Source organism: Epinephelus moara, chromosome 9 (assembly GCF_006386435.1).
Source record: "Epinephelus moara isolate mb chromosome 9, YSFRI_EMoa_1.0, whole genome shotgun sequence".
In the NCBI taxonomy this organism is placed as follows: domain Eukaryota; kingdom Metazoa; phylum Chordata; class Actinopteri; order Perciformes; family Serranidae; genus Epinephelus; species Epinephelus moara.
In genome coordinates this window covers 29,537,016-29,599,580 of record NC_065514.1, presented here as the reverse complement: position 1 = coordinate 29,599,580, position 62,565 = coordinate 29,537,016, and the positions used below count along the sequence as shown (strand labels likewise).

The 62,565-nt window shown below is 40.8% G+C and overlaps 1 protein-coding gene across 1 annotated transcript; it reads right to left on the bottom strand.

Annotated features, from left to right (window-relative positions):
• Positions 1–44,598: 44,598 nt before the first annotated feature.
• On the bottom strand, positions 44,599–62,363 carry enc1 (ectodermal-neural cortex 1). The gene is made up of 3 exons (XM_050053326.1): positions 62,036–62,363; positions 52,797–54,612; positions 44,599–48,076 (listed from the first exon to the last, which is right to left on the bottom strand). The coding sequence occupies exon 2, from the start codon at positions 54,604–54,606 to the stop codon at positions 52,831–52,833; it is 1,776 nt and encodes a 591-aa protein (XP_049909283.1). The 5' UTR covers positions 54,607–54,612; positions 62,036–62,363; the 3' UTR covers positions 44,599–48,076; positions 52,797–52,830.
• Between the last annotated feature and the right edge of the window lie 202 nt (positions 62,364–62,565).

Genomic DNA, 62,565 nt, shown 5'->3' with positions numbered 1-62,565 from the left:
AGAATATGTCTTTTTCCAACTTGCTATGGTGAGATACATGTAAAAATGTAAGAATTTAGTCACACGGATTTGTTTTTTTCATTGATATAAAAATGAATATAAAATACAGGCACATAGTAGGACATGAAATGATGGCAAATCTGGTTAGCCCAGATTGTCCTGAAAAAAACAAGATATAGCATGTGTATGTAAGCCTTTATAATGACTGTGATATGAGCTTAAAAGTAAAGGCAGTAAAAATTGCCCAGAAACGCCTAGGGCCCATAGGGTTAATGTCCGTACCAACATAGCTGCTTGCCCCTTATACTGTATGTTGTTAAAAATGGTTTGCGAACCAATGTTAAGGATCTGTTTGGTTGGCAGATCTGCTCTGCTCTCGCTTTGTCTTTTTAGAAGTTTATCAGTAAGGACTCCTCTCATGGACTGTTTTAACCTCTTCCCATCTGGGAAAACACCTCACCTGGCATCCACACAACAAATATTCATTACTCATAGTATTTATAGTAGACTCAATAGCTTATTGCAGGGTCTAGGTTTCTGCTTTAGAAGCTGTCGCACAAAAAAAATTTGCACAAATTATATAAATTGATTTTGTGGGTTCTTATGAATGCTTGTACAGCCCTGCTGGAACATTCGTGCAGGGGAAAAAATATTTGGAGGGACCTCAGTTTCACTGGAATATATGTTTGACAATTAAATCTTTTGTTCCAGCTGATGTCCAGGTCGCAAGTTTTCTTTTCATAGCATGTCGAAGGCATGACCTGCCCTACTCTGACTCTGATTGGCTTACCCTAACCCTTACAAGTATTACTCCTCTTGCCTGAACCTTGTCACTTCAAGAAACAAAGGTAGCAAGTACCAGCCAGTCAGAGGGAGAGTAGTGGGGGGCATGGCTTCACCATCCTAGGAAAAACAAGATAGCCTCCAGGTCATGGCACATTTGCTGCCAAAATGGGGGAACATCTTATCAATTTGGTTTCTCAGCACCCAATATTGTATGACAAACACCACAACAACTACCTTAACAACTGGATTAATGACAGTGTATGGCTTGAGATGGCCAAGCAGCTGCTAACAGTACATGTTGGTCAAGGAACCGGGCTGACAGCTACCACAACAGCTATTGTTGGCACCAAATTTGGAGTCTGATTGGTTTATGCATTGTGTAGTTAACGTTACCCACCTTATACATTCTGTCTTAAACAGGTTGTTGTGTGGAGTGAATACTTGTAGGGCCTCATTCACGAAATGTGTGAAACACACCATTGCAGATTCATTTACACTGGACCCTGTGTGCATATTTGCCATGTGGAAAATTTCCATATTACTGCACAACAATTTTGCTTTGCACTGGTGATAAATGTTTTTAAGTCTGCTTGTTAGTTTTTATTTTTTATCTGGTTTACAGTATAACACTGTAGTTAGATCCCCTTTTACAAACGTAGTCATGGTGTCCTATCTAATTATATATTATTACTATGTTGGCACTCTATTCTCACTAGGTGCTCTTGTCTTGCTTAATTCAACTGTCTTAAAATTCTTTGTGAAATGCAGTGTAAAATTGTTGTAATTAACCTTTATCACATTGAGCACATTTTTGACTTCCAGATGGAAATGCACTATAGCAGAATTGTGTAGTTTCTATATGTGACTGAATGAATGTGGAGCACGGCGATTAGATGGATGAGAAAGTGACTCAATCTGTTTTCTCTAGTAGATGCTTAGTAGGACAAGCAAAGGAGTTGTGGACATGCCCTCCTTCCCCCATCCTGTCCAATAAGAGTCAGTGACCCCAGTGATCCTTAGAGACAGACATCATTGTTCACGATTGTTTTAGTTCCGTCATCTCTGTCGAGCCACCCAGTGCTGGAGTCCAGTATGACTGGATAGCCTCGCTGCTTCATCATGTTGGATTAAGTCAAGTGTCTCCACCCTGGCTGCATGCCAACAGAGGTCAGCCTGGGCGGCCTGCCTATGAAAACACAACAGTCTCCCTTCCTCTCTCAGTTACTCTAACAAGGAAGAGCACTACAGGGAGAGGAGGTTTACCTAGCATGTGGAGTTTTCAAAGATAAGTATCTCTGAAAGAGGCCCTGCTTAGTTCAAGTAGGATTGGTGCACTACTTCCAAGTATGTATGTGTACGTTTCAGTGCACTTGTGCAAGTGTGATTCATGCATGTGTGTCTGTGTGTGTGTATATGAGAGAGAGAGAATTATGACGCACACAGAGTCTGTCAAAATTTTTTATAACCATGTCAGTCTGGGTTAAATCCATCTACAATCCCTATCGCCAGCTCCACCCTGTCTTAAAGGAGTGATCTCACCTTCCAGATGGCTCATTGTTCTCACAGTCAGTCTCAGTCTCAGCCCAACACACGTAAGGTTTGCAGAAAGTGTATTTAGTGTGTTTACATGCACACTAGTACTAATTGAACTATAAAGATAAGACATTGTCATGTAAAGGTCTTAATCTGATAATTTTATGTTGTATGTATGTTACATTAATAGGAGCATAACACAAAGAACACAGTGCCATGCTATTATTCCCATTGGACTGGAAGCCTATTTCTCAGAAGAACAAAACAAAACAAAAAAACCACTCCCTGCAATTTGTTTCAGTTTCTCAGGTGTTTGAGCCTTTGAGCGGGGGTGTTTTCACTGACCCTTCACAGTGTTTCCAAATGACGTTTGAGCCACCAATCCCCAGTGTTTTTCACCAACCCGGCTTTGCTTTTCCAGCAACTTTTGTGCCTTCAAACGTAGCTGTGGCTTCTGTGCCCAAAACCTACCTAGAGTTGTTGACAAATAAATCATATCTGTGGTTCACAGAAATGTACAATGCAAACGTTTTTAAAATTTGTGATTGGGTTGTCTAACTGCAGGGAGTGTGTTTTTCTGAGAAAGAGGACTTTGGTACAATGACCGTTTGTTTTTCAGATAACATGCTGTTGGAGAAATGGGCTTTTGGTCCAGTGGGAAGTTTTTCAGATGAACGGGGCTTGGAAATTTTGGGCCCTCAGAACAATGGGCAGTCCCCAATAACACGAGTAAAGGAGAACATTGGACAGAATAAATTGGAGTAAAAGAGAAAGAAACATTTTTGAGTGGGCACCAAATCTTGTTAAAAAGAATAAATAGTTTTCACATTCCAAACTATAAAAGAAAAAAAATTGAAATTAAAAGTCTTTGCGTTTTTGCATTTGCTGATAATATCAATGAGATTTTTCGAGTAAGATACCACACACCCTTATACCCTTGTCCCACCAGACAAAAAACCCACCAACACCTACTGATGTGGATTTTTGACTTTAATGGGAAAGGTTACAATCGGCATTCCTTCCCGGGACGATGTCTCTGCAGTAGTCAAGTGTATTTATCGGCTCCAGCTCTTATCGGCTCCGATCACCGAGGTGGAAACATGACACCTGGGTGGACGCACTAAATACTGCCAATTTTCTGGCACTATGCAGTGACACACTGCCACAAAGTCTGACCACCTCTGTCTAAGTAGCCCTCGAACATTGTTCCAATTTAGATAGCACCAGGTTTCTACTTCAAGATGACGTTAGTATGAGACGTTTGGAGGACGATGGAATTTGGGTACTTAACATAACTTAAAATCAACAAGTATCAACATCATCTGTCATCTTTAGTTTACGTCAAATTGATAATGGCATTAGACATTGTCCTGACAATTATTATTGGTCACTCTTTGTCACAAAGTAATCTTAACCAAAAATCAACATCTAATGACATTGTTGGTTAGCTAGGTAACCATCGTAGCATTTTCCCTGGGCTCCATGCTACTTACTACCGTTTACTAAACCTGGTTTCCGGCTCATTTGTGACATCAAACGTATACACAACTCTGGTCTACTGGCAATAGGAAAGGAGTCTATCGACTATTTTTAGCAGGTTTTCCATGTTTAAAAAAATCCCACAGACAAGCTAATTTTGGAGAGAAAAGGGTATAACTATCAAAACAAAGATGTAAATTCAGGTTACCGTGGACATCAGATTGCAACACTTTGAACTATATAAATGATTTCACTATCACCTCCATTTTTATCTAGTGACATTTTTCATTTGAAAACTGGCTCACACTTTATCTCAAAGCATCATGACATTGTCTAAGTGAGGAGATATTCATCTTGAGCTTTCTCATAGCGAAAAGGTATGAGCTTCAGCTGTCTGCTATCTGTTTGCCATCTGCCTGCTCTACTGGAGACGATCCCCATTTACCTCCAAAAAAGCATTCAGTCGTAACCTTTTTTTTTTTTTTACATTGCCTTGCTTCCTGTTGTAATCACGATTTCATGCCGCTGCCCCTTTAATGCCAATCAGTGCATGAGGAGGAGGGCAAAGTTTCCCTCACACAACAATCATTCCATTCAAACCTGGAAGTGTAAAGTAAACACAGCTTGCAATCTGCAACCGAAGATCAGTGTTTCCACTGTGGCAAACACGATGTGGAGAGTGTCATGCATTTGGTGTGGCAGGTAAACACACACCGTTGCCTGGCAGCGTCGTGATAAGGTGTCTGTGTTTGTGAGTGTGGGAGAAAAAGTTCTTATCTCCCCACATTTCCATTACAGGCAGGTGGGAATGTTGATGCATGTTAATGAAAAAGTCAGACAAACTAACATAATCAGTGTTCCATAGGAGAGTCAACACTGTAGGCACACATGTACAGACACTCCCGACTGTCTCAGCACACAAAAAGAGCGATGCCTATTATCTTCTGCATCCATTAAGCGGTTTAAGCTCTGCTCACTTGTCACGCGGTCAATTTCTAATGAATTCTCCATGTGAGAAATGGAGGCAATAAAGAGGAAGTAGATGAGAAGAAGACACCGTGCTGTGTGCAGACTGAGGCGTAATGAAAGCGGGGATATGTATAATGTATATTCCCCTGGCCATGGCCAAAGTCCCTACTCTGTATCATTTTTATGGCATGATCCTTCTTGGATGCCACCGCTCGGCCAAAGGGGAATTCAACTTGGCAACGCCCAAGCTGAGGGATTACATAGGCTCTCTCGCTCTCTCGCCTTGGATTTCCGTCTCTTCTCTCTCTGACACCATGCACCAGTCTCTTCTTTTCACACCATTCCTCCTCTCTCACCTTTTCTACTCCCTCTCTTTTTCTCCTTCTACTTTGATACAGCTCATGTAATCCATTCATCCATTTCTGTGGTACTCTCACAGGGCTTTAACAGAGGGAGCATGGACAGTGTGGTTAGAATACACAAACAAATAGTCTTTCATTAGCCCTCTCAGGAAGCCAAGAGGGTCCAACTGTGGACCTCACGTCTGGGGATCTGTGAGACAGTAAGAAGAGAGCAGAGTCCCCGAACACGAGGTGCCACAACCATATAAAACCAATGGTCAGTTATCTCTGCCAGACATAAGCCTGGAGGGGATCATTGCAGTGATTTACAGTTGTTGAAAATCCTGTTCTATTGACTGTTTTATACCATCATTGGCTGCTGACTCCTCACTCCTCTTAACCAGCTGGTAAGGGCCACAGATCCTCAACAAAATCACGTAGCAAAAGCATAGTTCGGCTAAAAACAACAAACCTTACCTAGTTGGCTGCAGGCCTCATTTTGGCCTTCGCTGTGGCTCAAAAACAAACAGCAACCTTGAGGGCTGGATAATGAAGCCAACACGAAAGTGCCAAAAAGTTCCTAAAATGGCAGCTTAAGGCTGGCGCCAAAAGTGAATCAAACCCCACAGACACCCATGTTGAAATGCCCAGCTTTACAGCAGAAATAAATTCAGCCAAGAACAGTTTTGATCTCTATAGCTAATTTCACTGTTCATGATAACTGTACAAGAAGTAAAGGTTCATCTATCTCACCTGTTTAAATGTTATTAAGGCTTAAAGTTATGCATATAGGTTTGCATGAGTGACGGGCGCTCTACGAGATGTCACCACAGTCTATGACGCTATGTTCACAATGGACGTATTAGTGCCCCGATATGTCAATTGTCACACAACCTCCTGTCAGCAGTCACCTGGCCATTCATACCAGAAGCACAGATCTCCCTGCCACTCAGCAAACAATTCTGCTCCTGTTCTGTCTTCTAATCACACGTAGAGCTCTGTCTCTGTCTGCTTTTGTGTCTGTGTGTGTCTGCAAATCTGTGTGTGTCCACTCATCTCTCGCTCTCTGTTTAGACAAAGCTGACAAACATGGAATTTATTTAATTTATTGAATATTAATTTATTAAGTGTATTATTTATCATAATCAGATAATTGATATCGTCTAAAATATTCCTTTTATTGTTTATAATAGATTATCAGTATTTTCCTGCCAGATTCACTTACGATTCAAAAATTCGACTAGATGCTGGAACTATTGTTGCAGATTATGAGTCGACTGCGGAATTCAGAACTGTGGCGCGTCCAGTGTGAACAATCAGGCACCAAAAGGCTTCAAAGTCCACAAGTTCACAAACCAATGGGTGAGGTCACATCCATTATTTTACACAGTATATGCATAAAAACTGACATCCATAGAGTAGTCTGGTCTCACTTTGAACCAGAGCATCTACAGAATAATGCTATACCCGATATGTCATGAGCCACTAAAGTTAGGCCCATTTTTCTTTACTGTGTCACATGTATTGTCTAGAGTGGCCACAGTCAGCTTTGGTGGCTGCCTGGTGGAGATCTAAGTGCACTTTTCTAGTTCAATTTTTGACTATGAACAACTCCCAAACTGCAAGTAAGTCTGTTTCTCTTTGCCATTGTTCTTTTTCACATGTGACTGGTTTAAAGTAAACTTTTATTTGACGTCATGCTGGTTTAGCAGAGGTGCACTGGAATACTTATTCTCTAACTTACTCCAACTCAGAGTTTTTTTTTGGTGCCAATGCATCTTTTTCGAATACGGCTGTTTCGATGCCAGTGTTTCCATTTCAGTTCAGGTTTTTTTTTCAGTGCCAAATTTAATTTTCAATAGCGCAGTCTAAAGTCACCGTCCTGGCTCCATATGCCTGCAGGTATTTAATTTTCATCTGTTTCATTATAATGCAGAATGTAGAATTATAACATTACTTCAAACAAAGTCCTTTGTCCAATACATTTAATTTCCTCAGGGGATTTTCCTTTTTGTTTGAGGATGAAATGAACATTTCTTGTCCTGCTCATTCTGTATCTTTCCTTTGTCATCTCCCCTCCTCACAATGTTCACTCTCTAGATTTTTTCTTTTTTACTATTAAAGCCAGTGCACTGAATGTGTTTCATTCATGTGCATACAGTGACAGAAGCAGTTATGTATTCCTGGGTGGTTTGAAAGTCACGTGATCTTCCTCTATTATCTTCTCTCAATCTTGGGATGTGTCAACACTGAGACTTAACACCTTCTATATGAGCTGAGAGCTCTTGTCTGTAACCAATAAACAGGTTCTGACTGATAATGCCTTTGTGATATCTGTACCATAGAGAAATAGGCAGCTCATATCTCATATTGTGAGAACATCATAATACATTTGCAGTGTTGTATTAGTGCCTCTTATTGAAATTTAAATTTTAGATAAGAAATATGTCTGACACATATTTGGACAATGATAAAGCATTATCAGAATGAAATTGCAGCTGATGTTACAGAGAATTCAGCCTTGGTTAATACTGTGGAGAATATTGCATATTGGGTAATAAAATGTTGATCGTCCTTTAAGCTTAGTCTCCAGAGGAGTCTAAAGCTGGGTGATTTTCTGTCAGAGGGATGTGGTTGATATATGAAGTGTCACCAGTGTGCCTCAGTCCCTCAAATCAAATTCTTAAAGCCCTGAGCACTGCGGAGGCTCACTAAATCACCTGGCTGCCCTGTCCTCCAATAAAGGAGTCGTGGCGGCTGCACATCCAGTCACTGCGTCTCTCAGGAAGTTATTATACACATGCATAGATTAACTCTTCCAAAGTTGATGAGCTTGTAACATAATGAATGAAGAGCTACAGGTTTACTGTAGGGGTTGAGACTTGGAGAGGGCTGCTCTCATTATGTCAAGCTGTACAGCTGCAGAGCTGCTGTTACAGTCACTGTAGGGCCAAGCTCAGCACAGCGCTGATCCATGTAGCCTTGGAAGCCGGATGAATCTTACAGGTTTATCAAACAGTGAGAAACATCTGGACTCCATGTCCCTGAGAGCAGTTTCGCTCTGGGTTTGACTGTTGTCTGGCATTATATAAACATTTAAACCAACCAAACTGGTTCCAACATTGCCGATTTACCGTTTTGCATAACTTAACTTCTGTGTTTTGTTTTTGTGAGCTTAGTGAGAGCAGTATTTTCCATTTTCATGTGACTTCATCTGCAGTGCCTGATTGCATTCCTATTTTCTTGACACAGTCAAAGTCTCACTTTCCAACATTTATCATTTAGCAACAAAAACTCCAGGCTACCGAAATAATATCTGAAAACGTATTTGGAAAATATTAGAGCCAGAATAAAGATTAAGCTGTGTGGCAGTGGAACACAGTTTTACGCATTTGCACATCTGATCATTTATGAGAAGAACTGAGTCACAGAGGTGTGTTTGTTTTTTCCTTCATGCCTGTTGAATGTACTTTCATATTCACTGCATTTATTTATTCACATTTGTATCTCACCTCGTGTTCCTAGAAATTACATTTTCACACTGCTTATTCTTTTGCCTATGATTGTAATGGAAATGTAATGACTGCCTAAATTATGTGGCAGTGGTTTTTACATTGAAGGAAGTGGTCTGGTTGGATAGTTGTTCAAAAAGTGCAGGACCCTGATACTGAAGACAGAGATCCACATCCTGACTTTATGTTGGCAACAAAGGTTAAAGGAATACTTCATGCTCCAAATGACTGTTTGTATATCAGTTACTCACTGCATGTTATGTTGAAATTGTGAAGAAAACACTTTTCTCGCATGCTTCCAGTGAACGAAGAATCCAAAAACAGAAATTTCTTGTTAAACTGAAGTCATAGGGGTCCACATTTAGCAATAGCTAAACTATATCAAAACATCTGTTTACAAACTCTCACAAAACCTAATGCAGTATAATCCAAGTCTCACTTATCCAGTTTTATGCTCCGTATTTCCCAAACAGACAGCCTTTTGCATCAGGGAACTGAATGGAAAGTGAAACTTTGCCTAACCCTATGCTCTATCCATAGCCAGACTCCATCGACAAAAACAGTATCTTTACCTCACTGAAAATGAGGGCTGCTTACCCTACTGCTGCCTTGATCAGTTAGTTAATTTGTATTAATATGTGACTGTGGTGTTGTAACATTAGTTTGGATTCAGCAAAGTCACACAATAACACCAACAAACTAAGTGATCGAGGCAGTGGTAGACCAGCAGCACCTGTGCTCAGCAAGCTAAAATTACTGGTTTTGTCAATAGAGTCTGGCTTTGAAGAGAGCAGAGAAAAGTTTCACTTGTAGTTCAGTTCCCCATCAGAAAGGGCTGTCTGTTTGGGAAGTACTGAGCATAACACTGGATATATGGGACTTGGATTATACTGCACGTGCTGTGTGAGAGTTTGTAAATGGATGTTTTGACTTAGTTTTGTTGTTAAACGCAGACCTTTATGACTTCAGTTCATTAAGAATTTTCTCCAATTTTGGATTCTTTGTTCTTCGGTGGCATGTGAGAGTAAGTACTTGATATTAAATTGGTCATTTAGGGTGTGAAGTATTTCTTTAAGGTTAGCCACTGTGTTGATGTTCATGTATCTAACTGCGTGAAAAGTTCCTGTCACCCACAATCTAACTGCTCAGATGTCTGAAAGTGTACAATAACCAGTTACTCCATTTCTCAATCTGATCCCAACTCTTCTATCTGGGATGAAGGTCAGACACATAGGAATCAACTTCTGAGGCTTTGATCCAACGGACCACAACAACAACTTGAAACAAAATGGTTTCCAGCAGCATAACTTCCAAGTAGTCAAGAATGAATCCCACTGTTTATCCTGGGGGACTTTTGGCTCAGATGATGAATTAGCGGTGCTTAATTAGAATGTGCTATCTCAGGCGGGCTTCACAAAATGAGAATAAACACAAGTTAAAACTTAATGGAGTGCCAAGACGTGAGAGCTCTCTCCTTCTTTCTCTTCCAAACAACACTGACACAGTTTAAAAGAAACATAAACATATTGAATATAAAAGTTTATAGTTTTGTTTAGTTTTCTAATTTTCTTATAACGTAAGCCTAACTTGGTGATTCTCTCTGTTTAACTCTTCTTGGCATGTTTTCCCATTTGTACAGGCCGGTTGGATAGTTGTCAAGAACAAGAATACAAAATATGAAACTTCAAATCTTTTAAGTGCTGCTTTGTTTTCCGAACCATAAAATACAGTAGTTTAGCCTAAGTAGCATTTTTTATGTTTTGTTTAATGGGCATAACAAAAGAATATTTCCTCCAAGGCTTCACTTCTCTAATCCTGAGAGGGAGAACACAACAGCACAAAGTGAACACAAGTACAGGAAGCTCAAAGTTCCTGCAGGGCTTTGTAAAGCGATAAAAAGTCTAAACCCACTGATGTGTTCGCCACAGACTGAGGCTTCTGCTGCTGCTGTCTGATGTACTGCAGATTCGTCTCACCTGCTGAGAATCAAAGGTTTAAAGAAAAATCGGAAAAAGTTGAGAGACTTACTGGCAAAAGAAATCCACCACTTTCAGTGAGACGATACTCATTTTCCCAACATTTAATCAAAATATTTTCACTTTTTCCATCATCATGTGTTATTAATTCTGATGGTAGTGAGGAGGCTCAACTAAATTTGAGTCCAAGTAAAAGCCAGCATAATTTAATAAGCTCTGTTCACCTTCAATTCTGGGAGAGCTGATGTTGTCAGGATTGCAACTGCAGTAATTGTGGCATTATAATGTTGTGTTTGGAAGAATTACCATAATGGTCTCATTTGCAGTGATGGATAGCGTTTGCAGAGGCAGCAGCAAGTCTCAGCAAGCTGTTTTGAAGTATTTTTGAAAACAAAATGAGCCTTTTACATCCAGCAGGTATCCACACTACATCAGACAGTTGTGGGTTTTGGATTTAGACTTTTCATGAGCATTAAATATGAATTGTAACTTTTAAACCTCTGCGTAATTTAATAGTTTTGACCAGAGTCCTCTTGGTTTTGAACACTTTACTTGCCCAGTTTTGGAGGGATCTGTGGTCAGACAATTTGACAGGTTGGTTTATAATGAAGCAGTTTATTCGTAAGTGAGCCAACATATCGGCATAAAATTATTTGATATCTAACAAGTTAGTGTCACACCAATAGCATTGTCACATTACGAATTTTACAAAGTTACGTACTTAACGTAAAGATACATAGGTTAGCCTCAGGAAAGTAAAGTTCAATGGATTAGGTTAAGGAGAAGAAACTGACAACGTATCTTAAAATAACTCCAAATTCACTTGGTTTCACACGGGACATAAATACCAATCTATTGGGGGAACGTCCTGTGTTTGTTTGTTCTTGCACTACTTCCTACGTAACATGATTGCATCCCTCCTGATAACATGTTATGTATGAATAACTGGCTCATTAATACGTTGGTGCACTACTTTCTGTAGGTATACACAGGTTCAGTGCATGAGAACAGCCTGAGAGAATCCACCCAAAATGTTGGTAATAATCCCTCATTGCACAAGAAAAACTGTGTATCCAAGTTTGCTCATTCTGAATGGTTAACAGTGTAAATGTTTGCATCATTAAGCCAGAGGCATTATGTTGGCGGGTTGTCCATACGTCATTCCATCCATAATTCCAACCCATTCATGAAAAGACCCAGAGGAAATTATTTCAATTTGGCACAAAACGTCCACTTGGACTTAAAGATGAACTGATTAGATTTTGGTGTTCAAAGGTCAAGGTCATTGTGCCCTCGTCCGTCTCATTCTCATAAGTGCGATATCTCAAGAACACCTTGAGGGAATTTCTTCAAATTTGGCGTAAACGTCCACTTGGACTCAGCGATGAACTAAGTAGATTTTGGTGGTCAAAGGTCAAAGCCATTGTGACCTTGTCTGTAGCATTCTTGTGAAAATGGATTCTTAGGAACACTTTGGGGGAATTTGTTCTAATTTTGCGCAAATGTGTGTTTGGACTAAGTGATGAACTTATAAGAATTTGGTGCTCAGAGGTCAACGTCACCGTGACCTCACTAAACACGGCATAAATTTAAGAATTTGTATGCTAAAAATTTCATACAAATGTCTAATAGGATAAAATGATGATGTATTTTATATCCAAATGTAAACTCTACTGTGACATCATAATGCTCAGCAAAAAAAAAGTCCATTGTTGAACCCATAACTCAGAGACAGAAAGGAAGACATTTAGTCAGATAATCTTCAGCACATTGAGTATACGCTAGTGGTCTGAAATATGCTATATACATAAGGTTGACTTGACTTGGCTTTAAAGGTTATCATTTTTGGTCTGTGAGTGCACCACTTGGTTTTACTAGAGAGGTTAAGTCTGTGAAATACTAGTGCACACAATGTGCATACTTTCACAGGCACACAGCTATACGGTATATGGCTGAAACACTGGGATCTCTGTGATAAGGTTTTTCTAGTCACGTATTTGTTGGGCATGCAGACAGTTTGGGAGCGGACGAACAGGATGGAGGATTTTGGGCTCCAGCTGGGAAGATTTTCTATTCTGCAGGAAACATCAGAGCCAGCTGAGAGCAGGAAACCAAAAGACTTTGTCTAATACTCACTTTATTATTAGACCATGGCTGCACACCTACTTTAAGGTTTTGAGAACAGGTTGTTTTGCAAGTCCCCTCTCTGTCTTTTTTTCCTTTTCCTTATGACTTTGGCTGGCGGCACTCTCATTTGGAGAGCTGCATGACCTTATTCTAGAGCTGCCCTGACTAGTTTGACACAGTTTTACCTCCAGCTTTCAGTTATGTTTGGGTTTCTTTCATCTCTTTGGATATCACAAACGGCAGTGTCATTATTATATAAATTCTTTGGACTGCGATGCAGTATTTGCTGATACCACAAAGTCTGTCACAATACAATTTTGATTAGATTCAATTCAGGGGCCTGCGATCGATAAGAGATGATATCATATGTCCGTTTTAACGCAAAAGAAGCTGCCACCCCTTTATAGCTTTTAATCATAAAAAAGCAACACCTAAATAATTGTAACCTGTTAAGTGTGGTAAAGTTTAGTTTAAACTGACTCCACAAACACACACAAAACATGGCTTCAGAACAAGAACAAATAACAAAAGTATAGATGTTTCCCATTATCTTTCTTGTGCTAGCACAAAATAAAGATGTGTCTTAAAGATGATGATACGGAGCAATGTTTTCACTTTGTGTCGAGGATATTGGATCGTTGATCATTGAATTGATCAGTCCAGATTGATGACTCATTACACCCCAGAGTCCTGCATCAGGTCAAGGGCGTGACCTAATACAAAGGTGATTTATAGGTGGTATTTTTTTCTTAATTTCATTTCTGGGTTTGGTTCGGTGAACAAAAGAACTTGTGGGTCGGATCGCAGGGATGGATGATAAATATATTACAATAAAACAAAGATAATAATTTAATTTAATGTTTTAATCCTCTGACTGCTGACTTTGTGTGTCGGCTCTTTCCTCTGCTCTAGCTGTAATATGGGAGCCGCTTCATTCAGGTGCGTTTCTAACAGGCACATTAACTGTGGTGATGTTCTGCTCTGTATTATGAGAATAAGCAAAAAAGATTTATTTAAATTATATTTCCTCAATTTTTTAAATAATATTACTTTCACATATAACAAACAATCATTTTAAACATGTTGACTAACCGAATTGAACAGCGCATGGTGAATATAGGATTTGAGGTTTCGGGTCGGGTAGCGGATCTTGTGTCAGTGGGTTGGGCGGGTGCAGTATTGCACATCATGATTCCAGTTCAGGACCAGGTCTTGAAAATCAGACCCGTGCAGCACCTTGCCCCACAAAGCGGAAAACTAAACCATTCAGAAAAAAAACTCTTATATTTGTAGAAACTGTCGTCACCTACACTTCTCAGCCTCATGCCATGAGGTTAAAGAAAAAGGTATGTATGTGAACTGCTGTTAGCAGCTACTTCCTTGTGTGTTTTATATTTGATATCAGCTCTGGAATGTATTGACACTTGACAGTGTTACAACACCAGTGGATCACAAGCTAATGTGTGAAAATTTCTCTGTGGAGGTGATGTGAAAAAATGTGGTGTTTTGACACCGTTTTATACTGGGAATTTTAATGGTGTCATGAAAATCTGATGATTTCAGGAAAGCTGCTCTGCAATATAGCAAAAGATGTACTTTTGCTTTGCACGCACATCTTGTGCAACTCTGTTGTCCCAGAAAGGACTTCCCTTCATCTTGAATTAATTCTGTGAGGAAACCTAAACTGGGGTAACAGAGACGGGATCACACCAGAGTATATCAGGAGTTCATGCCAGTCAGGAAGAAATACGACCCTCATATCATCTGATACTGCAGACTTTTCTGGCCTGTAGTCATGGATCACGGGGCTAACGCCTCATACAGAATTTGCAAGTTCAGCAGAGCTGTTGCCCCGATCATAATGTCGGACCAACTGTAGATCATCTTGATGGAACGTAACACAAACTCAGTTCTTGGCCCAAATTAACCCTGATCCTGAAAACTTCTTTGCTGTAGGGTAGCTTCACAATGTTTATGCGCTTAGTCTCATCATGGGAACATTAAGGTTTAATCTTATGTATTATTTGTTGTTTTCTTCTCATTGTTTCCATTTACAAGCTGATAGCTCAGCCTGAGTGACAGATAAAGCCTTACAGGTGAAAGGCAAGGCTCACAATAACTTATTCATGGTTTCTCTGTGGGACGGGTCCGTCAAGAATTGATTACTTTGGCAGACTGCGAAAGCAAAAAAAAAAAAAAGCAAGAAAAACTTGTCTGACCCGAGACGGCCTGAAAGATTCTCCGTCTCTTTCTTTCCCTCTCCCACATTAGTTTGATCAATAACACTGACACACACAAACATCAGGGGTCATCCATCAGCTTCGTAGCAGCTCACAGATAGAAAGAAGGACATCAAATATTAACGCCCACAGTTCCTCCTTGTGCACAACAGAACTCTGACACATACGGTGCAGTTAATAATTGAAACTCTTCAACAACTATACATTCAAAACCACTGACGCACACACAGTGCTAGAAGGGCAGGTAAGGTAATCAGAGCTGTAGTCTTACTCTGAGCTCACTTCCACTTGAGAATCAAGCATGAAGTACAGTAAAATGGTGAAAATACAAAGCGAAAGCCTGGAATAACTGCATCTTTTACTAAAATTCTACTTGTGAAATGGCGCAAGAAACTTGAGCAGTCAGACAATCAGATTGTGAATTAACAACTGTTTATTTATCATTTTTGAAACCTCTTTATGTGGAGGTAAAACCAAAAATGAATGCACCAGAAGGTCAGTCTTTCACCTGTCAAACTCCTGTAACAGTGCAGAGCTGTGAGGTGATTTTAGTGTAGTGGCCACAGTCACATGACCTCAGGTCCATAAACACTTTGCCCCATACACAATCCTTACAAAGAATTAGCACAGACATGATCAACATTTTTGAGCATGGCAAACACTCTTAAATGACTGTGTATCAGAATTTGATCCATTACATCCCAAAATATGTAATAGGTCTATAAACCATATCAGTTCACTGTTTTTGTGCCATTCATGTATGGGGAGCTAGTCAGTTTTATATTAATGTTGATGTTGATGCTCTGGTGGTCCAAAAACACGAAACTAGAGGAAGTCTAAAATACATCCACCATTTTTTTTTTTTACATGTATGCAGTTGACTGAGTTAACCAAACATATTTGTAAAAGAAAAAAGAAGTGAACAATAAAATTAGAATCGAAACTATTCTTTGTAAACATTCATTGCACTTCACAGTTTACGGACCAACTTCCTGGTTTAGTTCTGATCATTAACTGCATTACATAATAGCTGTAGCCACTGTGACGTCACCCATTGGTTTATGGTCTCATGTTTCGAGCCTAGAGCTTTGGGTTTTGGCCATCGCCACCTTGTTTTTTTGAAGCCAGAAGTGACCATATTTGGATGAGAGGGTGTATCTGTGGAGGGGCGAGGGGTGGATCTAACTCATAAACTCTGGTGCTATGCCACCAGCCTGTCCCTCAACGCAGCCCCACCCTCAATTATGCTGAACTTTAAGCCTTCATTATATATATAAAAATTCACCCACCGTACAGTTGTCAGGAATGTTGAAATTACATATCAAGACCAAAAACAGGCTGTAGACATGTTTATTTCTGCTGTAAAAATTTGCATTTTAACATGAGGGTCTGTGGGGATTGACTCACTTTTGTAGCCAGCCTCAAGTGGCCATCAGAGGAACTCTAGTTTTTGGCACTTCCATGTTGGCTTTATTTTTCCACCCTGGGGGTTGCGTTGCTTCTGCTTCATTGGATTATTACTGACATTTCAGCTGCTCTTAGTTAAAGTTTTACCTCCAAGTAAAGTCATTAAGATAATTGTGCTAAACTGTAGGCTATTGCCATCTTTAAAACATGTCTAATCATTTCAGTTCTCATGTTTGCCCTTCTTATCACCGTATTTCCAGATTTAGTGAATTGGTGATCCCTTAATTTTTCCTCTAGCACCATTATCAGGTGAAAATTTGGCCAGTACTAATACTATATATAATATGTGGAAACTGATGACGAAACTAAGTTGTGTTAGCATTTAGCTGACTGCACGACTGTGCCTAGGTACACAGCCTCACAGAGCTGCTAGCCTCACAGTAACATACAAGTGTCAATATATATTTTTAACGTTTGTGTCATGAGGGCTTTCACACAGAACACAAATATTATATGCAGAACAAGCGCTGTAATGTTTTGTTTTTAATTTTTTCAGAACAAGGTTGACTTTTCTTAGCTTTCACACTGCTTATAAAGGCATCAATCATGTTGCGTCTATACTTAAAAGCATTATAAAACAAAGTCAAAGGCAGCACATTCCAGATCCACTTTTCTGTTCTTAACCTTTCAGCAAAAAAACCCCCTGACATATACACAGTGTAACTATGAACCACAGGGAACTTAAATTCACTCAGAGCATTTTGCCAAAAGGAAGCTAAAATGCTCACAAAAGCTTAGGCTATACAACATCTTACCTCTGAGTATTTTTGAGTATTTGGCATTGTCATGACATTTATTTGTCACATCCTTGTTGTGCAAAGGCCTTTAATCTTGCTCAACAGTAAATCTCTAAGTAATTAATGGTTCAAATGTATTGGAACCTTCTGACTACAAAAGCTAGGGTGAATGGAAAACTTTTTACATGTAACAGGGTTTCACAATTATTCGCATCACTGTGGACATTGTATTAAACCAGCCTGGCAGGATTTCACACAAGGCTTCTTGTTCATATGCATGAAGATGATTAACAGAGATAATGAAGAACAATAGTCCTACACCACATTCCACCCCATTACACACACAAAAGGAGAAAAAAGAAACAGGCGGGAAACACAGCATGTAAGAATATACAGTTCACACCTTAAAGAAACTCCTCTATTCCTTCCAGGGTTTTCTGAATTACAAAAGATACTCCAGCATACCACCCCAAAGTGTTGTTCCCTCCAGTACCCCAAATGGGCGCCTGGTAGGGAGCTAACAAGTAGATGACAGTCTGTCCCAGCGGGTGACACCAGCACCAACAAAGCCAAAGGGTTAAAGAGGTTAGGAGGAGGGGTGGATCGGTGAGAGAAGAGGTGAGAGGACTGAGCATGGCTAATAAAACACTCAACCTCTTCCAATTAGCAGGCAGCAGGTGCCAGAAGCTCCCATTTATGTAGTCTCATCAGAACATGAAGTCAGTGGTTTAGTTAGCTCCTCATAAGAAGCACTGATATGACACTCCAACACCTTGCGCAAAGACAACACACACGGCTCCACTGAGAAATAAACATGTCTGTGTTTCTGCACAATAACAGCACATTTTCTCACATGTTAATTTTTATGAATGAGCCATATGGTTGGGGGTCGGGGGGTCTGTTTCCTTAGTCTAGGCCAATCAGAAGTGTCATGGCAGAGTGTGTGTTAAGCATCATGCAGTGTGTCTGTTCTGTGGGAGATTAATCAGGGGAGGTAGGATGTTTGGGTGCCTTTAGAGGACAGCCCCAGGCCCTTTCCCAAAACATATGTGAGTGATTATGACAGATGGGGCCCTGGACAGGGGCTGGAGGAGGGTGATGTAGGGCTGTAATGTCAGGTTTTAAAGGGGTTGCTTCAATGTGACTCCTCGTGTTTTTTTTAACTGATGTATTGGTGTGACTAATTCAGCTCTGGGAGTCGGTTTGTCTGACAATACATCAGCTCTTACAGTCTATTTTGCTCTAGCCGCCCCCATGCAATCCTTTTCTTTCTGACTCAATGCTTTATGGTCTTGTACATCTGGGCATGCATGCAGGAGACTGCAAGCAAATGTTTTTCCAATGATATTACTGCGTGCAACCGTAATCCCACTTAAGTACTGTTTTTTTTTACCCTGAGTCAACCATGATCACTCTTTTTTAATCATCTGGAGCAAATAATAGTACTTGCTCATTACGCACACATTATGTTCACTATCTACTTTTAATGGTCAGTACTATCCACTGAGTCTTGTTATTTTCTGATCTAATCAAACAGCTCATTAGAATATACGAATTTTACACAACACTTGCTTATTATATTCATACAAATTCAAGTCTTGACCTTATGCAGCTAGTTGCATTTTAGCATAAATGTTTATACACTTGTAAGAGTACTTTTTGGGGGAAAAATGAGCTACAAGTCTACTTGTATTTTTGTTCCCTATATTGACCGTGATTATACTGACCTGTATCTGTAAAGTTTGTCAGTATAGAGAGGTGTTTTCACATTCCTCTACTAGGGGGGCGATGTCTGTGCACTTCCCTAAAATCTGAGATTCAAACATACCCTAGGCAAGCTAGATTTGGTATGGGTTGGGCCGATGGACAAAACCGTTATCCATTGCCGATGACTGTCAGTCATCGACTACTGAACCCAATGTAGTGATTTTAACTCCCTTGTTTGTCCGTTATACCATCTGTCTACATGCAGCTTTGCACCATCACTAATGGCATTCATTGTGTATCAGCTTTATCTACCAGATGGGCATAGCAGTACCTTTTTAAACTGTCAAAATTTGTCGCAACCATCATGAAGACTTGCTGGCGTCACTGACTAATATCAGCTGACATCCGCTGGGCTGACAGCCTTTTTTTTTTTTTTTTTTTTTTTTTACGTCATTCGTCATAGTGTTTTACTATGAACATCATCATCAACCAGACATTGCCCAACCCTCTTAGGTACATCACAACTACAAAAGCCAGTGGCTGTCCAAAAAAACCCAAAACACATTAACAGGGGAACAGACAAAACACCTCTTGTATGTGGATTTATGCTGCTTTGTCAAAAAATGCTGCCGTCATAAACCGATAGTATCGATTGTTTTCTTTCACAACCGCTAACGCTGTGTCAGCCACTGCCAGGTAGCCTACAAGCTAACAAACAACATTAACAAATTAAAGACTCTGATTACACTTTCAATTCTGATACATTTGCTAGTCACCAATTTTGGTGCGTAACAGGCTCCTCACCTGAGTTTGGGTCTGACTGAGGCTCAAACATGGATGGCTGAATCTCTCTGATGTTTCCTCTAATGGTAACGCTAGCCATCTTAATGTGGTGGCGGGTGAGGCAAAGGCCAGATCCAGAATTTCTCAATGAGGGCCAGAGTAGATCTGCTTTCAGTCACTTTAGTTTTTTTTAATATTATGTGAAAATACCATGCTAAACAAAATATTAGTATAAGTTACATACTTTGAAACATGTCTGGAGAGTTTAAATAATTCTTAATGATAGAAACCTGAAGAATACTAATCTTAAGTTTGACTTTTGTTGGAATTTGCGAGGATTACTGACACTACTTAAAGGTTATTCTCTAGTTATTTGTTAATACAAATCTCCTGTAGCTTTTTTTAGACGCTCCAGCAGACAATGATAGACACTGAATGTTACATTATGATGAGGTTTTACATATGTGTTACATTAAAGCATTTCATTCAACAAACCTAGAAAAATGTGCCAATCACATGATTCTGATCTGACTAGTGTCATGACATGAAAACTATCTCTCAACCTTGAGAAATAAACTTGTCTTATATATGCTTTACCACCTCTATAACTATAAGTGTTGTCTGTGAATTCATGGGTCTCGTTCTGCTGCAATATTGATTGTTTCTCTTATCATAATGAGCTTTAACCCACCAGCAGCATCTTTCATTTTGCCTTCAGTTTGATGAATGAGTGGACGCTTTGTTATCTTAAGGTGTATTTGCAAACTTTTCATAATAATGTCATTTAATAGTTTTTCTGTTTTTCTATTTCTGCTCCTCTGCTACTGAGGCATTGTAGTCTGTCTAGTTTGTCTTTCATGAGTGATGATTGATCTGTTCCATTTATTTTACATCCCCTTTTAACTGTGAGCAGGAATTAGTAATCGTTTCTAGACCAAACAAGACTAATAAACAACAAATGATAATAAGCTGCCCTGCCCACAGTGCTGCAGTGTGAGTCATTTCATCCCATTATTTCTCCTCAGCAGACTAGCAGTAATGAGTAAACAAGACATTATGTTACTGAGTCTTTTCTCAAAGGCTTGAGACCCAGGCACAGTGGAATGATGCAAAACCAACAGACAACCAACAGTACTTATTGTTATTCACCATAAAGTTTTATTTCTGGGGAATTGCAGCACTTTCTCTCCATTCAAATGTGGTGAGAATGGTTTCACAGCTCAGGGAAATGCAGTGGAAATCTCATTACAGTGTACACATGCTGGAAAAAATGTTGGCTCCGGGGCAAATTAAACGCCTTCTCCTGAATCGCAATAGGCTTGTTAGGATTTTGGTGTGGAAATGTAGCACATGCAGGGGAGGGGAGAAGTAGGTTGGCTAACAGTTCTGCCACTACCCGACTGCTCTAACAAGCAGGGTTAAACTGTAACCTGCGGTCTGCTGTGACCCTCTCAGCAGCAGCTACACGAGCTGATTTGCATTAGATGTGACTGCTGGAATTTCCATCTTTGGACGAGGCAGCCGCCTGAAGCACATTGGCAGGTGTGTGCGCATGCATAAGGGCTGCTTAATAGATAAACACCCATTGATATTTGGGTCAATTCACATTCTAGTGTCATGTACCAGCATTCCTGCAGTACGCCCACCATGTTCAGACGTATAAAATGAATGTGATGCATTTTCAGGTGTTTCACCAAAAGACCAGATGCTATTGAGTGCTAACAAGAACAGTAAAATGGGCTGTATTGGAAGTGTGGTGTAGTCTGGAGGAAGCACTCCTCGCTAAGCCTGTAAATACAGTCTGAGAGCTAGAACAATAACTGACGCATTATACTGCAAACAGTCGATACAAGAACAAACTGCAGCAACAAAAATTACCATAGAATTGAATCAACACACCTATGACACAAAAATAGATTCACAGGAGTGAAGAAAAACATGGGTGGTGGCAGGAATGCCACAAGTAGCTACAAAACCTTGACATAGATTGCTGTGGTTCAAGACTGCTGATGTGCTGGATACTGTTTTAATGATTGATTTGCAATTTGTGGACAAATGATTTGTAGCTTATTCAAAGTCTATTAGCAAGATTAGTTGTCTAGTATTGCTGATTGTTACATGTCTTTTATACTGAAAAGACTGATGTGTTTAAAAAACTATTACAAACACATAGATGAGCCACATTGTTGCACTGGATGATGTTTTACTTCTTACGGTGAACAAGGGCACTGTAGGTTTTTGACTCATCCCACACACACACAGCATTCTGGTGTTGTAAATACTCACTACAGCAAAAAATGTGTATTAATGTGCCTTTGAAAATATTTCCCTAAGAATTCACCGTTTACTCCTGTATGCACAACATTATCTAAAAACTATAGTACCCAGCTGTTTAGAAAATTACTGAACTTTTTTTTAGATAAAATGTTATATTTGTGACCATTTTTTAAAGCTGTGTGTCCTCAATAGGAATGAATGGACTTATGGAAAAGCTAAGGAAGCACGGTCTTTTCATGGGATTTGTCAATAATAACAAAAGTTTAGAATATCACTAGATTTAAAGCCGTTTCTTACCAGTGTCATGTGAACAATGCAGTGCAGGAATACAAAAAAATCAACATGTGAATTTTTCACATTACGCCTATGCACACCAGTCTGGTGCGAATTATCTACGTTGCCATATTCCATTTTCATCAAAATTAAACAAACAAAATGTAAGTAGGGATGAGCAAGTACACCATCACCTGTATCTGTCAACCAACTAAACTATTTGTTTCTTTACTCCGAATGGGCGGGGTTTATGCCGGAAGTGGGTGTGGTTTAAATCGAAAGTGGGTTGAGCTTAATCAGAAGTTGCCCTTTTAAGACTGAAATTCATATGGATTAATCAGAAGTTGCAATATGTATTACCTATGAGAAAAGTACAGCCTCAGAATTGAGCTTCAGATCATTTTTTTAGTACTAGATTAAACATGGCTACCCAAATGAGGATATCCTTTATCACAAGTACAGATAATGACACATTTTACACATATGATACTGGTACTCATAAAAAGTAGGCCTACATTATCTGTACCGGATACTTGTTTTATCCGAGTATTCAGCTCAACCCTAAAAATAATAATAATAATCATGAGCGAGGCCTAATGAGTTTCCTCTTAAATAGTGCCTGTGTCGACTCCACACATCAACAACCCATTCAGATGGTGACTAAGGGGTTAATGTACTATACAATACATAAACTAACCAAACCCCAAATTTGGTGTTAATGCTAGCCATTGTGGCTTGGTGTAAAACTGCTTTTATCCTTTAACTGGCATTGATCAACCCAAATTAAGCCCCATAAATGTATGAGGTGTTTAAATTATTTCTCCATTCTCTGTACTGGCAATAAACTGTTTCTTCCCTAAATGTTGAATTCCCACATTGATAGGAGGTGCAGTTGTTTGTATAATTCATGTATTGATGCCATGTTTTAGTCCATACTCTGTCTGATAAAGAGTAGAGTTTTCATGTGTCACTGTCTGGGCTGAATATGTGGGTACAGTATACTCTGTATTTATGTCGTTATATCTGTCATGGTCTCTGGGGCTGAACAGAAAAACACCTAGTGATTTCTAGGTCAATTAACATTCCAGTGTCATTTCACAGAGAGTGACCGAGAGCCCCAGGGGCATTCTGGGATAACAGATGCGCACATCTCACAGCTATACCGTATCAAACCGGATTCACAACCTGAAGATAAAACCAACAAGAATGTCAGCCTTCAGGCTTTGGCTCAGGGACGTTTAATGCCACTGAAAAAAAAATCAGTTCTCTCTATGGTCAGATAGAGAGAGAGAAAAAAAACACAGTACACGACCCGCCTCAGGAAACAGAAATGTGAGTATTGAACGGTGACCTTGAGTGATCTCCGAGGTAGTGAACCTGCTCCATCACAAATGGACCAATGCCAGGCCAGAGCCACCAGTGCTGGAACGAGGGCAATGTGGGCTCATTTGGACTGGACTGGAGCCAAAGTGGTGACTCTGTCAGCAAGTCAGCATTACTTAGAGCTGGCTAATGGAGAGGAGAGGAGAGGAGAGGAGAGGAGAGGAGGAAAACATCTTAGGAAAGATTCCTAGTAGTACTGTGGAAAAATATGATCTTTTGTGAATATCTAAATATGCACAGGAAAGAAAAATAATGTCAACAAGGAAAAAAAACAAAACATTAACATTATCATTAACAGTGCTACAAACATATTAGGATGGTATGTTGATTGTATATGTAATGTATGTAATTTTATTTTGTTTATGTTTATGCCTCCGTGCTGGTGACAGCTGTGGCCGCAGGCATTATTTTTTGTCCATCACCTATCCATTCCATTTCCATGCATGCAATATCTTAAGAACAACTTGATGGAATTTCTTCAAATTTGGCACAAACGTCCACTTGGACTCAACAATGAACTGATTAGATTTTGGTGGTCAGTGGTCCAAAGGCAAGGTCACTGTGACCTTGCATCTGTCTGACTCTCCTGAACATGATTTCTCAAGAAGGCATTGAGAGAATTTACTTAACTTTGGCTCAGACATCCACTTGGACTCAAGAATGACCTGAATTGGTCAAGGTCACTGAAATACTGAATAGGTGACACTTATCTTAGGTGTCAAGCTAGAAACTGTGCTGATTGTACAGATCGTCTGTGCTGCCGGAGAGGGAGATGTGTCCGTGTTTTAGAATATGTAGCTTCTTTGCCGCAATATCCATATGTGAAGCATTATCTACTGGCGACATATGAGTCTGGACAGACATGGATTTAAATTGTAACTTAACTGGTTTGCGGAGGCATACAACCGCAACATCTTAATTCTAGTTAACAATTAAATTTATGATAACCTTTCATTTTGTGTTGATTTTGGCAGCCCCTTTGGACAACAGCGGCAGTGTTTCCATGACAACCACTGCCTTGTGTTGCAAAGATCTTGACCTGGCTAATATGTGCATTTGTTTTAGATGGGAGTGAAGTAAGTAACACCTTATTTCTAATGGTATTTTTCATTTTTGATCAGCTGTTTGCAGTATGCACTGTGATGCAGTAATGCATGTATTTGTGGTCATATAAAACCATATCTAAAATCAACATATTACATACCTGTCCAGGAGAACAACACATTCTCACTCAGACCTCATCACATATCGATGTTTGGTCATGGCCTTTCCACATCGAGATATGATGTGCAAGGTACCCTGGGTGTTTGGTTGTTGATGTTGTGGGATGCCGCATCAAGTTCTGCCTGTTACATGCATTGTCTGTTTTCAAAATACACCTCTGTTTTCACAGGAAATTTACAGTTTGCATATAGTCTCTTTGAAAATAAACGCACCATGTTGGTACAACCCCACAAATGTAAGTTTTTTAACTTCAACAACAAATGCACCTGGTTATGTGCTGCCAACACATGCAAGTAGTAGGGTTTAGGGAACAAACGCAGATGGTTAGGTTCAGAGAAAAAGAATGGGGTTTGGCTTTACAATCTTACGGGAAGAGAACGCCAGCCTCCCACGTTAAAGTCAATGGTTGTTGGACCCACCAGACCTACTTGGAATTCCGCCACCTTAATTTTCGTTGTTGTCCCACCACATTTCCCCCTGACTCTGCCTGGCACCATTAAACAATAATGGAGAGCGGCTGCGCATCGTGCCAGCATGAAAGGACAGCTTTTTTCCACAGTGTCTGACGCTGGAAGTCACTGACCAAGCGCTGGTCTTTGACAACTTAGGAGTGACAAAGAGGGCCAATCCAGGATCGGTTTTTATTTCTTTCAAATCCATCAATTCTCTCCACAAGTCTTTGCTCTGTCATTGTGCCCTCTAGATTATTTTGTTGTTGTTGTTCTTCAGTCAGTTCTCTCTCTTTTTCTTTTTTCACTTTGTTGTAACGTCAAATATAGATTACTCTAAAGAGCAGTCTTCTTCTGCTTCCTTTTAACTGGCCACTCACTGCAAAACTTGGCCTGGAAAAATGTAAACAGAGGCTCTTCCTGTCTGCATGCCATAAATCATTTGGTCTGATTTCACAGGGACCAGGTTACAGGCATTAAAATAGCCAATCTTTTCACTGATGTTCTTGTTTGTTTATGTAGTGGTATACTACAGTTTCATAACCCGTTAAAAGCTTTAGTAAAATTGTGAAAAATAGCATGCATGCAGCTAAGTTGCATTGTGGGAAATGAAGGTACCAGGTTTCAGCAAAGAAGAAGAATGTATGCTGCATCAGTTCCATTTTTTTCTAAACTGTCCCTTGTGACTATGACAGTGTTGTAGGAGTGCAATACGAAGTCGGTGGAGTACTCTCACAAAGTTGGATAACGCAGTTGTGAAACTTTGTTCTTCTCCCACGTAGGACGTTTCTGTAGGTCATTTCCAGATGGTGGGCTTACTGAGGTAGAGTCGAGAGTTTGCAGTCTGTGGGGGAGGCGGGTGTACAGCGTTTTGGGAAGAAAAACTGTTCCAGCTGATTAGTCATGAGGGAGGAGTGGGGTTGTATGTGCTCCCTGCATGTGATCTGATAGATGGAGAATTTCTACTGCTGCTGCTCTCGGACAAAAGTCAAGAAGAGTTGAAAGTTGAAAAGTGGGTCAGACAGATGGAGAAATGTCAGAGTTTAAGATGGACTGAGTAAAGATGGATGGTGAAAGAAAGACAAGAGCTTGTTATGTTAAAGCCTTATTTTGTTACTGTGAAATGTTGAGCAGTAAGTGCAGGAGGCCGAGTGGTGTGGTACAATGTAATGTTAACGTAAAACAAACCACAAACTGTCAGTGAGGTGATGTGCAAATAGGCTAACATTAACTACTAAGGAGATTTTTACTTGCGCTTTAAAAATTCTGCTGCCTCTCAGCCCTTCGCCATTTAATATAAGATGCTCTAGTTTCTAACTGCTGAGGATTAATGGGTGTGAAGCTTTTGGGGAGGATGAGAACTGCAGGGTAAGTTGTTATACTAGGGATTTCTTTATACTGCAGCCACACACATAATAGAATACTTAAGTCACATTCCCTTGATTCCCTCAGCAACTAACGTGAGGCAGTGAAGACAATGTCCTTTCTGACAAGAAAGAATCTGTAACTTAAGGCTTGGTCATAGTAAGAACATCATAGGTAGCATGGAATATTTAAAGCAATAGTTTGAGATTTTGTGAAATACACATTTTTTTTTACAAAGGGATAGGATTGCTACAACAACGCTGCCTTTGCTTTTTTATACAGAACCAAACAACAGCAGCATCATGCCGCCCAAGTGTGTGATTTTAGACAGATTGCTGGCATCCCAAAAGCAAACGAGTCATTAGGGGTATGTGACACAGCAGCATCGGCCTCTAGTGTGACATATAACGTACCCATCAGCAACTCTTACTAAACAATACCATTGGCATAACATGGCAATAACAATCATTTACCATCTTTGTTATATGGCGGCTGATCTTGCCCTCTGCTCGGAGTGTAAGAAGCTCCTGAAATTCATGGTCTACCTAATTTGGGAGCATTTTCTGCTGCTGTTCTTCTTATTTGAGTTAGCTGCTAACTGCTTCTAGCTGCTTTTTAAATGTCCCAGCAGTGGGTCACATATTCAACACATCATCAAAACCTTACAGCCTCCCCATCCTGCTGGCTGTCCCCTTTTCACACACAAAGATTCAGCACTGTTACCACCCCCGCAAATGGCTTAAAAGTGAGTCAACTCTGTCCCCCCATTCTGCAATCCTACCCTTTATAAAGAACACTGTGGTGGAATAATGGCGTGACATTCCCGCCTTTCACAGGCAGTGTAAAGGGGGCTTTAGATGAAAAGATCCACACAATTTTGTTACCTTTGGACAGAGCTAGGCTAGCTGTTTTCTATTTCCAGTCTTAACCTTTTGCAACCCTGCGTCCTCATACAAAAAGTATATTTTGGAAAGTATATTTTGGGTTTGCTGCACCTTGTTCTTTAACTTGTTTATTCATGCTTAATAACATTTGTAGTTTGATATGGGTACACACATTTGACCAATTTTAGCAACAAGCTGAGACGCTGTTAATTTGGAAGTACTCATTTGACATTGGTGCTGTCATTATATTATCACATCATTTCACACAGGTCAATAAGGTGTGATAGACTGTCCCCGCAGACAAAAGGGACATTCCTAGCTTGGAATATAAAGCAAGAAAAAAACATAATGATTTACAAAACAAACAAATCACAAGGTTTTTAGATATGTTGCATTATTTGCAATTTTGCTTTTGCACAAAAATGTTCAGGCATTCAAATATAATAATTAATTACACTTGTGACTTTTAAAAATAAACCCATCGCATCATATGAGGACATGTTTTTTTTCCCCAAACCTGCCTACTATTCAAAGACAATGCTTAGTTTTTTATACTTATCAGATCCTACTAATCTCAAATAGCTTGGAGAAGTTAAAAATGCATACTGAACAAAAGCTTAGTCTTTGAAGGTTAGCATGAAGCTAACCGCCTGCTGGCTGTAGCTTCATATTTAGCATACAGGTATGAGAGTGGTATTGATCCTCATGTCTAACCTTTAAACAATACACATTTTGAGTAGCGTTTAATTCTGCCTCCAAAAGTGGCCTTTTGAACAGAAGGGGAACTCACTCCTACAATTACTTCAGCAGGTTTAAACATATCAAACATTAGGGAAGTAACAGAGTTGGGAGACAGAGCATTGGGAGGACAGTGAAAAATGAGAGGCAGGGAGATGGAAAGAGCTCTGGAGAAGAGACAGTTGTGGGAAAAGAGCAAAAAAAGCAAGATAAAAAGACATTCTTTGGAGCACATTAACCCTGTTAAGCTACAGTATATCATGCTAAATCCCCCCTCAGCTCTCCTGCCTATTAGCCATTAGCACTAAGGGGCATGTGTGTTATCACACTCCAACACACTCTGGCCAAGGTTATATCCCTGCATTTTTATGGCAGTGCACTTTCCAGCAATTTGAACACACAAGATTAAATGGAGTAGACGTTTCACCTTGGAACCTTATGACAGTAGTCACAAGGTAACACCCAAAGGTGCTGTGCTTCTAAGATAACAGAAATAAAAAAAACTCTTATCAATTAGCACTTGCACCTTGGCTGCAGATTCAGCCTGTGTGTGCTTGGGCTGAGACGGACGATTCATTGTTGCTTTAATTTTAATCTTTGGTTTGTCGGCTGGAATATAAACTGGGGAAAATTAATGCAGGTGCAGTTTTATTATTTACAAACCTTTGACTTTGCTTACAGGATTAATTTTATTAATATAATACACTTATAACCAGGGGCGTAGTTTACAGGGGGGAACACAGGGGACCCTCCAACTCCCCCTCCCCTTTCCTCTTCTGCTCATTTTCAGACTGTTTCAAACAACTAGCGGCTCAGCAGAAACATAAGCAATGTCCAGTCCTACAGTAGACCGAAGCAGAAAAACAAAAAAGAGTGCGAGATCTCTTCAGGCGCAATCTATATTAAGTTAGCTAACACTATATTAAGAATATTCATAGGGAGATCGTGTTGAAATATTGAATATTGAATAGTCAATTTGTAAATGTCTTCAAGCTAGCTAGCCATGAAAAAGGGCATTGTTCAACAATGTGTTATTTCTTAAATCTGTTTTCAAACCAGCACTGTGAACCCACCTCTTCGCTTTTTATCTCAAATAATTCAGCAAAGTATCTTTACATTTTGAAAATAATTTACTGTCTGTAACTCAGGGGCAGGAGTAACGCAGGAAGAGCTGCCTCAACAGGTGATAGTCAGGGAGCAGGGACTGCATGTAGAAAGGGGAGATTTGAGTGAATTAAAAATTATAGAATACAGCAGTTAATTATAAGAGGCCATAGTACAGATGGTTGACAATTAAAACCAACTTCAAGTGTCTTAGTATGGAATCAGGCCACCACGAGCTGAAGTCTGTCTTTTATTCCGCACTTTGGGGTGAGTCAATATCCTGATCAGTTTCTTCACTTTTTGCTGTAGGGGAGACCGGAGATGATTGTAACACTTTTTGTTTGAGCAAGTGTAACTCAGTGTTTTTTTTTGTTAGAGCTCTTAAATTTTGATACGTGGTACCCATATTTGTCTGCTATAAATAACACACACTTTGACATCACAGATTATGGAAATTAATGTCAAATACGAAGAGGTATATTGTTACAACATACCCCAGTACCGGGGTGAGTTGTAACACTAGCTGGGGATGGATGTAACAATTAAATTATNGTTACAACCCTCCCCATGCCTAGCAGCCATGAAAGAGCTAACCGTTTTTAGCATTTAGCTTCGAAGCTAGCACTAATGAAACACATCAAATTAAACTAGAGAAACTACTACTTGAACCTATGTAAGTGAAACAATTGTACATACAACAATGGACACTATGCAAAAAACAACTGTGATGAAAATGTTTGGTTTCTCACCTGAAAAACTGTTTTTTGGCTCTAGAACAGACACATTTGGACTCAGAGACATGCGGCTTCACCAGTGAGCTCCAATTGTAAATGGGCATGGACTATGTTGATGATGTCACCACAGCTCGTTTCTAATTGGCCAAACTGAGAGTGTTACAACTATCCCTTTGTTACAACCATCCCCGGTCTCCCCTACTTTGCTATATAAACTATTTTTTCATCCATTTAATTATGGAGACATAGCAAAATTAGGAAAAACACATGGTCATGTTTTGTTACACCTCGGCAGGCTGCTGTCATGCATTGTTTGTATGTATACCTACGAGAAGTAATGCACTACAATTTGTATACAACAATAATCATGAGCGAGTAACCCATGTATAACCTACGTAATCATAAATGCTGTGTTCATGTGCCGAATGCGCTGACAGGAGTAAAGAAGGAAGTAGTGTAATGAGTAAAAGTCCATGTATGTAGGCAAGTTGGGGTCATGGATTGGTCAAACAGACACAAGACTTTCACTGTGGAGACTTGAGTTTGAGACCGTGTGAAACTGACAACTAACCCTAACCCTATCGTTCACTTTGAGTTATTTTAAGGTTCCTTGACCCCATGTTATTTTCCTAAACCTAACCTCCATAACTTTACGTTAAGTGTGTAACTTTATGTTAGGTACATAACATGATAACGACATTCGTGGGGTACTTCATTCCTAAGATATCAAAAAAAAAACTGTTGTATAAGGATACACTGACCTGAGGTAGGGGCATCTGAAAAACTAAAGCCCTTTTGTGCCTGTACAACATGTAGTCATACAACGGTATGTATGATACCCTACGAAAATGCACATGCGACAGTTCGTATGATAACCTACAAATTGGTAGCCCACAAATGACGTTACGTCCTTAATGTAAAGTTACATAATCAGCGTAAAGTTGCAGAGGTTAGGTTTAAGGAAAGAAACGTGGTGAGGATGCACCTTAAAATGACACGGTTTCAAACACCTGTCTGCTGGGGAAAGTCCCGAAAGGGAGTCCTATGTTTTGTGACCCAATCCATTACCTCAACCTGCCTCCTATATGCACTCCTTGAGAACGCTTCCGTCTTTACGCCTGTCAGCGCATTGGCCATATTATCGCAGCCTTCCAAATTACTTGGGTAACGCACAAATTACTGGCTCATCATTACATGGGAAATGTACGAATTTTGGTGCATTACATTCTTTTATTCATACATTCATTCAAACTTAGAAACAGTGCATAAAAATAGCCTGGCCTGTATTAACTGTCCCCCTACCTACCCCCCCATCCTTCAAATCAAAATTCCACCCCAGTTTTTTGCTTATTATGTCTGTTTGGTAAATATACACCAAGTGTTAAGCAGGGGGTTAGCGTAGCATAATATCTGGAAACAGATAGACACAGCTAGCCTGGCTCTGTCCAAAGTAATTAACTCACTAAATACAGAATATATCACTTTTGTGTAACAATATACAAAAACCGAAGTGTAAAGGCGTTGAGTTGTGGTTTTACTGGGGCTTATGTGATGGACTCTGGGCACATTCAGCAGGTAGACAGGTCTGTCAGAAGCAAGTATCATGTAAATGCTCGATGTATTACACTCTCCCCGATATGCTTCTCACCTCTCTCTGCCAGCCATTTTTTTTATTGAGTCTTATTTTGCGGCTCATGATCTGACCCATTTCCGTCACCGCCTCGGGAATCCGCTGAAAGAGTATCGCCTGTGACTTTGTCAAAGGGCAAACTCATTTTGCACCATAATTGAAAATGTCATTTCATTCTATCTTGTTTAAGTTTTGAGATGGAGAAAGAAGAAAAGAAGAATCTTCTCAGCAACCCCTCTCCCCAAATAGACTCTCTTCTTATTTTTCTCTACATTGAGCATAAAAACATTTGCAGGCTTATATCGGCTACACAGAGTCATGCCCACAGAGAGTGGTGCCAGCACCCATTGCCGTCTGCCTCCCTGCAGACTCTGCAGCTAAATCCTCCCGCTAATCTCCAATTAAAATGGTGATAATAGGTGTTTGCCCAACTCAGTGCCCACCACTGCACCCCTGCGTCTTCCTCCCCCCTTTGCAGCCTCCCATCAAATCTGTCATGGGGGACTCAAACACACACACACACACACACACACACACACACACACACACACACACACAAACCCCATCAGACTCTTTCCAAAGTGCCCGAAGGATTGACCTAGATTGAGCCTACTTCACAAACTAATTTCTGCAAACACAAAGGAGGATTAGCAGAGATTAAGATGACAAGGTCTGGGGATTGAGAAGTAGCTGGCATAGGCCAATTATAATTACTGCCCTAATAAAAAGTGGACTGTGGCTAAACCTAGAGGGCTTGTGTTTGGATCTGCTGTGCTCCCAGACTGTTACGTAGCTAATCTTTGCCACTGGCTGTACCTTAAAGGGTATACATGATGCAGTTTGTTCTGTTGTTGCTGACCCGTCAAAGCTCCAAACAGTTTTGATTCAAAGCAGACAGGAAAGGCACACGTAGCAGTAATTAATATCTTGTGCAGTTGGACTGAGATTTTTCTCTGGATTGCATTTCCTCATTAAAATGTTAAAGGAAGCTTTGTTCACTGATGAAGTTGCACATTTCACATTGTTTTCCTTAGGGTGAGTCTGTTTGTTTTCCCTCATGCATTGTTGTGGTAGGTCCTTCCAGACACAGGTTGCTTGCAAAGAGTAGTTTACAGTGCTTAACCGGTAATTTCCCCTAACATATTCCATATGTGCATCACATCTGCTCTACCAGTGTGATTGGTTATAACAATGCATTTTAGGAAATTCCCGATGTTCGTGTTGAAAAGTGGGATTAGGAAATCTAATGAAGATGGAAAATTTCATGTTCTCATGATCACTTGAATTAATGCAGTGTCTCATGCATCAAAAAACAACTTGAATAGATGACTTTTTCATGTAAATCTGTTTTTCGCCAGCGATTAGAGTAAAAATAATAACCCCCAGCTCCGTCTCCTTTACTTGGCACGCATGAAGCGAAATAGAGAGGAAAACATCTGTACGGAGAACCAAAGTTTGATGTGGTCACTAAAGCCGTCAGCAAAATCCATGCGATAAAGCTCCTCTGAAATGTCAGCCACTTTTCATCATTTCTGACGCAGAGCTTTGGGTGTTTTTGAAAAGTCTTCACAGCACATTGAGGACTGGGTGTCTGAGTGACTGCGGCTAACTGAGTGTGTCTGTGGGCGTTTGGAAGTGTGTTCAAGCGCACTGTGGTTTGCTGTGTTTATGTACGTGTGTGTGTGTGTGTGTGTGTGTGTGTGTGTGTGTGTGTGTGTGGTCCAGTGCAGAACAAAAGCGGACACTCATCAGTGGAGTTGGCGTGTGCACAACACATTCGGTGCAGGAAAGAGAGGCAGGCTTTCATCTTCGCTCATGCTTGCTGAGAGCCCAATGGGGACCACATGCCTGAGTCGGGCAAGGAATCCTTTTGTGTGATTAATACTAAAAGTTTAGGGGTCCCCTGCTGTCGGGGCCTGAGATGTGGCTTCGGAGCCCCCATCAGGGGGCCAGTGGAAGCCAATGAAATCTCTCCAAGGCACAGATAACAACCTGCCACGGGGGAAGGCAAGCAAAGGATAAAACAGTCAAAATCCTAACCAGCTGTCAGACGTCCTGCATTACTCTGCTAATTACAAAGTCAGCGGGCTTCCTCGCCCCCCCGTTCCCACCTACTGCTGTCCCAGCCTCACCTCTGTCCCATCTTTTAGCCAGGCGTTTAGTTAAGGCGGCTCTCCTAATTGATGAAAGACAGCGAGAAATGCAACTTCAGACCGCAGTCTGACTTCAAGTGCTCATAAAAATGCCTGAGAAATTGGGAGTTCTGCACAGCCCTCGTGCTCATTCATTAGCTGCGGCTAGGCTACCTCACGTCAGCACACATTCGTTTATCAGCCTCATTGTGAGCATGCCTCAGTAAACACAGGCTTTCCATTGCTTCAGCTATGTCTTCTTTTTTATAGTTTTCTTGATTTTGTTTTGGTTTGCAGATTAAGGTCTTAGCCTGGAGTTGTTTGTACAGACATGGCTGTCAGAGTAAGAGCAGAGCAGACCTTTATCTGACAGGTAGTTTGAGGGGATCAGGGAGGGTCACTCTACTGAGCATGATGGGTAATAAAAGAGTTTGGGTTGATTCTTTCCTGAAAGATTCTCATTATTTGTTTTTTCCCTTTGTGTTCATTGGACAGTTAGAGTTCAACATGTATCATTTTCAGTGATGGAAAGGAACTAAGTACTTTAACTCAGTACTGCATTCACATGAAGTTTTGAGCCACTTGTACTGAAGTTTCATTTTATGCTTCTCTTTACTTCTCCACTACAGTCAACAGACAGCTACAGTTAGTAGTTACCTTTAAGCATAGGTGTAGATTTAAAGGCGCTGTATGTAAGAATGTGGCCAAAACGGTTACTGCACTCAAATTCAAAATACTGCCGCGAATCATGTCCGCCCCCCCTCCCCTACAGAATCAAGGTAGATTCGCTGGAGACTGATTTGTTTGCCCACAGGCGGCTGCCGTGGCAGGGCCGCGTCGCCGCGTCCTTGATCTTCGGTTTTCCAGCGGACCGTTCGAGCAAGTCCGGCTTCTCTGCTGCTAACGCTGCTGCCGGGATACAGCTGAGGAGGAGCCAGCTGCTAATGCTGTGTACCGGGACACTGCTAATGCTGCTTGCCTCGCTGCTGTAGCTCAGTCGTAACTGTAACTGATGCTGAGACTCTACTGACTGTGTGACTGGTAGACGGCGGTGGGTGGCGCAACAGGCCAAAACACAAAATCAAAACATAAACATGATTTGCGGACCGTAAATTTTTTTTAAAAAATGCGAATATTCTGGCTGTACTATTGTTGTCGGTGAGATCAGTATGTTATATGAACATTATTCCTTAGTCTCTGTGACATATTAGGAGGATTTTATGACTATTTGCTTTAGATTTCTTACATATAGTTCCTTTAAGGGGGAGAGGCAGGGGACATGCCTCCTTCAATGTTTAGAAGATTTGCATTTGTCCACCCCAATAAAAACAAGAAAGTAGCAGATTTTGACAAAATCAAAGACATTTACACCATAAATTGATGCAGAAAAGGCACAAATTGGTGCATAAAATTCACCAGGATTTCAGGTTTGTTTGTGAACACCTATTTGGAGGCTCGAGTTCAGCATTATGGCCGTTGCCATCTTGGTTTCTTGAAGCCAGAAGTGACCATATTTGGGCAATGGGCTGTGGGGCAGATCTGGCTGAGAAGCCAAGGACACTATCAGCAGACAGCCTGTCACTCAATGTGGCCGTTAATCATGCGTCACTTTAAACCTTAATGAAATATAAAGTGTAAAAATGTACAAAGCCCAGATATGAAAAATAAATGAATAATACTGAAACTAATAAAAAATAAAATAAAACTAAACATTAAATAAATAAGTACCCACTGAGCAAACCCACTCTGGAAAGTAATTGACACTATCCTGAATTGAAAACAAAAAATTAAAATGAAATAAAAATAGAAACTAATGAAAGATACGAAAATATAATAACTCTGTACTAACGGTCTAAAAATCTATCTAATAATGTAATATATATAAAGATGTCACTTACAGGGGCCATCCATTCTTTTTGGTACTTTTAACACTTCTTTACTTCTCTCCCTTTACTTTAGTGTGATTTTGAATGCAGAACTTTTGCTTGCTAGAGTATTTTTAGATTGTTGTATCTGTGCGTTTACTCGAATAAATGCTCCGACCACGTCTCGCACCACTGATTATTTTGAAGCACACATCTTGTCAGAATGATATAGGTCAACACTGACGCACTATCATCCCAGTTCCCTCTGTTGTCTGTTTGAAAAGGGCAGCTGACGAGGAATAGAGGAAGACAGCAGCGCACGCTCACATCCGCCACCTCTCCTGCGAATTGCCTTCCTTAATTAGAAGGCTGAAGTTAATTGATTGTTTTGGCTTCCCATTCACGTCAGGAGAGAATAATGTTTACCGTTTAACAGACTTCACTTGAGCAATGCGACTTTAAAGTCAAGTGAGTTTACCCCATCATCCTACCTTAACCGCCGAGCCCTCCTCCACCTCCCTCTTCCCTTACCCAACCTCAAACCACACCCGAGTGAAAATCCATATAACAGCTGAAATTGCAGGGCAAAATGCCTTTGAGCCAAGCTGATTAAAAGACCCAGCAACCCTGTTTCAAAGAGAACGTAAACAATGTTATGAGCACACTGCCTGCAGTGACTCACCCCAAACTGTTATTACATCTACCTTATGAAGCCGCGCGGTGTTTCATCTTTCTGCGGTTTGCAGCAATGAAATAAGCCTGAGTTCGCTGAGGTAAGCTAAGTGGCCTTAAAAGCATCCCTAAGCGGTTAATAAGTATGTACTAATGACCCCCAAACACATCTTATCAACATGAAAGCTGATAAAGCTGCAGGATATCCAAAGGGTGAAGTGGTGTTTTGATTCAGAGGCTCATAAATCTGCAGCTGTCAGAAAAAATGAGAGTAGGTTTTCAGGACGGTTGCAACATGCAGGTATTGAGCCAGCTGTTCTTATCTCTGGGACTTTGTCTTAGTGCTGCTAATTAGCCGCTGCTAACATGCTAATAGCATGCTAAACTAAGATGGTAAACATGGTAAATATTATACCACCTAAACATCAGCTAATTAGCTTAGCTTAGCACAAAGACTAGAAACAAGGGAAATAGCTAGCCTGGCTCTATCCAACAGTAAAAAACGCCCACCATTAACACATTTACTAATAATGTCATATTTACCCATGGGAGTAATTTATGGTAGGGATGGTGGGGATATGATTTTTTGGTTCCTTAAAATATTCCCTACCACAAATTTGACATTAATTCCATATGTGTTTAAATTAAATAAATTTCCATCGACCCTACATCTCTCATGTTTCCAGTGAATAAAAGTAGTTTCTATGTAGATATTCTGTAGTTTGTTCATTTTGTTCCCGCCTTCTTTACATGCAGTGATATGATTGCAGCAACAATATATTATTGTAAATGCATTGAAACGGCCCAGGATACACATGAGGTGTTAACATAGAGTACACTGTACACATCTTTGACAATAAGTAACTGGATCATACTCACAGGAAGTATGAAAACATGATACCTGTGGTTCTTGTAAATTAAGACCCCCCCCCCCCCCCAAAAAAAAATTGTAGGGAAATTACTTTATTCTTTGACTTCGGGCTGCTGAAAATTTGTCACCAATGTCAAAGGTCAAGGTTACTGTGACATCATTTGTCTCATTCTCGTGGACGCTATAAGAACACCTTGAGGGAATTTCTTCAAATTTGGCACAAACGTCCACTTTGAGTGAAGGATGAACTGGTCAGAATTTGGTGGTCAAAGGTGAAAGGTCAAAGTCACTGTGTCCTCATCCATTGCATTTTTGTGAAAGTGGTATCTCGAGAAAACCTTGAGGAAATTTCTTCAAATTTTGCACAGACATCCACTTGGATTCAATGATGTACTGATTAGAATTTGGTCGCCAAAGTCAAAAGTCAATGTGACCTTACAGAACAAGTTTTAGGTTATAACTCAAGAATTCATGTGCTAACTTTGACAAACTTTCACACAAATGTGTAATAGGATAGAACGATAAAGTGATGACATTCTATATTTAAAGGTCAAAGGTCGGCTTTACTGTGACATCTATGTTCTGCAAAAACGTCATAACTCCGGAACAGGAGGAGAGACATTGGGTCAGATATTGAATTAATGACACTAATCTTGGATGTAACAGCAACTTCACTGGTTTGAGGAGGCATACAGCCATAATGCAGGAATTCTAATTTTTTGTTTAAGGTGTATCACTTAGTGGTATCAGAGAGAGACAGACCTGACACTGACATGTGTCATTAAGCTAGTTCCTCTGATGTAATTGTGAAAACTGTTAATCCCATATGCCGGGCAAAACTACTTAAAAGGGAAAAAAGCGAAATCGTTTCACCGCTAGGTTTGCTGTTGTGCACTGCCTGTAGACCAAAACAAAGTGTGTCATGAGCCACACCTCCCTCTACCTCTGCTCTCCATCCCCACCCCCCACTCGCCTCGTCTAAACTTAGTTTAGCAGTTAGTGATGTCTTTCACTCACTCTTGGTCTCTGCTGTGTTTAGCTATTCCCCTGCCTACTTCAATGATGATGGTACCTGTAATAAATGTATTGTATTTGCTGAGATGGAGACGAGGCTCAGTTACTAGAAGAGCTGCTAGAAGCGCTCCATAGCTGTAAGTTACTCCAGTAGCCGGTGGCAGCCGACTCAGCTAGAGCCATCGCTAGTGCTAACACCGGGAGCTAACGCTAACGTTCCTACTCTTCTCTGTGAGTGAGAGCAATGTTTTAGCCTGGCTACATTTTACAATGCTAATTGCAAATGTTAGCTGGGCTGCTGGGCTACTCACCTAACACAACCGTAACGCCTGACCCATTGCTGGGACAGAGCTGCTAATAACTCAAGCTCCGGACATTAACCCATGCTACGATTGTAACATTAAATTTAATTGAATCGACATAGCGACATGTGCCTAACGTTACTGTAACACTAATTAAAACAGACATTTGACTTTATGTTGTACCTGTCCAGGAGAAGAAGAGCTAGCTCCGAGTCAGATTGTAGCCCCTTTAGCTCTCGCAGTGCTCTCCACCTTGGAAATGCAAGGCCAATGTTAATCCGAGTTCTGTCCCTTTCTTTATCCGACAACTTCTTCGCCAACGACCATTGTTTCTTAAGAGGCAATGTCAGATCCTGGTCGTCTTCAGGTGAATGTTTCGTTTGGCTCTCCGCCATTTCGCTTCGAAAATACGCACTGCCATTGCTCACTGGCTGTAGCATTTTATAGGGAGGGAGGGCCAAGGGCTCAGAGGAGGGAGGAGGCGGCGATTCACATGAACGTACATGAACGCGCAGCTGGACCGGCTTGAGATCAACACAGAGAGAGGGTGTGTGACGTCATGCTATACTCCAGATGAAATTACACCTCTAGTTCTTCACATAGCGATTTTTTAATTCCTTCAGTCTAGAAATGATGAATATCCGCCTATTGCCCCTTTAAATATGGTTGTCAGTGACTGTGTTTTACATAGTGGCTCTCTGTACAGGCTTCAGAGAGAGATAGAGTCAGATAGAGAGAGCGACAGAGCCCAGGCCAGGCAGTAAGAGGAGAAAGCAGTGACCATGTAGGCATTTCAGCTGAGCTGTAATGTTATTTTATAGAGCCATAATTTCTTACCCTTTATTGTATCCAAGAAAGAACTATATAGTCATAGTTCATTGCATAGAATGGCAGGAAATGCAATGAAAAATTCCCCAAATTCCCTCCTCTAGATTTATGTCCCCACCACCAAATCAAACTTACGGCCTTCTATATACCGTACAGTCAAACAGGAGTGGTATCAATCTTCTCGTCTAACTCTAAGCGAGAGGCGAATAAGAATATTCCCCAAAATGTCAAATTCTTCCTCTAAGTTTGTTGCCTTTTAAAGTCTGTGGAGTTCTTCCCAAAGCAATCGAGAGGAAAATGGTCAAGGTCAGTCACGTATTTGTTGCTCCCCTGTGTTCCATTAATTAAAGCGCTTTTCTAAATGTCCTCGTCTGACGGAAAATCACTTCAGGTGATGTTCAAGCAGTAAATTAGCTTGTGGCTGCAAAGCAACCCAATCAGCAGGGTACCTTTCCTGGGATAGCCACAAATTTTAAGGATGGGGTCAGCGGAGGAAGAAGCTAAAGTAATGACACAAGTGCAGAGACAAAGGCTCAGGCAAAGAATAAAAGCAAAAGAAGAGAGAAGCCATTGTGCCTCTGATCAGACCTCCTTAGACTTAATTACCTCATCCATTTTCATTCAGCTCTTTCACGATAATGCAGGGGGAAGGGTGCATGCTGTGGAGGATAAACAGAGGACTAATGAAGTCACGGACAAAAAGAATGCAGACAAATTTAAAAAATATCAAGAGATACAAGAGAAATTTGAGCCACTGAAAACAAACAACAGTTCGAATTCCAGCTTTCAAACCAGGGACACATCTCTGCAGCCAGACATCTGTCTGTGTTGCACTGCAGGTTTAAGGAAGCTCCGATAAGGGAGGGTTTTGAAAATCTTGTGTGATGTGAGCCTCGCGTGGCTCTTTCTTTAGCAGTCCAGCAGATGCTATTTTTTCCTCAGTATGTTATCTCCTGAGTCTGCCTTTTGGTCCAGATAAGCAGACTGTAGAGCTTTTGGAAGAAGAGTAAACTTAAAGTATTTCAATGTACAAATTAACTCAGAGAAGAAACAGAGAAACAAGAGGCAGCACTGAAAATTACCGGGACATTTCAAAATAAAATGAAATTGAAAGTTAAAGTTAACTTTGCAATAAGAAGATCTATCTTTGCTTTAAATTCCATTTCAGGACAACTGACAGCGACACACTGGCCCCTGACACAGTCCCCTTGCCTGAGGCGATTGGTCCTCAGCTGCACGCCTGAATGCTGATGTAACTCAGAGGTCAGAGCGAGCACAGCCCAATGGACGGCTCTCTCATTTCGAAAAACATCCCTGACATGATCACAGTGTCTGTGCGTGTGTGTCTGGAATGATTTAAACCAGCTCCACCCTGCATAGTATGAATATTTTTTTGTGGGCGGGCGAGAGCTCAGAAGCTCACCAGGCTTCTTCAGCTTTGTATCAGCCTACCTGCACCTCCACCCAGCTGATGAAATCCTCCGAAATCTTGAGGAATCCTCAGGGATATGGCCTTTTTTTTTCAGATCTGTATGATCTTGTTTGTATGCAGTCTAATGACAAAATATTTCAGTAATGTGTAATATTTTTGCTCTGCATAATCAACGTAAGCAGCCAAGTACTTAACCACTAACTTCTGTTTATTAAAGAAACAGCTTGGTTTGTTATTATCAACAAATAAAAAATAAATAAATATATTTTATATACATACATATATCAGTGTAGTATCAGTATAATATACAGTGAAGTTTCACAATATTTTGCGTGTTAATAATGTATCGATACAGGGATGCCAAGTATCAAATTTTTTTTGTAACATGAATTATTACTATTGCAAATATAAATTGAACTTTTGGTAGCCTGCTAGAATAATAAAATCAGTTGCTTTGTCAGTCCACTAGATACATGTTGCTGCAATAAAAATGACTGAAGCGAGATGAAAAGACTGAAAACTTAATATTATTACGTAAAAACAGGTTTTGACAAAACAGTTGAAAAAAGGTAATAAATCCCAATATATCGCAGTATGTGGTATCGCAATACTTAACATTTAAAAATCACAATAATATTGTATCTTAACCTAAATATGGTGGTAATATTGTAACAGGGGAGACATGAAAGCAGAGGCAGAGGGGAAGACCTGCATCAAAGGGCCCAAGGGCTGCACTCGAGCCAATGCCGCTGTGACGAGTATTCAGCCTTAATGGCTCTACTGGGACACCCCACTAATGACACTCTAATATAAAAAATATTAGGTTCACAAAATGAAGTCAAAATCATTTTGATTTTAAAGATGTACTTTTCAGGATTTTCTTTAGAAAAAAAGAATAAACTTATACAGAAGTAATCCTTCTCAAACATCACTTATGACACACTAGAAGTGTGTGAAAGTGTATTTTCTGCAAAGACCCTGCCCTGCCTGTACTTTCTTACTTTCTTCTTATTTTCTGCATTGGGGACATTTAAGGACGTATACACCCACAGCGTTGAGGTGAGGTCAGGGCTTTATTAAAAAGTCACGACCAGGTGCCAGACCGTAAGCAGCAGGCATCCAAGAGACACAGGGCTCTCCTGTCAATAAAGGCAAAAAAAGCCAATAAAAATAATCTTTAAAAAAAAAAAAGAGTGAGTCTGGGGTTGGCTTTTACGTTCACTTTTGCTGGCAAGCTTGTTTCCAAACAGTAACCGACAATCCTGCATAGTACACCTTTTAAAGATTTACATTCTCAGTAGGGACCAATGAGCTTTGTGCTCAGTGCCACAGGCACAGAAGGTAAGTCATTGTGTTCAAGGGAAATATTGAGGGACGGACCAACATGTTCCTGGGTTTAGTCCTTTCATGGGATTTGTTGACAGAGACAAAAAAAAACACTGAAAAACACTGGACATATCCTCTGAGGTTTGTACTAGAAAACATTTTAACTTTATTTGTGGATACCAGTAGTTCTGCTCTCCCCACCTGAAAGGCTTATGAATAACAAAATAAGAACATTAAAATGAAAAAATCAAATTCGGCACAAATGTCTGCTTGGATTCAGCAATGAACTTAATAGATTTTAGTGGTCATAGGTCAAAGGTTAAGGTCATTGTGACCTTGTCTGATTCATTCTTGTAAATGCGACATCTCAAAAAAACCTTGAGGAAATTATTTCAAATGTGGCACAAACATCTCCTGCCTCATTTCAACAATGAACTGATCAGAATATGGTGGTCAAAGGTCACTGTGACCTTGGGTCCCTCTCATTCTTGTGAACACAATATCTCAAGAAGGCTTGAGGGAATTTCCTCAAATTTGGCACAAACAACCACTTGGACTCAAGAATGAACCTATTAGAATTTAGTGATCAAAGGTCGAAGGTCACTGTGACCTCACAAAACGTCTTCTTGGCCATAACTCAAGATTTTGCTTAAATTATGACGAAATTTCACACAAATAATTAATAGGACAAAATGATGACGCAATGACATTTTTTATCCAAAAGGTCAAAGGTCAACTTCAAAGTGACGACATAATGTTCTGCAAAAACACTTTTCTGGCCATTACTCAGTGTCATATCTCAGGAACAGAAGGGGAGAAATTTAGCTACTGAAGTGGTGATACTAATCATGGGTGTCCATCTTGAAACTGTGCTGATTGTATAGATCTTCTGTGCTGCTCGGTTGAAGATGTGTGTGAAGCATCCATGTTTTCACAGACATGAAAGTAAACTGCAAATGCAACTTGACTGGTTTGTAGAGGTATACAACTATAAGGCAGTAATTCTACTTTCAATGTCTTTTCAAGATATTTTTATTTCTTCTAAATCGATGATAAATAACCGTGACCGGACAAATACGGATGCTGGCATGTCTGTGTAGTGTAAGGACATCTGCAACTCATTTTAAATGTATTGGAAAACGTCTCTGTCTGTATGTGTGTGTGTATGTATGTGTACGTGTGTGTGTGTATGTGAATGTGTGTGTGCACACTAGAGGACTGAGTCACGGCTAATGCCTGTCGTTGCCAGGCGACGGTGACATGTAGGTACATTGTTTTTATCACACTCGGCCACACATACAGACTGCCCACACAAAGATACTAGACTGAAGTCTGTGCAGCCAAGCTCTGCATAAGCTAATAGCACCCAAAGGATTCACAGTGTTGAGGAGTTGAGCCATTAGTGGTTTGTTCTTGGTGGGGAGGGGGGCGGATAAGACCCACTTCCTGGTGGACAGGAAATTCAACTTCCTGTCTTGATTAATGGGGGGACTGTTGAATCACACAGGGGGCACTGAGGGGCCTCCTGCACACAGAGCTCCCACATTTCACCTTGAATGTCAACCTCCTTTTTTTTTCTTTTACCAGAGAGTGCTTGAGAAAAAATCTTCTTTAGACTGTCTTGAAATCATGGAGATAAGATTCTGAACAGCTCATAGCAACTTGTCAGCACATATTGTGACAGTGCTTGTTTATTCCTCAAGCTCCCCCCTTCCCCTAGTATATGGGCGTATTTTGTTTGTGAATGCATGAGGGTCTGGATCCAGTAAAACTGGTGTTTCTCAACCTCAAGTCACCGGTCAGCAGTCATGTCAGGGCGAAAAATGTAAACAGAGAACAGACTCCTTTGAGCTGGTGGAATGCAGCGAGTGGCAGTGCGCTCTGCAGTCACTCACTAATGGGATGTTAGACTTGTTACAAACCAGGGAACGCCAAGCGCGGGAGGGCTGACTGGCCAACCACTTTGCAATGCATTACACTGATGAGAAGTGTGAGAGGGGGCGTAGGTAGTGAGAGGGGAGGCAGGTCAGGGAGGGAGGGAGGAGGGGAGGGGAGGAGAATAGAGAGAGGTGCTTTTTAAGATTTCATGTTCTCCTCCAGCCCCCACAGTTTGCAGATAAAGGTTGCTGTTGCCAAGGTGACTTGACAGAGAAAAGGAAAGTATCTGGCTGTGTTTCGCCTGTTCTTGTGCAGGAAGCTTAGAAGCCAGAGGCAAAGATAAGATGATTTCAGTCCCTCCTCCACAGAACAAAAGCTGTACGCATGATATACTGCCTTAAATACCTCAGGACACTTTGGCTGCTGTATTCACTCTAAAGCTGCCTAAATATGCGAAACATGCAGTAATGAGAAAGCACCCTATGCTGCGATGAAGCTGCTTTTCCTCTGAAAGACAAATGATCTCCATACTGAAGACAAAGATGCTTCACAGTCAAGAGGAAAAAACTCTTATGTTTATTAGCCATGAATTTCACATTGTGAAAAAAATCACATGTACAAAATAATGCCATAAAAATAGAAATTAAACTTTTACATGACAAAAAAACAAAAGAAACTGATGTGCATTGACAGTGTTTTCTGTCTAATTTACATCATTATGTGAAGCAAGACACTGCGCTCCAATCTGAGCCAGCTGGATTTCCACATAAAACAGGATAAGCGGAGGGCAAGAGTAGAAATGGGAAATGCCACTCAGCAATTAGGTGCAAATTGAAGGGGCATTCATTACTTGCTGTTGCCAGGGAAACTTGCATTCTGTGGGAAAGAAAGGCTCCTATCTGATTGGTGGGGCCAGAAGCTCTGTGTTCAGTGGTTGGAGGAGGTCAACATTATGGAGCCCCCAAGGGTCTCCATTGAAGTCCTCAAATAGCCAATAAAAGGATGAACTTTTGGGTGGCTTAAGGAACTGAGCAGGAATTTACAGAGCTGTTTACCAATTGATCCCCACATATCTGTTTCATGAATCCACAAAGAAGGACATTTGAAAAAATATATACATATTTCACCAAAACATTACCTCTTACATTGAAATTCAATGATACCATTAATATTCAATTGTAAAACGTCAATGTTCAGGTCACAGAGACAGACACACAGACAAAAACACTGATTAGAGTTACCAAGTATTTATTATGCAAGTGTTTAGCCTCGTTTCCACCAAGCAGTCCGCTTCAGTTGAGTTTGTTACACTTTAGAACGATCAGTTTTGCTTTTCAATGGTCAAAAGCACCGTTCAATTCCACCCCTTCTTATGTGACCCCTCTTTTGACGTACCAAACACACTGATCCAATACTAAAAGGTGGAGCTAGAAACACTGTCCAGCTGGCCACCAGCTTTGTTAGACGTTGATAATTGGTTGAATTTAGGTTGTGAAGTCAGGTGGCCAAAATTTAATATCAGCACGTCTATTGCCAATGTTAGTTTGACATAGAGTAGTGTGGACAGATGATATTTTGTTGTTTTTAAGTTGCGTTCTTTTGTAACCAAAATCCAGTGTCTTCAAAACATTTCATGCCAATGTCACCTTGACATAAAATAAGGACATTTAATTGTGAAGTATGGACAACAAAACCTAATGTCTGCAAATGTCATTACGTTAACGTGAGACATTTACATTATCGTCAACCCAATTTTCCGATGTCATATTGACACCTGGTGACATCAGAGGGTGCAGTCCATTGATTTAAGAGAATTGTCACTCTTGGTCTTCAATGCACAAACCTGCTGTCTTTAAATATCCAATCGACTGTGACTGTAAACACTCCAGCCTGTTATTTTTCTTTTTTAAAATGTTGGCATGCAACTCTATTCCATGGACAATCAGGAAGGTGCAGACTTTCCTCTGCATCGCCTGAGAAGAGGAAATACAGAGCTGGTTGGAACACTGACGCAGCTATTACTATTGTGTAACAGCCCCACCTACATTTAAGAGTAGTGTCTGCGGTGGAAACACTAAACAGACCTAGGATTTAGGTACATGTCTGCACAGTTTACATACTGGTTCTTAGGGTACTGTACCGAAAGTGTTTGGTGGAAACGCGGCTTTAAGACATTCTTTCTTTTTGGTCTTTAGGAACTTGCAATGTTTTTTTCTTCTATTTTTTGTGCATCATTGACACTATGGTGAAAAGCACTGCGGTGTCTGCCCTTATCAATGCACAGCTTACCGGATTCAACTCTCTCTCAACCTAATGGTGAAGAAGACTGTGAGTTTAAGCCCCAAAGAAGAGCCAAGTTAGCACATGTGACAGTCCTCCAGCTGTCTCAAGGACAGCTGCAAAGACTGTCGCATTCTTTAACCATGTCAGGGTTAGTTACTGGGTCACACACTGCACCATTTGTAGCAGCCTTATCTGTTTTGTAGTTTATATCTTCTTGTTTTGTTGGTACAGGTTGGGCCCCAATGGGACCATTTAAGACAAGTTTGGACCCTGGTTAGAGCTTAAATCTAACAGAAGTAAAAAATGAAAACCCCATTCAGTCTTCTTATTTGGGCAGTGACCCTGTGGCCTAAACTGCGTCACACCATCAGTAATGTGAGACATTCTCCCTCTCCCATCCACACTCTGTGTCTCTTTTCAAAGAAGTTCCTCCTGGGAAAGACTGAATTGTGCAAAATGCAGCCCAACTGAGATCAAATAAAACACAAACACCTGGCCATGCATGACATAACCCGAACATACATTCACATAAGAATGCAGGCAGAGAAGAAATAAATAGGATTAAACATATTAACATAACAGAGTAATCATTGTCATATAAATTAAGACTACATTGCAGCGAGTTTAAAAAGAAACAGATTAATTCTCAGTTTAGGTTAAGGTGACAAGATTTCTGGGACCACAGAGAAGAGTTCATGCCAGTTTTACTGAATCACTATGAGTGGACATGCTCTAGAAAGGGTTCAGCTATGACTCAGCAAGCGAACTGCCGCTTTCATCAGAACATCAGAAGCACAGACGGTCTTTTACAGCAATAAGTGTACAGCTGAATGTGACAGTGTTCTTTCTGAAGCGTTGAATCCAAACACTGAATACCACCCCTGTGTACAGTGGGTCAGTTAACCAGCGCTCAACGTATAGCTGCGAAACAGCAAACACGTAAGGTCGTGACCCCGAGGCACCTTGACCCCCGTCGTGCATGCACAGATCCCCTCCGTCCTCCTCAACCTCAGCTGGTGTTGGTCGTCAACACCTGGTGGCTTGCAGTGACAGCAAACTGCTTCATAAGAGGAACACTCGGGAGGTTTGTTTGTGTCAGAGCTGTTAGAAGCATGTCTTTGAAAGAAGAAGAAAAAACATACAAGGGGCCAAACAAAAGAGCTTATTAGAGAAGAGAAGGGGGAGATTTGCTCCTTCATTGTGGCTTTTATAAATCAGTTATATTCAGTCGAACTGTTCTTTAGCACACCAATCATTGCATTCTCCCTCCCTCAGTCTAAATAGAACATCCATCATGCTATACAGTGCAGCCTTGATGAAAAGAGCATTTTTTTCTTCTTTTTTTATCATAGAGAAAAACATCAATACAGATCCTCACAAGCCTGTCAAGACTAAATGGGGGAAAATACAGGTTGTGTGATATGTTTGCAGTCCTCTTATGGCAGCATGAAAGCACGAGCCTGATATGACTGATGTACACAAGGTTGGAAGTTTGTGCCTCACATAACAAGCAGCAGTTTGTTTGGTTTGTTTGCGTGAACTACCGCACCGCACGCCTCAGCTTCTGTCTCGGAAACCAGAGATGCCGTCATTCCAGTAAAGTGTCCAGCTTTGTCCAGTTTCTGCTTTCTGCATCTTTGCAACATCAAGATGAATGCGGGTGTCTGTACATCACTGCTCAGTGTCTCTTTTAGAGGAAGATAATGTGTGCTTGTTCACAGTTGGAGTCCAGTAGATGATGCAAAATAGGGAAATCTGAGGGAGACAAAAGAATAACTCGTTAAACGGGTATATAAGATGCCTGAGAGCAAACAATGCTAAACAGTTTAAAGGTGACTTTTTAATTATTCAAAGTACAAAGTAGGCCCGAAAACAGATAATTATGCATATCTAGGAAAACAAGGCTCAGGCATAAAGATCGTGGATAACCTCACAACCCTCTTGAAGTTTTAGTTCCTGCTTGCTTACTTTTCATTGTAAAAGTATTGCCCTTGTATCCACTCTGTATCTCCTGCTAGACTAATACATTTGTTGAATCCACCTACTCTGTTTCCTCAGCGCAGTCCTTCGCCAAACTTCTTATCGCGCCCTCAGCCCACTACACTTTGCACATCTGAATGTGTTTTACTCTCAGAATTTCACCCTGACCTTTCCGTTTTTAAAGCTGAATATGTACTTATCGGTACGGCATGGAGTCCTACAAGCTTGGCAGCCCTCTATAGGTCCAATGTGAAAGTATTATCATCAGCTTTCTCTGTTTGGACGTGGGTCCTTTCCCTTGCTGTTGCTGCCAGAGGACGTACTTGTGATGAGTGAGTAAGTAAACCTTGAAGAGCACTTTCCACCCAGTAGCAGTTTAGGTAGGATATAAATGTTTTGTTGCTGTTGAAGCCTAGATCTGCCTTGAGTTTACAATGATCATCACTTATAACTTTACCTGAAATCCAGAAACCTGGCTAAGCACTGGATTCCAGTTACTATAATGTTAGCATTTACCTAAATGCATGTATTAATTTATTTGTCACTCTCTCTCTCACACACTTACACTTTGCAAACATTACAGAAAATGTTTTTAGGGAACAGTTTGGCATTTTGGGAAATGCGATAATTCGATTCTAGCCGAGATTTAGATGAAAAGATTGATACCACTCTCATGTTCGTACCTTAAATATGAAGCGACAGCCAGCAGTCGGATAACTTAGCATAAAGACGGGAAATAAGCATGTTTCTTTAAAGAGAACTGGATGCAATGTGGAGGCAAGTCTACGTTCATTCCTATGAAAGTTGCTCAGTGGTGCATGAAGCATAAAAAGGTCCACTTCCTGGATGTAAAACTACCAAGATCTTCCGCATCATTGGGCCCAAACTTTGCCAGCCGAGCAGGTAACCTCTGCCGGTCAAGGTGGCTACTTCCAGTTTAGCGCTCCGTTAACTTGAATGTGGGTAAAATTATTTAAATGTGCAGCTCTGCTAGACTTTCCAAGTGTTACCTGACCAAACTGATTAAATCCCGATAGTGAAAGAAGTAATTTTGGACTGTAGTGACACACAAAAAAAACGTTTCTTTCTCAGTGTACGTCTATGAGAAAACGATTTTTTGGGCCAAATGGCATCATAAGATGGACCTGAACATTGGGGTTGAAAAATAAAGCCAACCCTCAAGTGCCAAAAACTGCAGTCCTTGAATGGCCACTTGAGGCTGGCTCCAAAAGCCAGTCAATCCCCATCGACCCTCATGTTAAAATGGTACAAAAAACTGTTTTGATCTCTATAGCTAATTTCTCCATTCATTACGCATAATTTAAGACGTGGCTGCTTTGAGTGACAGGCTGCGAGACATCCTCTTGTGTTCTCAATCCGATCCACCCCTCCCTCCACCAAATATGGTCATTTCTGGCTCCAAAAAGACCAAGATAGTGACATCCTAAATGCAGAACTCAAGTCTTCAAAACGGGAGTCCACAAACCAGTGGTGATGTCATGGTAGCTACGTCCATTATTTTAATGATTTTATGGCGGGGGGTAACTGGATGTTGGCTGCAGGTTCATATTTAGCTGATGTCAGAGTTGTATTGATCTTCTCAGCAAGAAAGCAAATAATCAAATTTACCAAAATGTCAAATTAACCCCATAACACTGAGCACATGTCATATACTATGCTTTATTCTTTTAACTGGAAACCATTTACACTGCCATGGGAACTGGAAACCAAATGAAGCTGATCAGGTTACTTCACACAAAAGTGTATGTAATGACTGACTCATTTGTTGTGATGCCACATTTAGTCACATTCCCGGATTATCTGCAAAACATACTTTACGTGGTCATGCTGTATTGATATGGGGATATTACACACATACTTGTAATTGTTATATTGTTATACAGCTTAACAGTTACATTTCCTTGATGGCCTCGATGGTGCATCTCAGTTCAATTTCTTAGACCATTCTAGCTGAGTAAAGTACAACAATGAATGTCTGTATTTGATTTATGTTACTTTTTTGTGTGTAAGAACCTTGTAAATATCTAAAATCACCAAAAGTCATCCTGAAAATATGGCTACATTTTCAGCATAAAGGAAGTCAGTCAAAACTACTGCAATATTTGATTTTGTCAGTACCATTCATCTCTACTAAAAGCATTCCAAGGGAAAAAAATCTAAAAAGAAGGAACCTCAGACAAGTCAGAATTGTTCCCTTGGGAAAAACTGAGAGAGAACTTCTTCTTTCTCTCACAGCTACAATCTCCTTCTGTGAGGTCTAACATACTTCCTTCCCTTTCATTCCTAAACAGTCAGCCTTCTTTTCCATTCCTCCACATTTCGTCTTTTCACCGTGTTCAGTGAGTAGACTGTCAGTTGCCATGACAGGCAGGCGCACCAAAAAACAAATTCTGTATTAAATTAGTGGCAGGATTATATCCTTCACTGAGCACTGTGTTGCATTGGCTTAGAGATAGTTCAAACCTTCAGTCTAGTCCTTCCTTTTCAGAGATGAGTCACTGAAAAGAAAGTGAATAATAAGTCTTAACAAATATTTCATCCTGCTGAGAGGACGAACATCACAGTACCACAGCAGTGAAGCTGCTCTGAGCTGCTTCCTGGCATTATCAAATGGGAAACTGTGCTCTGCTGGACAGCTGGGGAGTCACTCTACTTCTCTCCTTGGCTTTCTCAAGAGCTGAGGGCCCACAGCCATTTCAATAAATACAGCAAAATGAAAAGGACTGCCTGCATGGGTATGTGTGGGGGCATCAGTATAGGGTGTAGCAATTGTGTGATGTGATGTGATGGTGAGCCTGCAGCGGGCAGAAAGATCAGCTTTGCCAGCTGACTACCCATGCTCCACATACGTCTGGCCCGTTTATCGTCAGAGCAGGAGAGCAGGGTTAGAATGAGGTAAAGAAGATATAGATGAAAGCAGAGGCCGAGTTCAACAGGAAGTTTTCAGAGCAAGACCATCACTATCAAGAATGATGTGTGTCTGACTGCATGGAGGGGTAGGGGGGTTGGTGCGGGTGGGAATCCTCTCTAGCCCTACAACTCTCCCTCCTCACTTCCCCTGCTGCCACTTCTCTCAGCCACCTCCACTTGTGACTCGTGATGAATGGTTTCCGACACTGCGTGAGTCGCTGGCTGCCTTCCCTCTCACCCTGCATAAAGACCATAACCTCGTCAAAGGAAGGCGACTAAGAGTGGATTAGCCTCGCCGGGGTGTTGTAGCCTGCTGGTGTGTGGCTTGTCTAATTGGCAAACCCCCTTTTGCCTCTTAGAGGGATTTCCCCCACAGGAGCAATAAAAGTATCCTATTCTCTTTCAATTACCCTCTCTGTCCTTCGGCCCATCCCCACAGCCACATAACTCACTTAACTAACACACACAAGCCCCTATCACCCCCCCCCCCCCAACCACCACCACCACCAATACCACCCTACCCTCCCTCCTCTGTTCTTCTGAGAAGACTCTACTTATCCTGCCAGTATTTGTCTTACTCTGAAAATCTGAAAGTCTGAGACTCCACAAATACGTATCAGAACCAGATCAATACTTTGTATCACAGATTGTCAGTATGGTCATAAAGTATGTTGACAGATTTGCAAATATAAATTGCAGTACATTATGTTTTATCGGTTGCATTTTCTATATTTCTTAACCTCTTTATCTCTGTATCTTTGCCAGATTTTGAAGCATCACTGCCAAAATGATTTTATGTGANTGTGTGTGTGTGTGTGTGTGTGTGTGTGTGTGTGTGTGTGTTAAACTTGTCAAAAATACTCAAATACCCGATATGGCATTTCTCTCTTTCAGTGTTGTCAGGCTCACTATCAATCTTAATGCATTCTTTTTCCTTGTCAAAATCTGTTGCCTACATTACCCACAGTGCAACCTGACCACCAACAGTTTGGTCAGGCATTTGAACATGTTATGCTAGTGTCAACTATTTTGGCCTTGAGCTGTGCACCTCAAGCAGAGATCAGGAGCAGGTTACAGAGGGAGATTTTTTTCATTTTCAAACATCGCTGCAATGATTAGTCGATCAAAAGGAAGTTGAATGCAACTATTTTAATATTTGATTAATTGTTTCAGTCATTTTTTAAGCAAACATAAGCTGGTTCCTGCTTCTTAAATGTAAGAATTTGCTGCTTTTCTTTCTCATTTATGATAGTAAATGAAGAGTCTTTGGGATTTGGACTGTTTGTGGACAAAAGAAGCAAACTGAAGAAGTCACTATGGGTTCTGGGAAATTATGATGAGCATATTTGACAATTTTTTTTGACATTTCATAGACTACACAATTAATTAACTGAAAAAAATAAGCAGATTAATCTGATTAAAAAATAAATTGGTCGCAGCCTTATTTTCAAACTTGTAGTCTTAATTCCCAACTTTGTACAACTTCTTCCACATATGCAGTAGACCTGAAAACAGACTTCGATGTGAGTTCCCCTTATAAAGAGACATGAGAGGTCAAACCTACCTCATGGAAAGGGTGTAGGTAGAAGGTTTGGGGCTCAAGCAGGCAAATGTTTCCAGGTGCTGACGAAAGCAGTAGGAATGAGCGAGTATGGCACAGTAGTGATGCTGTTCCAAGCATCCAGTGTGGGGTCATAGCAGTCAAGAGTTTTACACCGCTGCGTGCCAAAGTACCCGCCAACCACATACAGTTTGTTCCCCGACGCCACAGCCTGGCAGCTCATTCGCTTGGCCGTCACATCCCCCACTTTAGTCCACTGGTAGCTCTCGCTGCTGAACTTATAAGCTGAGCATGCTGAGAACTCTGTATCCCCGCCCATGACAAAGATCTGGTTTCCCAGCACGGCAGCGGCTGTGTAGCGCCACGGCTGCGGGCAGGATGCGGGCACAGACCATCGGTTCTCCTGCGGATCATAGCACTGCACCTTCGGCAGCTTGTCGTGGGTCACACTGGTTCCTCCAAATGCAAAGAGCTTGAGCTTGACGCTGACCACTGCTGCATTGCTCACACCCTCTCTCAAAGGAGCCACCATGGTCCACTTGTTTGCCACTGGGTCAAACTGCTCCACCTGTTTGAGTGATACAGACGGAGAGGCTGGGAGGCAGCCAGTTGCTGCTGTGTGACCTCCTACCACATAGAGGCAGTGTTTCAGCTCCGCAGAGCCATGGCCAAACCTGGCAATAAGCATGGGTGCCGCCTTCGACCATTCCTCGTGGACGGTGTCATAGACCCACACATCTTTGGACACACCATTCTCTGAGCCTCTCCCACCAGTGATGTACACCTTACAGCCGATAGCGCAGGCGCTGAACTCCTTCCTGGGGCTGGGAATGTCGGCCTTGGGGATGATCTCTTTGGCTTTCTGGTCCACCAGGTACAACTTGTCACACATGAACGTCTGCCCTCCCAGCAGAAAGAGGGCATGGCTGGTCTTTCTTGGCCGAGCACATGGGCTGTTAACGACGCCATCATTCTGCAGGATCTTCAGCTTACAACGGATAGCTTCATCCACCAGTTCCTTGCTCTTGGGTTGGGCGTTGATCAGCTCTTCGGTAGAAACGTTCTCCATGAGAAAGATGGCAGGCAGCAGGGCCAGACGGACCGTTCTCAGGAGCTCTGGAAGGTGGCAGTGCCTCTTTTCCAGGTCATAGTTGATCCAGTTAAGGGCAGCTTCATAAACCAGTCTCTCATCTTCTGTCTCTAGCTCCTCATGTGACAAAAGCTGCACCACCATATCTTTGGGCAGTTGGAGGAAGTCCTCTGTCTTGCAAATAGCTGGAAAGTTGCTGAGGCACATACCCCAGGAGAGCTCTGACAGCTTAGTGCACTGGTGAGCGTCAGACAGCAACAGCATGCCAAGGCAGTTAGATGGGTGAAGGTTTCTCTCCAGGAATTCAGCACAGGCATCCCGGATGTCCTGAAACTCCAGCATGTCCCCAGCCTCCAAAAGCGACTCTGCGTTCTCCTCGTTGATGACTACACGTGACGAGTACGCGTAATCCAGCAGGAGCTCTAAAACCTCGGGGTGGATGGAGTCACGGAAGTCAACCTCGCTAGCCTGGCTCTCCCTCAGTCCACCACTGAACATGGCCTCAAAGTAACGGCTGCAGGCAGCCAGCACGGCACGATGGCAGGGGAAGGAGCGGCTACCGGCATGAAGCAGGACATCTGTGAAAAGCCGTTGCTGTCGCAGTGAGTTGAGGTGCATTAGGACGCTGTCAGCATAGGAGGACTTGTGGAACAGGTAGATGTTCATTGAGCCAGTGCTGGCTCGTGATTTCCGGTTCTCATGGACGCACACGGACATTTTCATTGAATCCTGAAAAAGAAAAGACAAGAAGAGTCTCTTTTTAATGCATTTCAAATTGAAAGTCCATCATTATACAATGTTTCGTAGAGGAAACAGTCGGTGAGTCACAGTGCAGGTGGATTTTTGTTCATGCATTTTTGTCTTCTAATTTGCATCTATGAGTGATTCATGGTGTATTTCAGTCCATAAATTCATAATCATCTACAACATTTTTCTGCTTGAAGTTCCTAACATCATAAAGCTGAGACAGCCATCAAAAGAGGCATTCTCACTGTGACTCAAAGTGAACAGCCCAATCCCCCCCCTCAACATCAACTAAAGAATTTCAAATAGTTTTGAAATTCAATAAAAGGGTGCCTTTCATGTGCCAGTAAAACAACAAGAGAAAGGTCCTCTATTAAAAAATGACTCAATTATATCTGCTAGTTAGAGAACATTTTGTGAGAAGACCCAAGAATTAAGCATCATAGTAATGAGCTTCCTGTAAAGAGGAGGCAGGCTTCCAGCCTGTTGCTGTCAAGACAGTATAAGGAAAGAAATTAGATCATTACTGTTACAAGATTTTATCTTCTATCATTTAATACATCTAAATTAAATGAAGACAAAGTAATATGGTGTGCCTGAGTTTGCTTTTTAAAAGGACAGTTAACCCCAAAATCAAAAATACATATTTTTCCTTGTTCCTGTAGTGCTATTTATCAGTCTAGATTGTTTTGGTGTGAGTTGCTGAGTGTTGGAGATAATGGCCGTAGAGATGTCTGCCTTCTCTCCAGTATAATGAAACTAGATGACACTTGGCTTGTGGTGCTCAAAGCGCCAAAAAATACATTTGAAAAATCCAACAGCAATGTCTCTTTCCAGAAATCATGACCTGGTTAGTCAAGATAATCCACAGATCTTGTTGTGAGCAGTTTCACATAGGAACCCCCCAAACCGTATCCCTGCATAGAAGGAAGCGTGTATCTACGCATTGACAAGAGGCTTGTGCTTGTGATAGTGCAAGATTTTCATGGCATCCTTCGTGGCTGATCTGTAACGTTGGCTAGCTCAATGGTGCTAAGTGAGCCAGCAATAGATGTATGCTTCCTTTTGCACTGTAATACAATTGGCGGGTATAGTTCAGTGGAAAGAAAATAGTTCCTACATGAAACTGCTCACAACAAGGTCTATGGATTATCTTGAGGAACCAGGTCATGATTTCTGGAAAGAGACATTGCTGTTATAATGTATTTTTTGGCACTTTGAGCAAGTGCCATCTAGTGTCATTAACCTGGAGAGAAGGCAGACGTCTCTATAGGTGATATCTTCACATTCGGCAACTCACATCAGAACAATCTACATTGATATGTAGCACAACAGGAAAGAGGGGTGAATTGTCCCTTTAAATTGCATTCTCAGCCCTGACTACTGAATAGACTATCACTGTGATATTTTGCAGCTCTTGCATCCATAATACGATGAATGATGTGCATTTTTTAGTGAGACTGCAGTCCTTCCCAAGAGATAGAGAGACATTAAGCAAGAGATCCAGTGATTACAAGTTGCAAAACAGCATACGCCTGGGAGTTATGAAGGTCAAGTAGATAACAATTGTCTTCTCACAGAGACCACGAGGCTTTTCTACTTTCAACCCCTAGCAGCACTAATCCCCCTCTTTTAAAGATACCATGATTTACAAGTAAGAGTCCCTTTGCAGGGCTCTTAAAGAAAAGAGGAAAGAAAGAGACAGCAGGACTCTATTTAAGCCTCTGAGAAATGCACAGAATTTACTCCACACCCCTCCAGAAAGTCCCGGCTCCCATCTTCACTGTCCTTGCCCTGTCCTCGCTCAGAGCTCACATTCATTCCACCCAATTTCTCGATGTGTCAAGTGCCTCCCGCACTCTGTTTCCAGAGGTACTGAGACCCTGTCGGACCTAGTAAATCCACAGCTGTCAGAGTCTTTGACCAGACATTTTAGATTGGTCTCTCTAAATAATTTAAGGAGTGACAGAAGACTGCTTTTAAGAGTAAACCTTGAGACCAATTTTATTTAATTAAACTAATTATAGCTAAAATCTGTCTTTTGAGTATAAAAACATGAATGAATGGGTTGTAGCACGTTTGTAGTTTCTCTCACTGACAGCAAACAGCTGTGTATTTGTCTATATTTTTTGCGGGGAGGAACTTTGAGCATTTTGATACTTTTTTCTTTTCCAACATGAAAACTTGGCACAGTTGTAATCCATTGTAACTGACTGGAGTCTAGCTGACCACAGCAGCCATTGTTTCTCTGTCAGTAAGAATATGTTTTACAAATCTGCAGGTGGTGCATGTTTGATTCTCAAAAGAAAGATTTTGGTAAATTACCACTTCAAGACTTGAAGAGTTCAAAAGTTCCCCAGTGTCAAAAATGATTCCTCTACAACCCGGCTGCTGAGACAAGATGACAGTTTCCATTTTCCTTAAGTTGCATTATCTGCAGTTTCATGAATAGACAATCAGGTGTGAACCCAGCTTATACAAATGAAAGTCCAATGTGGCTTTCTGATGAACTGTGTCACTCAGGCCTCAGGCTTCGACAGAACAGTATTGCTTCTTGTTAAAAGTTCCCGAGACATGATTGAATTCCAGTTAAACTAACTCCCCAAACCAGCTGCTACCCAGACAACCAGGTTGGCTGTTTTGGTGCAGCTGTCAATGGGGAAAAAAACAACCTGTGTGAGCATAAGGTATTTAAACGACTTGCACTGCATTCCAAGCTAAGCCTTCAAAACAGGAAACTGAAACCAGATGAGAAAGCTTGCAAGGATGGGAGATAACCTACTGTCATGCTATGTGATCCACATTGAGTGGAAAATACTTATGCGACTGCTTCATAAACAAACTGTGTTAATTTGTTTTCAGGTACTTTTTGTTTCATGTTTTTAGCCATGTTAGCAACATGGATTGTTTGGAATTTAGTCCAGGAATTCATGGTGCCCAGAGGATGACGCGTGATTCCTGGACTTTTTGTCTGGTGCCATCATGAGGTTACTGTTTGGGGGTTTGAATGAAGTATCTCAACAACTATTGTATGGATTGCCATTAAATTTAGACATTCATGTCCTCCTCAGGATAAATTATCACTTTGGTGATCCTCTAAATTTTCATATAGCACCATCATCAGGTCAAATACTTTGCTTTGTGACCAGATACTTGCTAAATTAATGAAATTCCCATCACCTTTTGCTGTAGGCCCACTTTGTGTTTAGCACTAATTAGCTAATCCGCTAACATGCTAAACTAAGATGATAAACATAGCTTAACATAAGAACATTTGCTGTGCCTGCTGTGCCTAAGTACAGCCTCACAGAGCTGCTAGCATGACTTGTTGTCCTATTCTCAATGACATACCGTAGATAAATCTGCTAAAATAATGAAACTAAAACACTCATATCAATGTGACATACCTGAAAGAACCAAAAGAATAAGCAGTCACTGGTTTAAACAACAGTAGTTTCTCACAGTTTTCAGGTACACTCTAGTCTTATTAAGGAAGTATTCTCATATATTATATATGAAATATATAATATTCCGTCTAACAAAAATTAAAGTAATGTCTGTATGTATGTATGTCCTTTGAGTTTCTCAACAACTGTTTATCCGATTGGCTTCTCCTATGGTGGGTGAATTGCTGAGGAACTAAAGAAGCACAGTGTCAAGTGCTAGCTCCTGAGATCGAGGGGACATATTTATCAGTAGTGTATTCTGTACACTCTTCGTAGTGTATTGAGAGGGGACCCTTATTAACTGTTACAAGGCTGAACAGCATGTTGGGCACAGCTCGCTCTCTTTTGCTTGCTACAGCACATTCAACAACAGATGAAGAAAGAGACTGGAGATGTTACACTGCAGCAAAGCTAAACATTTCAAGCATCAGCAATGTTACTTTCCAATTGCAAGCTTTATATTCTTGAAATAGCCTGGTCCCAGATAGCTTGCTGTTAGCAAATGACGCGTATACTTTAGCATTGCTACGGAACACGGCCATGTCATGGCGGATGTATTGCTCAGGACTCAAGAAGTGGAGTGTTAAGTGTGAACTTGAGATGAGCACTTCTTAAGCAAGCTGATCTGGAGGCCAAGCAATCGGCTCTTTCCGAACAGACACATTTTTAGCGGGTACTGCTCCAGTAATAATAATAGAAGGAAGACTATTATTTATCACAACTTGATTACATAGAAAACCAACCACAACCTTGGATCGACAGGATTTATTGCACTGACAAAACTGGCAACCCGTCATCTTGTGGCCTCTGGCTCAGCTATAATGAGAATATCTTTGCCTGCTCTTTTACCTGCACGTCACCTCCCACACACACACACACACACACACACACACACACACACACACACACACACACACAGTGCTGATACTGCACCTCATGTTTTCTAATTGGACGTTGTAAGTGGCTTGATATGAATAAGTGGCTCTAATAAATCAGGCACTAAATTGCAGAGGTTTTGCAGATACTTATAATTAGCTTGTTAATATATATAATCTTCAGTAGTCCAGGTCTGAGGCACAGTAGCTGACAGGCAGATAAACACTTCAGTTAATTCGACCGGGACTCAGTAAACAGTTGATAACAAACCAATAGTTGTTTTTATTTTAGATAACACAGTGTGATAATTTGAGTAGGGATAGTGAAAATGCAATGGCTAAAATTAAAAAAAATAATAAAATGTAAAAACAATTTTACATCACTGAAGGTGTTTTGCTTGCGTAATCCAAATTTTGCATTTAATCAAACAGTAAACAAAGTTGTCCTTAGATGAATGACCTCACTCATACATACAGCGTATGCAGGAGAGCTGAACAAAGGGAAGTGCAGTAAACCGGATACTTATACTGTTTGCATATTTAAGGATAAAGCCTGGATTACCGACTGAACCTGCAGGTCCTGAAAACCACATGTTCATATATTTGTAATTTAAATGGAAATTTATTACAAGTTTGCTTGCCTCCACCATCTCTTCAGTAAGGATGTTTTATTTCTGTGTGGTAAACCTACTGAATCAAATAACAGCTTGGATGGTTTCAGAGTTTAAAATGATAGCTCTTGTAGATTTTGTATTCCAGTTCACCTTGATTATAATAACCACTTTAGACTATTGGCTGTGTGTAATGTAAAAATGTTTTGTGCAAACTACCACAGATCCCTCTGGACATTAATCCAACACATGTAAACACAGATTATTGGGGAAAGATTACTGCAACCCATATAACTTTAATCTTGGTTGTTCACAGTAAACATGGTTACAGTGTGTGTAAAAAGATCCTGAGGGGAGCAAGTTGCTGTAAAATTCCTGACGACTGTCTGAAGCTTATTTTGCTAAAACAATGAATCAATCAGTCGATTGTCAGAAAATAAGTCAGTAATTTGATCATTGGATAACTGTCCTATTGATTTTATTCAACATTCACTGATTCCATCTTTTTAAACTTGAGGCTTTGCAGCTTATACTGGTCTGTGAATGTAGACTGAATAAAATCAAGCACGTTTTTGTCAACCATCAAGGAAAACTTAAAAACTTTTGACAACTATGAACCAGCTGGTTGTCACCGACTGTCAGTCTTATTTCTGCTCTAAATGAGAACAAACAAATGGTTTATGATCTTGCCTAAGGAAAGGTAATAAACATTTGGCTGCCTCCCCTGATTTACAGCGGATTTTTGAGTATCTGTTTTCTGATGCAGCAAGTAACTGACAATTTGTTATGTGTACCTAAAGCTACAGTTGGTAACTTTCATAAAAACATTTGAAACTGTCACTATATTCACACAGCACTAAATGGCACGGATAACCTGTAAAAAAAAAAAAAAAAAAAAAAGTAAAAAAAGTAAATTATTTCTTTGCTGACTCTTAATGCCTTGCAGAGCTTCTAATGGCCTTACTGCATGTTAAAAAAAACAACCAATCCTCAGCTCTGAGTGGTTGTTTTGCTAGATTCTACCAAATGCCATTAGAGGAGGAGAAGCACATTTTCCCATTTTCTGTCTCAATCTGTTTATATGTGTCACAAGTTATTTTCATAAAAGTTACCAACTGTATAGCATCAGTAAGCCTGTGTGTTTACTTTGACTTCCACTGGAGATCATTAGGTTTCATGGTGAGGAGTTTGTTACATGACTGTTTATTTAACACAATGAAAGGTTATTTGAATATTCATCGTGAGTACAACTTCACTAAATCCATCAAATAAAAACAGGCAATTGACCAACTGCAGCTGAAACATTAATCAATGAATTGATAGACTAGAATTGTTTTATTGGTTTTCTTAACAAGATAATTCCTCATTCCAGCTTTTAGACTGTTGGTCAGACATAAGCAGTCTGAAGACGTCAGTGTGTGCTGTGGGAAGTTGTCATGAGCCAATTAATAAAAAACAAATAAATAAATAAATCACCCGATTAAGTGTTAATTGTTAATTAAATGTAGTTGCAGCCCTGAAACCAATTACTAATTAATAATAATAACTATTATCATTATTATTGTTATTTACAATCAGTGCTGATGGTAATGTAACTTGTCCTTGGTCTCGCAGCCTGTTTTCTGTGCACTCACACCAGCGTGCCCTGAGAGGATGAAAATATGCCAGCAGTGTGAGAGTGAGCGCTTGGCTGGACGGCTGTGAGAGTTGTCATCCTCATCCCCTCCACAGAAAACAGATCCACAGGCACATGAACAGGAAAGCACATACATGCCACACTCACAACGCGCACACTGAAAAAGGCATGCACACGCCGCCTCTGGACTCCATATCTGAGGCCTGGCTGGCTGCTGGTCTGTTTAAAATCATTGCCAGGTGTTCACAGTCAACCATAGACTCAGGAAGAGGGATTGGTGGGAGAGACTTCAAAAGTAAACACCAGGCTTATATGAGCCAGTTCTGTACATCTGCCACTTGGAAAGAAACAAGATGCAAAACAAGAGGACACAGCAGCAGATACTGCTCTGCATGTGTGCATCAATCTTGATCTCACCCCAGCTGTCCACACAAATACAAACACACAACAAACCAAAAGCTCTGCCACTTAGAAAATAGTTCTCATCACCAAGAAGAGTGTGTCACACCTGATGTCGCCTTTTAAACATGTAAAACATCTCGAGCATGCATGAGAATGCAGGGACAGGATGCCGAGGAGAGCACAAAGGACTGAGAGGAGATCTCATTAAAATAAAGAAATAGTGCAATCAGTATGCTGGGTAAATAATAGTCACACAATACTGACATAATCAACAACATTATATCTATTAGTCTGTTTTCTGTTGCGCTTTTGTCAGCCACAGCGCCGGAGTTTCCTATCATCAGGTGATCAAAGAGACTCGCTGTTACAATCTAACAATCTGTTGATAAGCCATACTGCTAAATGTGATGTAAGGATGTGATTTATTATTAGATTTACCTCTTTGGGTGAAAGCAGGAGTTCAATTGTGTCCGCAGTATCCCTCGAACATGCCACTTCTGAAAGAGCCACGATGCAAGCCTTGCGCTCGGGGAGTGTAACAACTCCTTGGTTATTCCCGAAATTCTGGCGGATATTCGGTCAGGATGAGGCTGTTTCCCTCGGATAAAACACTACACTGATTTGCCTGCAAATTCCGGAAATTATCTATGTAAAGGCGACGCATAAAATCAACGGGCTTTAACGTAAAGGATAAGATGTTTGGAGGCGTTCCTCCGACGCTGCTGCTCTGTTCCTTTGTGACGGTCCTCCTCCTGCGCTCCCAGTCCTCTCTGGCTGAAATCAATGGGTGTGTTTACACTGAGAGAGAGGGGGAGGACCGCCACTGCGCGCAGGAAATGGAGAGAAAGACAGAGAGAATGCACGGACAGTTGGTCTCCCAAGGCAGGAGTTTCCTCCCTACACACACAAACACTTCACAATTTGATTTAGATCCTTATGGTTGAAGTACTTCCGTGAGCTTCTCCATT

What these genes read in the sequence shown, in the direction of transcription:
- enc1 (XM_050053326.1), bottom strand. Translation starts at nt 54,606, where the DNA reads ATGAAAATGTCCGTGTGCGTCCATGAGAACCGGAAATCACGAGCCAGC.